Source organism: Dermacentor albipictus, chromosome 8 (genome assembly GCF_038994185.2).
Source record: "Dermacentor albipictus isolate Rhodes 1998 colony chromosome 8, USDA_Dalb.pri_finalv2, whole genome shotgun sequence".
Lineage (NCBI taxonomy): Eukaryota > Metazoa > Arthropoda > Arachnida > Ixodida > Ixodidae > Dermacentor > Dermacentor albipictus.
This window is the reverse complement of record NC_091828.1, coordinates 118,876,615-118,937,562: the sequence shown is the minus strand read 5'-3', so window position 1 is coordinate 118,937,562 and position 60,948 is coordinate 118,876,615. Positions and strand designations below refer to the sequence as shown.

At 45.3% G+C, this 60,948-nt stretch overlaps 3 protein-coding genes across 3 annotated transcripts; 1 reads left to right on the top strand and 2 right to left on the bottom strand.

Annotated features, from left to right (window-relative positions):
* Window positions 1-5,580: 5,580 nt before the first annotated feature.
* LOC139048556 (uncharacterized) lies at window positions 5,581-32,964 on the bottom strand. Its single transcript, XM_070522970.1, has 4 exons — window positions 32,888-32,964; window positions 32,413-32,509; window positions 8,243-8,490; window positions 5,581-5,983 (listed from the first exon to the last, which is right to left on the bottom strand). The coding sequence occupies exons 1-4, from the start codon at window positions 32,927-32,929 to the stop codon at window positions 5,639-5,641; spliced, it is 732 nt and encodes a 243-aa protein (XP_070379071.1). The 5' UTR covers window positions 32,930-32,964; the 3' UTR covers window positions 5,581-5,638.
* LOC139048555 (uncharacterized) lies at window positions 17,480-21,530 on the bottom strand. The gene is made up of 2 exons (XM_070522969.1): window positions 21,263-21,530; window positions 17,480-18,721 (listed from the first exon to the last, which is right to left on the bottom strand). Exons 1-2 carry the CDS (start codon window positions 21,450-21,452, stop codon window positions 18,024-18,026), a joined length of 888 nt encoding a protein of 295 aa, XP_070379070.1. The 5' UTR covers window positions 21,453-21,530; the 3' UTR covers window positions 17,480-18,023.
* Window positions 32,965-48,214: 15,250 nt separating the features above from the next.
* Window positions 48,215-50,707, top strand: LOC139048554 (keratin-associated protein 19-2-like). The gene is made up of 2 exons (XM_070522968.1): window positions 48,215-48,378; window positions 50,340-50,707. The coding sequence occupies exons 1-2, from the start codon at window positions 48,258-48,260 to the stop codon at window positions 50,591-50,593; spliced, it is 375 nt and encodes a 124-aa protein (XP_070379069.1). The 5' UTR covers window positions 48,215-48,257; the 3' UTR covers window positions 50,594-50,707.
* Window positions 50,708-60,948: the final 10,241 nt, after the last annotated feature.

Here is a 60,948-nt window from a genome sequence, read left to right as displayed (position 1 = left end):
AAAAGTAACATCGTTGTAAACGGGAATTGAATGAATTCCAAGCTTTATTTCAGAAATAGAAGTTAAGGGCCTCTGAGCACTATTAAACAACATTAATTTACTTTTTAGAGGATGAAGGACTAAGTAATGGTTGCTAAACCAGTTCATGATGTTACTCAATGCCATACTTTACTATGAAGTAAGAGCGCAATAGATTTATCAGATGAAGATATGGTTGTGTCATCTGCTTATAGAACTCAATGAACGTAGTTGTCTTTGAAATATTTCCTCGTGCAACAAAAGTAATGTTTACTTGAATCTGCTTGATTAGGGTGAAGTGTGCTTAAGTAAATCTATATTCACATTACATTCGTTCTACCATTGCACATTGCATTAGTCTTTCGGGAAGCCACAAATATTTTATGTAGTATTTCAGGCTTTGGTTTGAGAGCCCTCTATTTTTTGTTTTGTGACTGAGGTGCATGTAAAACAAAATTTTCGCATGTCTAAAAAAATGATTCTACAAAGCTTTTAGACACTCTTGTCATCACTTTTCCGAACTGGTGCCGCTGATATCCAAGGGGGTAATCACAATCATTTGCCCACATCATTTGATGTTTTTTGCAGGTAGATTCATTCCTGCGTCAGAGTGTTGTCGTATTAGGGATATTATTTCTGAAGTACTGCCGCACTAGCAATTTCGCTTTTGTGTAATCTTAGCGAAACATGGCACTCATTGTAAACAGCGCCTAATACATGCTTGAATGAAAGCGCCAGCGCTGCGAGCATTGGTCATCATCATCATCGTCACGATTAGACTACCTTTATGTCCACTGCTGAACGAAGGCGTCTCCCAGCGATTCCCAATTACCCCTGTCTCGTGTCCGCTGATTCAAAGCTGCGCCTGCAAAGTGGACATTAAGCAATCATGGAAACCGAGGAAAATTATTGCTTATTCACTCGGTCGAAGAGATGTTTTGCGACTAGTGGCGCCGTCTGGAGGCAAAAGACGGTGTTGTTCATTTTCCTCTGTTTACATTTTCCACCAGATGGCAGAGTGTGTCCAAACAGCGCGCCACCTAAGAAAATGTGGAGCATGCAATAGAAAAGCCGTAAAGGAATGAAAATGTTAAGTATAGTATGTCCAATTATATTACTCGAAAAAGGTGGCTAGTTCCTCTCGTTCTCTTAAAAATTTCTGAAATTCTTCTAAACTCACTCAGGGTCACTTTTCTTCTTGCCAATCACCTTATGCCTCAAATTACCTACCACAGTAAGTGCAGAACGCATCGTGGGGGCTGCAGGACCTCACGCTTTGCTGCTGAGGACACGAGATCTTGAGTTTGATTGCCTGCCGCGCTTCGATGATATATTTATTATTCTTGATAATAGCAAACTAATGTACTCGCCTCATAATTTTAAGCGTCTCAGACATCTTTATTCACAGAAAAGTGCTACGTAGCATAAATATTTTGTTATAACTAACTATCGACAGATTGTATAACCATTTGCGTTAATTTTCGCATACTCAGTTCATTAATATTTTTTTTAATCATAAGCCATCTGCTGCAGAGGTAACTTGAGGCGTTTCGACAGTACTACTCTCAAACCCTTGTTATTCCCGTTATTCATTAATGAACTAACCTTCAATATACCAGAGTCAATAGAGTTTTTTTTTTTTTGCGCAGATCACTAGCTCATGTACCATGAGATTTGGTTTTGCAAGCGATCACGTAGTACTTTATGGGTCCTTCGCCAGGTTCTGCACCTGGTATGCGGGTTCGTGGAAGCGTGATTATTTCCATATATTCATACTTGTGTCATTTACGAACAGTAATTTTTCTTCGAAACAACAAAGCAGTTCCTCGATAGTTTGTTTGAAAGTAAGTAAGGGTTATCTTCATGCACAGCATGAAATGGTCTGTGCATATTGCTCCATTATCTTTTCGTTATGTTTGATATCTCTTCACACACTTATTTTTACATTTAAGGTAACAATGCCAATTACTATCTCCTATGCTTTCTCCGGTTTAGTTCCCTGGGGTTCCAAGTGATTGTAATAAACCAAATTCCAGCCACTCGGTGCACTTCAAGGACCTCAAATTTCTTATTCTGGATGCCATGAGGTAGCATACGAGGGTTAATGGGCCAGTTGCCTGCTCCTAAGCTCACGTACCACGTGACACTTGAGATTAAGAGCGTGCTCTGCATCCACTGTTTTGACCTTCGGCGGCGCTGACTAGTACCCGCAGGACTAGCCTTTTGCAATATACAAATACCCGAGGAAGTGGACAAAAGGATAGCGCAATTGGTAAAGCATGGCGTGCGTAACGTGGTGTGAGTGTGAGGTCCCCACCCGCGGGAGGTTTTCATTAACCGAGTACCTCCCCATTTTAAATAAGCATAACCCTTAACTTTTCCTGCCTCCCATGTGTTCGTTTTCTGTTGCTTCATATGGTTGGGACATATGATTCTGACTTTCATGCCTAGTTTGTCCAATAAACTCGGAGGAACACTAAACTGCTATTATATAAATAAGCTCTCGCAACGTCTTCTTCAACTCTTTGTGCATCTGGAGCACGTACAAGCAGTGTGGCATTCATAAAATTCAGTACGTACAATATATGCGATTCGTTTTATTTGTCAGTGTGGCGATTCGCATTTTCCCCTCTCATGCACTCTGGCACTCTCGACTTTGCCCCTCCTGCGCAATTTGAAGATAGGGCCATTTTTTTTAAACGATTCCTCTTGTCATTTTATTACTCAGGCATGCATCTCATTTTTCAGTGCGTGCTTCCTTAACTAGAAAATGCCATGCCCTCTACCTAAAGCCTTTCATTGCGGGCTCTTAACAACTTCAAGCATAACCTTGTTTTGAAAGTTGCTTAATGTGGAAACGCATTGTACGGTTCTGTCAGTGAACAGCCACTGTCAGACTGTCTAGAAGCAGTGCAGTGAGATGATGTATTGCACTTTCATGTACCCGATCATGTCCAAGTTTACAGCACTGCTTTTCCTTTCTTGTACTTGCCGTTGCATTCATTCCTGCAATGACCATGAATGAGGCTGCAGTATGGGAAAATACTGAAAAAAATGTTGGAAAGACGAAGGCCTATATTACATTTCCCGTCTAGGGAAACATTTGTTGCGCCTGGATTATACAGAATGCAATATGTGATTAAATTTATACAAAGGAATTTTATTATAGCAAGGCGCGAAGCCCTCTGTTTTACGAACTTTAATTAAGGAGATATCTAATTTAATTCCTTCCTACTAACGCTCACTATTAGACCCACCAATGTGAAAATGATGAATGCTGCTGGTTGATGACTGTTCTAAATGGGATCGCCTTGTGACTTCGTGTTACTTACGCCCATTAGGTTTGCCGTGGATCACGCGATGGTATACATAAAGGCAGCAAAGTAACAACTGAAAACTGTCACTGATTACGACTGTAATCTACGGTGGTTTGAGCTGCTCGATCTGCTCATGAAGACGGTGTGCAACAACCAATTCCGCTGTCCAGAACAGTTGCTGCAGCGAAGCTTCGAGTGCTTGCATATGATGCGTTACATTGGTTGGGGAACACACCTAGTTTCCAGCGCACGCGTCTACATCGACTGGACCCCTGTCTGCAACTTCATACTCGACGAGGACGATCCCGACCCGAGACAACGGTACCTTGCCGACTGTGGCATGGCGTCGCATTTGCGATATCGTTTGCTTTCGCATCGGATGTGAGGATAGTGCTGCGTGTGACCACTGTGGTGACGAGGAATCTATCAAACACGTTCTTTGTCATTGTCCTCCGACACAGCTTACATAGGCCCTCCCTCGCGACTATGCTGGCGCGTCTTGACGACCGGCCACTTTCGGAACAATCAGTCCTGGAACGCCAACCTATGTCGGCGTTCCAGCGACACAGGTAGGCGCTGTGTCGAGTTATTGGCTTAACGCTAACGGATTAACTTCGACAGTCATCGTGAGATGCGCTCTGCCAGAATTTGTTCCCGAATTTTCGCACTCCAAAGGGAGGGTGCGGACCGTGCACGAGGGCTGGCCTTACCGAGTGAATAAGATGCAAGACTAAAAATGGCTGTGGCTTAGCTAAGGTTAAGCCCAGGATGCGAAGCATACTAGCCTTTATTTTAGTTGTTGAACCACTGTTTAGCCTGGTGAACTGCTGTTGCTTGGCTATATTTGGTTCGGCTAGACGAAGAAACAACTCATGCGTTACTCTGCTTCGCCTTCAAGAGTGGAACGCGGTAGCGTTCCCGTCGACCCGCCAAGGGGTGTAAGACAATGGGCTACGGCGCAGCGACTACGCGCCCCGCATTGGACGCGGTGAGCGTCGAGCAACGCAGCGTTCGGCGCGGCAACGAAATGTGCGCCTGAGCAAGCGACGCACGCCTGAGCCTTAGAAACAGCTCGTTTCTAAGGCAACACCGCATTCACTAGAGGCGCTTTTGTACCGCTTTGAAGCATCGTACTCGTGGCTCAGTGGTAGCGTCTCCGTGTCACACTCCGGAGACCCTGGTTCGATTCCCACCCAGCCCATCTTGCAAGAGTTGAGCCAAAGCCACCTAGAACATCAGTCTGTGTAGCACGCCGCAACCTTCGCTTCTCATTCCAATGAGCAGCTCTGTCTCCAGGAGGCATCTCACCTCGTGAGTGTCTAGCAGAGGCAAGCGCAGCTGCTTATATACCGCCGCGACGCCGCGAGCGACGGCGCAAGTTGGAGCCCCGTTTCTCCTCTGTCGTGACGTCACGGTCTCACGTGGTATTGAAGGCGACACCGCCGCGCCTGAGGAGCTGGGTTGAGCTCTCGTGATATGCTTCGCATAATATGCAAAGTATTGGAAAGAAATATAAATAGCGCTTTAATAAAACAATGACTGCATTAGCAAAGAATATTCAAGTTACGTCGAAATAAAATATTTCTTAAGAACATCAAGAGCTGCGTTCGTGTCAATTACCTTTGCACTATTGTCTGATACGCCGGCACTTACTCAAAAAGACAGGTGCCGAGGCAGCGCGTGGGCTTTATATTCACGAGCAACAGCTCATAGAGGATGTATTTTCGCGCTCCAAGAGAAAAAAGTACGGGAATATTCTTGACCCTCGTAAAGGTGTGTAAAGCTTGCGGAACGTTTAGCGAGATATCAATTTATCAGGCATCGCCTCATTGATTTACACATCATGCTTAAACTGGGCTATGGCGGCGATTTAAAGTGAAACTTTGGCATACCGCTTCTTTTTCATTCCCTGAGAGAACTTCAGGATATCAGAAATACTAATTTCTAAAATTTAAAGCTTACGTTAGCATCGGCATGACTATTGTTGTTCATATGAAAAAAAAAACGTAATCGGCAGTACCCATTTATTTATTGAAGCACACATGTCCACAGTTGTTTGATGTTGCCATACACACGCAAAGTCGCAAATCTTTTACTATTTTGTCACGCTATTGTTTCTTGTAGTTTATTTGATGCTGACGCACTACGGCGTCATAGCTATCAGCAGCTCCTGGACTTTCCTTTTACGGCCTCTACGAAGACGCACAGACGCACGCAAGAAGAAAGACAGGTTGCCTATTTCACCTCCAGAGTGATGAACCTTGCTTTATTATATTATTGCCGGGTTGTTTTAGATAAATGGGCTATTGACTGCCGCCGTGTTTAGTAGAGAATCCACTGCTAGTGACAATATTAGTGCGGTTCTTGTTCCCGCTGCCGCTGCTGCTGGTGTGGTCGGTGCCCCATCCATGACCACTGCGACGGTCCCCATGGCACTGGTACCCATGGCTGCGGTCCCCACCACTCCTGTCCCCACGGCTGCTGTCCCCAGGACTCTTGTCCCCAGGACTGCTGTCCCCATGGCCACTGCCCCCACATCTGTTGTCCCCAAGGCAGTCTCTACATATGCTGTCCCCACTGCTGCTGCATGTGCTGCTGACCAAGCCGCCCTCTACCACCTCGTGCGCTAAGGCTGGAACTTGAAGAACCTGCAGCATTGCATGGGAAACGTGCAAAAGGAGAGTATGATGAGTTCATTTCATTAGTCTCTTCTGTAGCATGGGGGGGGGGGGGGGGGCGAGGTGCCCAGTGGGACCTTTAGGAGAACGTTTTCAGTCTGCATTTCTGAGCACTGTTTCTCTCCGGGAGTCAGCTGAAGTGACCGAAGGAGAGTAGTAAACATTCGGGAAACAGAAAACATTAAGGAATACGAAGCGACAAATGCGGTTGCAGCGGTAAATTTCACTTTTTTCTGCCTTTTATATGGGCACTCTCTTTCTTTACGCATGCCTCTTTCCTAGACATTTATTGCTTAAAATGTCGTGCAGCCTTTGGGCTTTATTTTTGGCTTATGAGATTTTGGACTTCACGTTTCGCATTTGAACACTTAAATGTTGTTTCAGGAAAATGCTCTTTTTGCTGACAAAACGAACATTATCTGCACAACTTTAAAAAATATTGCTCAGTTGTTGTAATTTGTCTAATGCATTTACACGACTAAAATACTTGTAATACTTTAAGTAGATGTATGAAATAAAAAAAATGTTCCTTGCCAAGTCACGCTTTTATGGGTTTTTCAATGTTGAAGAAGTTAGTTGAAGGAAATTACAATTCATATGTTATTGTTTATTTCACTCACAAGCCCACCTTATTAACGTGTATATTTGCTGTATATATGCTGTATATTTTAAAGCAGTTTCTGTGCATTACATATATTAAGTAATGGTTTATTGCTCTTTGTTGAAAGTAATAAAATGCATCGATGAAGGTTAGAATTACAACACCTCTCAGAATTTTTAGACAAACTTCGTAAGGGCCGAATGACAAATGCCTTTACTGAGCACTTGCCAAGTAAAACAAAAATCGTTTTGAGGAACTTCAGAAAATTACTCATATACTGTTAGCCCTTAAATGCATTTAAAATTTACGTGGTAAGAACACGTATTTATTTAATACTCTGAATGGTTAGGCTCTTGTTTGCGACTGGGCTTTGTAATTATCTCAATTTGTTTCAATTTTCGCATTTGAAGACATAAATATTTCTCTGCATTCTGCGCTGTAATATTTACAAAAGCAGTTCGACCCGTATGGATGTCTGTAAATATACTTTATGAGTCGGTGGCGTTAGTGAAGTTTATAATACAAGGCAAATTGAAACGCGCCCAACTCGTTTGTTCAGTGTAAAATCAGATAGTCAGTTGTCCTTCAATTGTAACTGTCGTGTAATGCGTGGTGTCTACAATTTATTACAATACGTATTGTGTAATCAGGCGATGCAGTGAGCATAATAGGTTTCACATTTTAAATGGTTATTTTTTCTAAAAGAAACAGTTCACTTTCTTAACAACGGGCCAGAAGTCAGTTCTTAATTTTGGAGAAGGCAGTGGAGTTCGCACTTAGCCACCGCTAAATAGAGCCTCACGACATAATCGTTTCATACAGTTACCGTGAATATTCTGGCCCATAAGAAGAAGATGATGGTGACGTAAGTGAGTTATTTACTCATTTCCAGATGGTGCTGGTAGGTTCAAATTATATGCAATAAATAAAGATGGGGACAGAGTGACTTTAATAAAACTATAACATATTCAAGATGATGCGAACATTTCAATTCCGAAGCTTTATTCACTAGAGTATCGTAAGTTTAGCTGCATTGCCTGTCTTATCAAAATCATTTTGAATCGGAGACAATAGAACTTTTCTGCAATACGCTCAAGGACGAAACAATCATGAATAGATCAAGCTATTCCCAATATGTTTGCACAAATAAATGACTACTACAATACCCTCGTCACACAAGTACTGTTGGAAACTGACACTCATTTCTTTAACACTGCATCCTCAGCTTTAGCAGAGAGACATGAAGGTACGTAAATGTGAGCTGTGCTGAGGACGGGATACTTGAAATCCACCAACAGGCGCTTCTACACTATAGAAAGCAGATACGTTGAAACTGCAGTGTTATAAGGCGAGGAGGATGGCAAGCGGTGATCTCCTCCTAGAGCTCCGCGATAAGAAGCAATACGAGATACTGCCAAAACTAGTGTTATTTCGGGAAACCCAACTAACAGTAAGCCCGCACCGTACTATATGAACACCCCCCGTGGCGTTGTGCCGGACGATGACTTCCTGAAGCTGACTGAGGCTGAACTCTTGGAGGGTTTCAGTGAACAGAATTTCGTTAACGTTAAACGAATTAAGATGAGCTGGGATGGCAAAGAGATTCAGACCAAGCTCCTTATACTCACCTTCGGCTCAAGTGTCCTTTTGGGTCCACCGAGGCCGGTTATATCAAACTTCGTGTTTGACCATATTTGCCAAATCCCCTCCGATGTTCCGAATACCAGCGTTTCGGCCAGAGTTCGCAAAGCTGCCGAGGCCGCCAAGCTTGTGCGAAGTGCAATGCCCATGAGCACACCTCCTAATCTTGCGAGAACACTCTCCACTGTGTAAACTGTGATGGGGAGCATGCCGCGTACTCGCGGTCGTGCCCATTCTGGAAAAAAAGAAAAGGAAATATGTTACCAATAAAGTAAAAAAAAAACCATAAGTTTCAAGGAGGCACGCAGGCGGGTTTCATAACTGCCTAAGAGCACTTTTGCCGATGTGACGTGCCAGGGGGCAGCGACACAACGGCTTCCGGCGGCTGTCCGACCCACAAGCAGTGAGTCGGCAGTCGGCAGTTATGCTATCTGCCCCTGTGGCGGCTGCAGCTCGCGCTGCTCCATCACCCCAGCAGAAGGGGCCATCCACCTCCGGGCAGGTAGCCTCAAAGGCCTCGTCTAACGTGGCGAGGTCTTCACGTCAAACAAAGTGCTTGGAAGAGCGCGTGTCCAGCGCCTGGCAAAAGGCGATAGACACAATGACAAGCCAGAAGGCGCCACCAGCGCGTAAGGAGGGGCGATCTTCTCTCGACTGCTCCAAAAAAGACACAACTCGCGTCACGGCGCCTCCTAAGGGCCCGTGAGCTAATCCACGTCCCTTAAGCACTCAGCACACAACACATTTTTTATAATGGAGACACACATACTACAATAGGATGTACGAGGATTTCTACTTAACCTCGCCGACATTAAAGAACTCCTACATGAATATAGTCCAAAGGTGCTGCGTGTTCAAGAAACACACCTCAAAAATACGGAAACAAATTTTCTCCCACCATACGCTATTTTTTGTAAGGACCATGAAGACACTGTCGTACCATCCGGGGTTGTGACTGTTATAGTTGACAGAGATGTTGCTTGCCGGCAATTGAAACTCCGTACGCCCCTAGAGGCAGTTGCTGTCCGAGGGGTATTGTTTAACAAGCTAGCCACTATTAGCTCTATGTACATTCCTCCGAATTACCAACTTCACAAAACAGAATTTCAGAACTCTATACATAAACTTCCGGCGCCCTACATAGTTGTCCACGACTTAAACGCACATAACACTTTGTGGGGAGACTCTTGCTGCGATGCGAGAGGTCGCCTAATTTAAAACTTTCTCTCCTCTTCAGGAGCATGTAGAATAACTACGAAATAGCCGACGTACTTGTGTGGCACATAACACGTACTCATACATAGACTTAAGTATACTATCGAGTACAGTAAATCTGTATCCTGAGTGGAGTGTTCTGAATAACTCCTTTGGGAGCGACCACTTTCCAAGTATTTTAAACCTAACGAAACAGGATGAATGCTCGCCACATATTACGCGATGGAACATGAACTCAGCCAACTGGGAACTGTTCCGAGAGCCGACGTATTTAGGCGGAGATAACATTGCTGGTTTTAATGTAGACGATGCTGTGGCATATCTTACAGCTTTTATTATTGACGCTGCAACTAAATGTATCAAGCAAACTAGCGTACTGGCAAGCGAACGTCGCATTCCATGGTGGAACGACAAATGTCGGAAAGCACGACAAAATCAAAAGAAAGCGTGGAGATTGCTTCGAAATTGTCAAACCGTCGAAAACCTTATTATTTCAAACAAGACAAGTCACAAGGCCGGAGAACACGTCGACGTGCAAAGAGAGAAAGTTGGGATAGGTACACCTCTAGTATAAATTCGTGCACTGATGAAAGAAGAGTATGGAATAGGGTAAATAAGTTAATAGGTCGGGAGTCACTTCCCCTACCGTTAGTAAGTAGCCAGGGTGATAGCCTGCAAAATCAGGCGGATTCTCTAGGCGAACACTTTGAATATTTGTAGAGTGCATCGCACTATACAGAAACATTTCTAAGACTCAAAAACCATGAGGAGCGGCATCCCTTAAACCACAAAGGGTCATCGAGTGGTGTTTACAATTGTCCATTTACTTTGGCGCAACTTGAGGCATCTGTCGCTTCTTGCAACAACTCGGCGCCAGGTGGTGATCGCATCATGTAGGAAATGATTAGGCACTTACACCCTGAAGTACTGGAAACACTCCTATCTCTTTCAGTACCATGTGGTCGGCGGGCTATATTCCATCCTCCTGGAAAGAAGCTATAGTCATCCCCGTACTTAAACAAGGGAAAGACGCGGCCTTAGCCAGCACCTACAGGGCAATAATGCTAACAAGCTGTTTGTGGAAAGTTCTTGAAAAAAATGGTAAACCAGCGCCTAATCAGCTTCCTAGAAAGTAACAACATACTAGGCCCCCTTCAATGCGGTTCCCGAGAGGGAAGGTCGACAATAGACCACCTTGTCCGCATTGAGGCAAACATTAAGGAAGCGTTCATTCATATGCAGTTTTTACTTTCAGTATTTCTAGACCTAGAGAAACCGTACGATATGACATGGCGATTCGGGACCCTCCGCGATCTTTCCGCGATGGTCTTCCGTGGGAACATGTTAAACACAATTGAAAGCTATCTGTCTGACCGCACTTGTCGCGTAGAAGTTCGTAATGTTTTATCTAAATCATTCACCCAAGAAATTGGTGTTCCGCAAGGGGGCGTACTTAGGTGCACACTGTTTATTGTCAAAATGAGAACCCTGCATGCAGTCATTCCATGCGCAATGTTTTATTCCGTTTATGCTGATGATGTACAAGTAAGTTTCAAATCATGTAATATTGCTATCTGCGAAGGACAAGTGCAGCTTGGGACAAACAAATTGTCTAAATGGGTGGATGAGAACGGCTTCAAAATAAACGCCCCAAAAATTACCTACGTACTCTTCTCAAACAAGAGAGGGGTAGCACCACTGCCTAGTATTACGATCAAGGGAGACCAACTCTTGGTGAGCAGCCAATATAAATTCCTGGGAATCACTTTAGACTCGAAACTCACGTTTATTCCCCATATTCAACATCTGAAAATGAAAGTCTGAAAAAAATGAGCCTTCTCAAGCTTCTGCCACACACTACATGGGGTAGTGATCGAAAGCGCCTTCTGAACTTATATAAGTCTTGTCCACTCCCACCTTCATTATGGAGCAATAATTTATAATTCTGCAACAAGTGCATTAAAAATCCTGGACCCCGTCCACCATCTGGGTATCCATCTCGCGACCATTGCTTTCAGGATAAGTCCAGTCCAAAGCCTCTACGTAGAGTCAAATCAGTGGTCACTTCATCTCCAGCGGTCATATAGCAGTTTTACATATTTTCGGAGAGTACAAGCGAACATTGAACATCCTTGTTATTCAACCATAAACGATATCGCCGCTGCTAGGCTCTTCCATAACCGACCTGCAGTGAGGAAGCCGTTTGCTTTGCGTGTAAGGAACCTTATTGAGGAAATGGGTGTTCAACTTCTTGAACATTGTCCTATGACTCAAGCGAAACTGTTACCACCATGGCAGTGGCAGCTCATAGACTGTGATATGTCGTTTTTAGATGTCCCGAAGCATGCGCCCGAGGCACATATTATAATTGCATTTTTTTAGAACTCTAGTATAAGTACTCTTGCACTGAGTTTACACAGACGCTTCCAGGTCAGATGCAGGGTTTTCTTACGCAGCCATCGACCCATATTTTTCAGAATCCGGTGCACTGCAGCAGAAAACTAGTATATTCACGGCATAAGGCCATGAACTATTGTCGACAGTGAAGTATATAATAAAATCAAAACTTCAAAAACAGCCATGTTTACGGACTTTCTAAGCGTCGTAAAAGCCCTGAAGTCACTTTGTAAACACCAAAACCCTGCACTTATTGAGCTCTACTCCGTTCTGTGTAGAGCATACATATCTAACCAACATATCATTATATGCGGGGTACCTGGCCATACAGGCATTGAGGGAAATGTTCAAGCAGACCAAATGGCCAGATCGACTACATCGCAAGCTCCTCTTACCACTGTGGTCCCTGCCACTGATCTTAACCCTCTCTTACGAAGGAAACTGCAGAACCACTGGCAACGCTTGCGCGATGTGGAAACAAATAATAAGCTGCACGTGATAAAGCCACACTGAGGTTTTTGGCCCTCCGTAACAAAATCACGGTGAACAGATGTCTATTCTGTCGACTCCGAATAGGACACACATTTGGGACCAACTATTTTCTACTTTCTGGAAATGAACCTCCAAACTGTGGTAGATGCGGGGAGAGGCTGACCGTGCCCCACGTCCTACTGGAGTGTCGGGAAGCCGAAGCTGACAGAAAGAAACATTTTCCTCTTGCATACCGTTATTACATCCCTCTTCACCCGGCTATGTTTCTTGGTAAGGAACCGCTTTTTAACACCAAGGCAGTCCTCGATTTCTTAAATGGTATTATCTTACGTGTTATATGTCCAATAAATTCGTAGAGCATCCTCGTTCCAGAGAATGCCGCTGCGATAATTGTTTTGCATAGCTCATGCCTCCACGCCCTTGTGTTCAAGGGCTGAAGGAAGCAGGAGTGCTCTAGCCAATCTTATAATCTGATATATTTTATACATCGTATCATATTTTGAAACGCATCTTAATGTTCACAATACACGTCATATGTCATCGCCATAAACTTGTTATACAAATTTTACTCACTTTAGAGCGACTCTTTTTTAGGCCCCTTTACAGCCACGTCACTTCAACTTCATAAAATCCATCATTACACTGCGAAGGCACTAAAACTGGCATGACACTCTTTGGCCATACTTGGCCCTTGCGCCAATAAAAACCACGCGTTCATTCATTCATTTGTTAAATGCGTTTGTGAAGGGATGTTTAGGAGGTTCAAACCAAGATGTAACAATAACCTGATTGGTTTATAACCTAACCGTACTTTTTCATGCGGGATCCTAAATAATATTAATGGCTGATGGATACGAGCTAAAGCAGCATTTGGTATATAGCGATTGCCGACGTAGTTGCGCAAAGCGTGACACCCGAAAAAATAAGACCACGAATTTCTCGAGACGTCCACTCTGAATACTAAATATTGATTGAGGAGCCACACCCCTCCATATTTATGATAATATATTTAATAAATGGGAGCCTGATGACTAGAGACTTCAGGAAAGAAATTACTGAAGTTTATGAGATTAGTATCGCCAACTAATAAATCACATAAAATTCCAAAGTCATACTTTCATCTGAACCATTTTGGAAGGCATACGATGCGTAAACTTGGGCATGCGAAGAGACACAGGCCTCCTAAGACCTAGTCCCTCGTTACATGAAAGACACGTGAACTTATACCCAGCATCGAGAAAAGCGAGGCTTGGAAAATAATCCAAAGATAGAAAGCCCGAAATACACTGAAGGCCTTTAACATTGTCTTGACCAGAAAAACATGAGTGTGTCAGCTCTGCTATTGTGTTCAGAAAGATTGCAGTAGATATTTTTAGGAAAGTGCGTGTATCATTTCGTGTGGACGACGAATAGCTTTCGAGGGCACCGGGCAGCCTTTGTTATTTTGGCCGCTTTGTTCGCAGTTCGCCCAGCATCTTCATAAAAATAAGCGGGCGTGTGCGTATATACGAAAATTTCTAATCTGAGCCGAATAGTCATTGCTATTTGATTATCAGTCGTTTCAAGAATTCAATATTTGAAATTCTCAAATGTTGGTTGCTTTTTGAGTATAAGGATTAAGTACACCTATGCGGAGTCTCGAGGAAGAGATATCGGTGCTCGTGGAAAGTCATCCGAATTACACTGCTGTAGTAGAACTTCGGTTGTAGCGCAGAGCACCACTTTCAAAGCGAACACGCAGGTCAGATTATTTTTACACTCAAGCGTAACTACCCAGCTCTTCAAATCGGAAGTGTGTGTCTGAAGCCGCGAAGTAAGCGAGCGAGGAAGGCGCCTGGAGGGGAAGAGAATCGCCCGCTGGGGAAAGTACGAAGGAGCGCGCGCGCTAAAGTCTCTTGATGATTTAAATTACCTCCACTCTTTGAACTCTGCCGCCGCCTGGCGACCTCCTCGCCTCCTCGTTGCCCCTTGCGCGTCCGTCCCGCGGGAACCAGTTTGGTCCCCGGCGATTGGTCCCCTTGCCGTTGCCCTTGGAAACGCGCGGTTCTTGCGTTTTGCGTATGTTTTTATTTTTCGTCCACGCCATTTTTCTCCGCTCGGCTGGCTAGGCGCAGCGAACGCTGCACGCTGTGTTTCCCGCAGTGGTGTGCTAGCGCTATGCCCTGCTGTAGCACATATAACTGCAGCAAGAAGCCTGAAGGTGGTTATGCAGTTTTCACGATATACAAGTAAAGCGTGATGGCTTGCGCAGAAGGCAGCGGCCATGCAGCATTGGCCAAAAGAAATTTCTTCCGAAAAAGAACAGCGTTGTTCGAACCGCGCCTTTCTTATTGCTCGTGTCAAAGCATCTCCTTATACTTCATTTTTGTGAAATTATTCCGGCCTGCTTGTAAGCGTTTTTGCTCCGACAATTGGTACGTAGAATAAAAATGGGGGTGCCGTCAGTATGCTGAATATTCTGCTGGGACTCATCGCCTCGCACGTCGTGAACTGTTATGCAGTCGAAAATGAAACCATATAGGTTCTGCTTTGCGCTGTGAACAGTTATGTGAGAACTTCTTAAGGTAGCCCTATACCCGCGGACAACTTTCTGTGGCATTGAGGGGAAAGCTACTGGCGCGTGGCTGCTGCAGAAGTGTTGCGGCGCCAAGTAGTCCGCCAGCGTTTGACAGTGCTTTTGGTTGCTCGGAACAGACTCTGAATCGGCGCAGTTAACTGTTGCTAATAAGGTGTTTATGTTTTTTCTTTCCCAACTTAAGGTAACTTGGAGGAACACGCGGGACTCTTTTCGGAAGCGCTTTCGCTTGTGCGGGCTTTGTCTCCGTAAGGAACACACACACAAAAAGACACTACATGAGAGGAGAATAACCACAGAGATACATATACTCGCGGACAACTTTCTGTGGCAATGCAGGGAAAGCTAGGCCAACTTGAACTTTTGGGGTGGGCCTGCTTATGTTTAGTGATAAGCCAAGTTGAAATCTGGGGTTGGGCCAACTTGTAATTTGGACACGGTCCCACTTAAATTTGGGCGTAGGTGCACTTAAAATTTGGCGTGGGCCAACTGAAGTTTGTGGGTGGGCCAATTGAAGTTTGAGGACGGGCCAACCAGAAATTTGGGGTTATACTTGCGTACAATTAACAACTCCAGTAGAGTTTCTGCCTTATATTAAATTTTTGAATTTGCTTTGAATTGGGCTGCCACGCACGCATGGGTGGTTGAAGATTATTATTTGGTTTTCTCACGGATGCAGACAATGTGCAGGGGGTGTTCACATGATCGCACACGCTTGATCGCACTGAAATTACACAACCGTCCTATTCAGTTTATAGAGCACAGTGGAAAAGCTGCTTTCGCATTGAGAAGACAAACGTATGGACGGACGATGCACTCGCGACTAATTCATCGTAGGAAGGCATGCTGAATGTAATACCTGCTGTGCACATGCGCGCACAGGCAAGAGAAGCCAAACACAGAGGGATGTGCTACAAGCAATACGAGATAAAATGCACGAAGTAACGCATCTTATGACGTGGCAGAAGAAATGTCTCCAGTATAAAACTCGCCTCAAAGATCCTTTTGCATCAGTACGTTTCATTCACACGGCTTTAAGAAGAGACCAACCCCCTTGTAAACGTTACCATCAGCATTCTAGAGGCTGCTATCATCATTCTTCAAAAGTTTCTAGACCACTAGGACGCGCAAGCGGCCCAAAAATCATGCGCTTCCATCGAATACTGCGGCCCGTCAGAGGGAGCCAAGGAGAAAGAACGTGCCGTGCGCAGCTCGCGCGAGGAGGGTCGAGGAGGAAAGCGCCGCGAGGAGGAGAGTGTCGCTACTTGGAAATTATCGAGAGGCTTTAGCGCGCGTGGCAGAGTAGCGCCACCTAGAGGAAAGTGTAGGTAGCGTTGAGCGAAGGTGAGAAGTAGAAACAAGGCAAAGCGTCGAGGGGGACGAACGTAGGCAGAGGCACGCCGGATTGACCTCCTCCTCCGGTTGCTACAGGTATTGTTCGCGATACACACGTACTGGGATTAACACCATCCTCACGCGCTGCACGCTGTGTGTACGAATGAAAGTGCGCGACGCTGAGCCGACGATGGCGACTCAATCTCGTGTGCGCAAGGGAGGAAGCGCGCCGTATTCCGTCGCGCCCATGGCACCGGGAGAGGGTGAGGAGGCGGGCGTTGTACTTCGGTCGCGCGCTGTCGCACGGGCGTTATATTAAATGCGATCTGCTTTGGGGACACAGTCTAGGCGGGAAGACGGCTCGTTCGCTGGGCTCTCAACCATCAGTTTGCGTTGACGCGTCATTTCGCTCGCTGCTCCTGCCGCGATTCCTCACACCAGCATTCGACAGCAAGTGTACGCTGTCACCAAGTGTGAAGTACTCATGCGTGCCTGTACGCACTGGCAGCATGCTAGTTAATTTCGTTAGTAAGCTAAGGTTTACTTAGTAAGCTGCTTCGTAGGGCGCCTACTGCTATCAACCTAATTAGGCTGTAGGCTGTAGTAATCAATGCAGTGCCCTTACTTCTTATTCTCCTCTTCAGAATATGCACTGAAGAAAAAAATACAACATGAACAAAACATAGAAGAGGCAGTTTTATTCAAACGACGGAGTGATTTCACACGACACTTTTTTGTTTCATTAAGAAACATCCTTGTAAAGTGACATGAACGCCTATGAGTTCTGCACATCTTATGATAGTATGACAGAACGCTGGCTGGGAGCGTTACCTATTTCTTTAATGGTTTTGTTTAATTCTTTTGGTAGAAACAATTTTCGCTTTATTCAGCAAATAGTGGTAAATAATTTGTGCTATGTACCCGATCAGCAATACGACACAAAAATCAAAATAAGCCTTAGAGATGCCACAATTGCTATACAATTATGCTACATATAACTATGTTCAATGAGGTTACCAATGGACACCCAGATTATCTTCATAGTACGGTGGAAATTTTCCCGGAACCGATTCTTTGTGCGCCCTTTAACTGCCAGCGGTGAAAGTACTGACACACTTTACAAGAGCAGCTTGCGCGCGTTGGTGCACGAAGAACAGAAGAAGCACTGCTGCAGCAAAATAAAGACACAAAAGGCGATAAACACAATAAATACCTTTCTAGAAACATTTATTCGGAAATAGCACAGCGAATATATATAAATAATTTCACAGAATGCGGGCATATCAGAAAGCAAGGGCTTTACAATAGCTAAAACATAAGCCCTAAGATGGTGAGGCCTGACAGACGGTGTGATGACGAATAAAGTGTCTACAATTTTCGAATATTCTCTCTCTGTCACGTCTACCACTGTCTTGCTTTTGCTCTATCACTCTTTTCACACAGTTTACCATGACAGCTACCACCCACCTAGTGTTGGTCATCTTTTCTGCTGTCTTTGTGTTGGAATGTTGTGACTGAAACAGCTACACAGCTATTTCTGTACCTTTGAACCCTCTCTTCTTTATTTGCGAGTGAATCAGTGCTAATATATTGTTGAAACGCCACCGAGAATAGTTGATGGCCTGTCTTTAATGATGATGCGCACAGATGAAAATAAGCCGCACTGATTTGTTTCACTTTCCAAGTGAGGAAAAGTGTGTAATTTTATGGCAGTTGTCTTCACTGAGAGTACTCCTCTTAAGCGGGCAGGGCATCTACCATGAGACGAAGCGTTGTTGTGTGTCCGATTTCTGCTGACCACCATCATCTCCACGCATACTGGAGCCGAGACCATCGCTACCAAAACTACCGCTGCGACCACCTTGGCCCCCCGCAAAGCCACTGGTAAATCGGCCACTCTCACCTTCCATGCCACCGCTGAGGCCGCTGAAGCCTTCCATTCTTCGACCACTAACTCTACCACCGAAGCTACCACTGAGATCGCCATTGCTTTCTCCGAAGCCACCGCCACGCCCTTCAAAGCCACCTCCGCCTCCTCCAAAGCGACGTCTGCTTCCTCTAAAACTACTGCTGCTTCTTTCAAACCCGCCCGCAAAACCATCACTTCCAGCGCCGGAGCTGCCACTAAGACCACTGCTGCTTCGTCCAATGACACCGCTGCTTCCTCTGAAGCCACTGCTTCTTCCTCCATATCCACCGCCAAAGCCACCACTTTCGCCTTCCATGCCACCTTTAAGGCCACCTCGGCCTCCAAATTGTCCACCGGTGCTTCCGAGTCTCCTCAGGCTGTTTCCGCTTGTTCTAAAGATCGTAAGGACCCTGGTCAGTTCCGAGTTTGCGCCATATCTACCCATACCACCCTGCTGGCCGAAACTCCCGCCACGGTTGCCACCGGCGAAGTCACTACCGCCAAATCTGCTGCTGCTGCGGCCTCCATTTCCGCCATCGCCACCTGTTAAATGCATCAGTTAAAACTTGAGTAAGGTTGACCTTGACGGGCCGGGATGGCACATGATAAAATGAGTAAGGTTTATTAAGAAGCAAGAGATCGACACATACTGGGCAATGAATCACTCAGCTTTATGAAAAAAAAACAGTCTCTAATGAAAACGGTTCAGATGTATTGAAAGAGGTAAACGTAGGTCGTCGATATTTTTCATTCTTTGCGGTAGTGTGCTCTGTATAGAGCATGTAAGATCACCATACGCGAGACCTTGCTTGTCTTGGTTTCTTCCTCTATTTTACGTTCTTGTAGCCAGCTGTGATAAACATTTTTACCACAAACTAAACAATGCCTACACACTGACCAAAAAAAAACAAGGTTTCATTGTACAGGAGCGACGCTTACCACGAGGAGCCGTTATAACTTACGAAATGGGTACCGGTGGTGCTTGGTCATTCATAATGCTTTTGCTAGACCAGGCCAAAGTGTAACCCTGGTAAAGATAACCGCGCGGTTATACTCGCAATCGTAGCAACAATCTTACAGCTTTAGGAATATAACATATCAACCGCTATGGCACCCCTGCTGAGCGCAAGTGGACAGGCGGGCGCTCACAAGCGTTCACGACAGCCATTCTTAGGGCTCCCGTCGGCTGCCTCAAGGTATTCATTGAGGCGCCATGCCTGCACATGCTATAGTGCCTCTACAGTGCTCGACGATTGAGACGCGACAATCGGCCCGCATGATGTCTGGTGCTTTCTTGCGCCATAGATGGGAAGGGGAGGGGGGAGTGCTGCAGATTCCTGGGTGATTCAACGCGGTGTACAATGAAAGCGAGGTTCCTTGTGACGAGTAGTGACTGGTTTGGCCGCCCCAGTGATCACCCGCGCTAACCGGAGGGGGGATCACTGGGTGATCACAGTGGGGTGAAAAAAGCGCCGGCTGCCTGGGTGGGCCGATTATCGGGTTTGCATCGATGATCATTGTGTGTTGTAGTGCGCGTATCGTAGGTGTTGACGTTACACTGCGCATGCCATCGGCGAGATTCACCGGTTCGGGAATGACACGCGCACGAAACGCAACAAGAGTAACGTTAGGCGCGAAATGCTAGTTCGCGGTGGCCTCAGCGACGAGCAGGCGCTCCTGCAGTCGGGCTAGCCGCTGAATGACGCTGCGAGCCGCACGCATGGGGACGGCTTTGGTGCCTGTATGCCAGTACATGGGCGCATGCGCCCTCCGGGTGCATTTTTATATTTGGCGTATTATATTTCTCATCCAATACCTGAACTAGCATGCCAGGTCGTGAGTCAAGAAAAAAGCACCCATCGCTTTATCAAAATCAGCTTTTCGCTTTGCTCCGAGCATTGTGAGCGTCAATTCTACGCCAACCAGATAAAACTTACGGCAAAAATACTACGCACTTCGCGATGACGTCTAAAATGTGTGCTCTTGCAGCGCTTGTAGCATATTAATTTGGTAGTATTTATTATTATTTTATCGCAGTTATACTTCAAATGTGCTAACATTGAATGACTTGTTTTAGCACATGCTCTTTAAGCTTTGTTAGATGCTTGAGCAATCCTCGAAGCGAGGTGAAGCGCAGTTATTTAATCTGACATGTTGGCATATATTCGCGAACGTCAAGAGATTGTTCTATTTATGCCCGCCATCGCTACTGACCTTGTGTTTTGACATAGATGACTTCAGTAAAATGATGGCTTGATACATCAGTTTACCTTTTGTTATTACTGCATGTCATAAGCGTCAAGTCATAGATTATTTACGAGGTATTGAAATTAGTTGCATTTGTGCCATCGTGAAATATCGCGCCTGCATTATCAAATTTAATTAAGTTATAGATGTGTGGCTTTAGGTCTTCCTTAAGTTCCCTGTGGGAAGAAATGAAATAGAGGTATAACGACCATTGATGACGGTCTTGCTCATTATTACAACCAAGTAAATCACTTTCTTTATACTGAAGCTCTTAACAAGGTGCATCATCATGGGACCGCTACGTTAATGCCCCATTCTGGATCGCGACATTCTCTCTTCGCATGTGACGCACACAGGACATAGGTTTTCCTCTTCCCTGAAAGTACAGGGTGGTCTAGCTAAAGTTAGTATCACTCAACCAGAAACAGCGAGAAGAAAGGGGGTTAACCGAGGGGCCCGGTTAACCGAGGGGACCAAAAACAGGGATCATAACATTGCTAAGGCATTCACATATACTGCATCACGCATCTGGCTTCGTATCAGAGCAGACATTTTCGATTATCGCTAAGGCTTTGTTTTCAAAATTAACGAATGCTGAATTCGATAAACATGGACAACTGTTCTGACCAAGACGCGAGGCTGCAGATCTCATGATGACAACATATCCTATACACATTTACTATGAAGAAGAAAATACATTGCGCTCAATGCAGATAGACAAGAAGGGGCGCGTTTGGCCACACACATGATTTCGTGAGAGTTCTCAGCGTAATTGTGAAAATGATTCAATCGCCTAATAAGCATTCTTTCCCTAAATGACCTTCAAATCGTACGCACCTCCGTAAAGGTTCTCATCGTCAAATAGTCCACTCGTCACCAGCTTTTGCTGGCTGGATGTTGCACATGCTAATAAAGCAGCAAGCACATAAAGTACGAAGAGGTGAGCCATAACTGTATCCCTGAAGATCTGGAGGAAAACACGGGTGCTTCTCATATACAAACATTCGGGCGAATGCATTTTTATCATGGAAAGAGGCCGGCTGACTCAAGCGTTCAAGAAGAAAAAAATTTGCAAGCGCGTGATTGTGCGCACGTGGTCCGAAATGTTGACGAAATATGCAGTGATTTACTCTTGTTCCACAGAAAGGAAGCCTACACACAAGTCACAATGCCCAAAAATATTTATCCACATCTTTCCGTTGCGAGTGGCCCTGCTTTTGTCTCACTGACAATACTGACAGATGCTTGCCCTCGATGTCCGAGTCAGGCCGAGTCGAAAAGAAAACAAAAACAAAAATTATAAAGCCGTTTGTAGAGGTTTTCTTTTTCAACAACCAGCGTGTTTGCACATGGCTCCCCCCCCAAAAAAAATATACAGAAAAATCTTTTTTTTTTCTGTACAAAGGCCGAACTATTGCGATGACCTTTCCACTTGACGGATGAGGCAAGGTATACTCCAAAATAAGAAAAGCCCTGTAAATCATGGCCTGTCAAGTCAGTGGCGTAGCCAGAAATTTTTTTCGGGGGGGGCTACGCCCCTGGCCCAACATATATATATATATATATATATATATATATATATATATATATATATATATATATATATAGCTGCACATTGCAGCTCAGCCTCCTCCTTAAGAGGAAGCTTTAGCTCGGGTGCTCCTATTTAAGTACATGTAGAAGGGGAATTCGTTTTTCCCTGCAACCACTTCACCAAATTTGAGGAGGTTTATTGCATTTAAAAGAAAAAGTTTAATTCTAGTGACTACTGGCTTCGAATTTTTCATTTAGGTGGTCAATTATTTATTAAAAATTGGCCAAAACTGAAAATTTTCAGAAAACGAAACTATCAAGTTTAAAACTCCGTGACTCAACAATGAAAAATGATATCACAATTCTGTGAATTGCATCTAATCCTACATCTACAGCGGACAAAATAGATATGTTACATATAAATCTCAAAAAAATTTAGTATTGTGGAAATACGGCTTTTGCAGAACCCTTGTACACAACGTAACCAATTCACGTAAGATACAAATTGACACAGCAAACTTGTCCGCTTTGACTGTTTTAATAAATGCCGTTTACAGAACCACGATATCTGTTCTTCATGCATAGCTATTAGTTTGTAAACGTCGTGCTTCTATTTTTTCAAACTTTCGAATTTTCCAAAATATTTTAAACAAAATTCAAGCCCTAAATCGAAGTTCTGTTTCCAACAGACACTAGGATTTAACTTTCTCTCTCAAATGCAACCAATTTAAATAAAAGCGATTAGCAGGATTATCTCAGAAAAGCGTTTCTGCGTTTTACAAGTATTTGAATAGGCCACGTCGGATTGGGCCCGAGCTAAAGCTTCCTCTTAAACAATTTATCGAGGGATCAAATACATGGATAATAACTGCATTGTCATTGCCAAAGATGCTGCAAACGAATTCTTGAAAGCTACGCACTGTAAATACAAGTAAAATATGTATTTTTTCACAAAATATTATACTCGTATGTGCCAAAAATTGTGCCCAACATAACTGACGTCAATGCTTCCATGTTTTTTGTCTATTTATTAAGTAAAGAAAATATCACACGAACTTTAGAACTATATCAGTTCGAAACCAGGAAAGCAATGCATCCCGCTGATATGAAAAATTAAAAGGCAATGAACTGAACAAGTTGAGGACAAATATGTTAATGAAACTTTGTCATTCAAGAACCGTGCTTACATTCTTGTACATATGCGATGGCCAATGAAAAATCTCAATGACGCTGTCGTTTGTTCCAATGTATTACGCAGGAGTAGCTGTCCCTTGTCGTGTATCGTGGGTAATTGCACCGAAGTTATAGTCGCGACAGAGAGCACGTATAAAAAGCAGGAGTTCTGCAAGATATATGAGGGCAAGTCAAATGAATGAGCCAACAACGGGGTACTTTATTCAAAAGTAGTCTTCACGAGAATTTAGACATTTGTCCTATTGACTAACGAGTTGCGTGATTCCCGTCTCATAAAACTCCTTGGGTTGCTGCTTTAAAAAGTCTGTATCTGGTTCCCTTGTGCTGTTTTTTCGGTTGCCCCAAAATGTAAAAGTCGTAAGGTGACGGGTCTGAGCTGTATGGCGGATGTTGCAGCGTTTCCCACTTGAACTTTGCTAGTTTTAGATTAACCACATAAGCGACGTGGGGACATGCATTGCCGTGGAACAAGATGACCCCATTCGTCAATTTTCCACGTTGTTCGTTCTTGATTGCGACACGCTGCCGTTCTGGCGTTTCACTATATCGGAAACTATTGATAGCCTCTCAAGATTTAACAAATTCTATCAGTAATGGACCCTGTCGATCGAAAAAAAAAGTCAATAACACCTTTCCACCGGAAATGATGGTCTTTACGTTCTTTGAGCGTGGTAAATTCGAATGTTTCCACTGTAAGCTTTGCCGTCGTGTTTCAGGCTCGTAGTAGTGGCACCAAGGTTCGTCCCCGATCACAGTTGCAAACAAGAAGTCGTCATGCTCATTGTGATACCCGATCAGATGAGTCAAGGCAGCGCGAAACTTCTCCGTCTTCTCGCGATGGATCAAAATCTTGGGGATCCATTGCGCACCAAAAAGCCGATAACCGAGAAGCTCATGAATTATGGCGTGAACCGAACTGTGACCGATGTTCAGACGGTCTACCAGTTCATCGATGCTTTTCCTTCGTTATTGTTTCAGCAGCTCATGAACCTTTAAAATTGTGTGTGTGTGTGTGTGGGGGGGGCGGTGATTGCACGATGGTTTTGGTCCGGTCTTGGAATGTCTTTGCAACGTCCTTTGAACCGTTTGCTCCAACGCTTCACAGTGGTCAATGAAATGCAGTGTTCAACGTACACGGCAGTCATATGGTGATTAATTTCTGTTTTGGAAACACCTTCAGCTGTCAAAAACTTCGCGACACCGAGCTGTTCAACTTTTGAAGTGTCCATTATGTGACGCAACCATATTCAACCCAGTGTATGAGAGCATTAAAGAACATTGATCTTCACACCTGCGTGTCACTTTTGTAAATGAGACATGCCGTTCTCCTACGCGCATGCCTCGCAGATAACGAACCGAACCATTATTGCGCGGTTAGGGTAGGCTCACTTCCATTTGACTCGCCCTCGTACATTAGAAATGCAAAGATACAATGGGATATGCAAATGCGAAAATACTGCTTGATAAAGGACAAAAAAGTGTCACTGGAAACAAAGTTCACTGCATGTATACACAAAACCTCGCAACAAGATATTTAAGTATACGTATAAGTCTCCAATGAGTCTATGTATGTAAGAAGAAGTAACTGTATATAATGCGTCAAACAAGGCAAATAAACACGTTGCACAATCATAGATTCACATAATTCTAGATTCCGCCCCCATTCCATCCACTCCACCCGATGTATTGCGCGCGACGGAAGGCGGCGCGCTTGCTCCCCGCTTTTCTCCTTTGCACGCACAAGACTGAGCCACCATCGTCGGCTCACCTATTCAACCTCCCCTCGTACGCTTTCACTCGCACATACAGCATGCAGCGCGTGGTCACGATGTTATCGCCCTTGGACTTTATACGAAACATGAGGGCGATGGCAGGAATGCGCCTGGAGTGTCCATATAATTGCTTTCGCAATAATATAATAAACGTATCCGGCAACTGAAGCGTCCCGTCGCCCATTACTTTCCGCAAAAGAAGTATCAAAATCGAACTTTCACCATGCGACAATTCGCTGCGCCGCAACCATGTATGTTTTTTTCTGTGAGGCGGAGGCACCGAAATGAAAAAAAAAACGCATGGGAAAGTATGTTGGCCAGAATCGAATGCCTACTTCGGGCACCTAATGGGGCTACGGAAGGAATACTGAAGAAAACATGAGACGCTTGGTCCACTGAGAATCATACGCATACTGCTCAGTATCCTAGAGCGGCGAAACAAGATTTTCCGGAAAGGTTCCGCTCAAGGAATGTGGTGCAATCCTTCGAGTCCCCACAGTGATGGCGGCGAGCGACCAATGTTCTTTTTTCTCGTCTGCTAGCCAGAAAGCGTCCAAAACTCTGTCCGGTGAAAATCCACTCGGCCAGAGCAAACCGAACGCGCACCGAAGTGCACCGCACGGTGGTCGGGGCCATACGAGAAAAACGTATGCGCTCTGGCTGGCTCTGGCAGCCCGCGGGTAGGGCTGCCAGACAAAAAAAAAAAATTGAAGAGGCTCGATGTGTCCTCGCGAATAAAAGTCAAAGCAGAAAAAATTAATAAGAACGTAGTTACTTTGGCTGGCTTTAGTGTCTTGACATGGATGTTCTGGCGTAGGTTAAAAAAAATTTTGATATTTTTTTATGTGACATGACGGCACAAATGAACCACCCCAATGCTTCGTCTCATTGGACCTCGCTGCCTGCTTTGTCAACTTGTCTGCTATTGTGTTGATTTGGCTTGTCTCGTTGTATGTTCCGATGTAAGACTTTAGAAAAATCAATAGACCTTTGGCGTCAAATGTTTATAACAACATTAAACCCACAAAGTTCCGCAATTGAAAATCTAAAGCACAACTTTGGAAATGTCGATGCACCTTTCACATCAAGAGCTTATGAGATTTATACCCATAAAGTTTTGCAATTGATATCCATGCGCTCCATAGATTCCGTGGCCTCAGTGAGATGCCGCGGCGAGCCCACTCACCATCAAAGCGCCCTTGAAGCTTTGTGCTCGGATGGAACTGCTTGGCGTTATGTGACTCCCGGTGTATGGGCGTTGCCACGAAATCCAGCCCGAGTTTGCAATCTTCGCGGTTAAATGTCTTTTCGAGCGTCAAAAAAACATTCTAGACAAAATCCAGAGTGATTTCCGGCGCCGGGGGTCGCTTTGGTCGGCGGTGCATGGACAGCACGAAAAACTTTCGGGGGGGGGGGCTGAAGCCCCATAAGCCCCCCCCCCCTGGCTACGCCCCTGTGTCAAGTATATTATGCGGTGGATTGTTCAAGGTGCATAAACACCAATTGTAGCAGGTGGTTGCACTCATCAGTGAGGAGCTTGGAGGAATATATGCTCTTGGCGCCTGTCTTAGGTTGTGTTGGGTCGCAGGGCTACTCAGCCATATCTATTTCTGACGAAGCGGTTCGTTGAAGAGACGTGTAGCCTAAGACCATAGTTTGGTATACAGATGAGCTGGTCTTAAGAACAACGGATTGCTCTCAATAACTTGCAAAAAAAAAGGGAATGAGGACATGAAAATCCACGCAGATGGCCACTTTTCCTTCACGTTTTTTACGGAAGATACGCTTTAAAAGGGCTCATAGAGTTGTCGCGTCTCTCATCTTCGGAAAAGCGCCTACATACAATGTCGTCGCATTACGTCTAGCGCTTCGAATGTGTGGTGGAGTGGTGCGTAAGACTGTTGTCCGTCAACCTTAGTCGTAATAGCTTGTCTATTGCGGTCTATTACAAGCTTCGGGTGTATCGCTGCATTCATGTGGAAAATGCCTTCCTGTACAAGTTCGACAGCACCCAGACACTAGAAATTTCATCCGGCTTTCCAGATCTTGCCAGACCTTGTCTTACTGGTGGCTCTGGGTGCGAGTGCGAAGTGTGGGTTCCGATCGAGTGTTGTGTTTGAAGATCGCATGACTGGGCGTCGTGTTTAGCACAGTGAAGATGGAGGCTGGGGCTGGTGATGAGTGGTATAGATCGATTCGATGAAAGATATAACAGTTTGGAAATAGGGGTAAAGCAATGAATGCGATAGCAACAAGTTAGAAAGTTACACAAAGTTACACGTCCGTCCGTCCGTCCGTCCATTTATGCTAACCTAGCGACACAAGTTGTCTGCTAGCTTCTGCAGCTTTGTCATCCGACTCCCGCCTTGCCGTAGCCATCACGCCACCGTCACAATACAGTCGTCGTGGTCTCATTATAGCCCTGGCGTGGATCTCACGTTGTTGTGATTGAGTGATCTTTCCAAAGACGTTATTCCATTGTCGTCATGCTGAAGTCATCATACCACCTTATCCCGATTGACTTCCTTCCTTCGTCATTCCATCGCAATCATGCTGTCGCTTGAAATCGTAAATATGTCAGAGTTGTGATGCCATCGTCGTCATTGCGTCATCGTCGTATACAATCGTCGTCATGCACTTGTCATTTTACCGCAGTTTTACCGTCGTCAATTCTCGCATAGCATAATTATGCTTTCTCGTGCAGCCAAATTACAATCGGGAACCTATCACATCTGTAGGTTTTGTGCATGTCGCAGGTTACGATTTTTTCAGTTATTTTACCTTGAGAAATTCAATTAGTTCAGCAAATTCCTTACATCACATGGATGGTTTCGGTATGGGTGGTTCGAAAATCTTTTTGCGGGAACGACACCGGACGTCGACATCGGATTTTGGGTGACACGGGCTCTTTAACGATGTATCTCGCGCGATGCATCGGGGAGAGAGGAGGGAGGGGGGAGTGGGCAGAATCATTCAGTCATCTCTGAAGCTCTGATTGCTCAACATGTTTATTTGCCTTGTTTGATGCATTATATAAAGTTGCTTTTGCATGGATACATAGGTTTATTGGCGACTTATACGTATGTTTAAATATCTTGTTAGGAGGTTTTTTGTATACACGCATAGAACTTTGTTTCCAGAGAGACTTGTCTGCCCTTTATCAAGCGGTATATTCACATTTGTTTGTTCCATAGTATCTTCGCATTTCCAATGAATATTTTGCAGAACTGCTTCTTTCTATATGTGCTCTCTGTGGTGACTGTAATTTTGGTGCAATTACTCGCAATACACGACCGGTGGCAGCTATTTCTGCGCAATAAATTAGACCAAAGGTCAGCGTCATTGACATTTTTAACGCGATAGCGTTAAGGAGCTCGTGTCGCAGAAAAGCCGGTGTCGTCGGCGTCGGCGTCGGCGTCAGCGGCGTTGACCGTGAGCGATAAATCACGGCAGGCACTTCATAAAAAAAAAGCAACTTCCAAAGTGGCCTGGGTGGGAATCAAACCAGGGTCTCCGGAGTGTGAGACGGAGACGCTACCACTCAGCCACGAGTTCGATGCTTCCGAGCGGCACAAACGCGCCTCTAGTGAATGCGGTGTTGCCTTCGAAACGAGCCGTGGAAAGTTATACTGCGGTGTATATCGGTAATTATGAACATGTAACTTACAGAAGTCGCAATTCCACGAGGAGCGAAGTGCGTTTCCGCTGCATTTCTTCTGCGCTTTCCGCACACGCAGAGCCATCTTGCGGCAAACACAGAAGACCCCCTCCTCTCCATGTACGGAGCTGCCCCGACAGATGGCGCGCCACGCGCGCATTGGAGCTTTGCGGCCCGGACTCTCTCCCCTGACAACGCTTCGCCTTGCTCCCTCTGTAGAATCAAGCGTCCTTCCTTTCTTTAGATCACTATCTGTCTATCTCTCTGCCCGTGCCGATCACGACGTTTGGCTGGCATGCATCATTTCCCCCTCCGAGATACCGAGTTCTTGGGTTCGTTCCGCTTGCTCAGGCGCACGTTTCGTTGCTGCGCCGAACGCCGCGTTGCTCGACCATATGGCTCGACGCTCACCGCGTCCGATGCGGGGCGCCTCGTAAGTGATGGCTGCCCTGTAGCCCATTGTCTTACACCCCTTGGCGGGTCGACGGGAACGCTGTCGCGTTCCACTCTTGAAGGCGAAGCTTAAGCGTCCTCCAATTTTTTCCATGGCCATTTCATATGTACAAATATACGAGGGGAAGTAAAAAAGTAAAGGGACTTTTGCAATTTCTCGCGCTAGGGTTTGGTAACACTGCTAGAAATTTGAACGTCCGCCATCAGCTGGAAAGATTATGATAACACTATTCTCGGACATGGAAGGTGTGGTAGCCATTCATTTCACCCCAAGAGGCTAAACTGTGAACAGTGAGAACTATTGTGATGTGTTACGAACTAAACTGAAACCTGCAATCAGATCCAAACGTTGTGGAAAACTGCGAAAAGGTGTGATCATACAGCAAGATAACGCTCGACCACATTCTGCCAAACGGACGGCCGAAGCAATACAGGATCAAGTTGAGAATCGAATTGCTGGAACACCCGCCATAATTCCAGACCTGGCTGCAAGTGATTTTCTATGTTTGCACCATTGAAGGAAGAGCTCAGGGGAAGAGGATTTGTAGCCGATGCAGAAGTCATCGATGCGGTGCGAAATTGGTTACAGGTGAAACCGAAAAACGTTTTTTCCGACGGAATAAAAAATATCAACTTGTGAAATGTTGGGCAAAGTGCGTTGAAGTGCAGGGAGGGTATTATAGAACAATGATGTATGTTTCAGTTTTCTATCATTAAAATATATGTACTTTTTCTCAAAAGTCCCTTTACTTTTTGACTTCCCCTCGTATAAACAAGGTTTTTCATTTACAAAGTTGCATTAAATATGTGTTCTCAATTTGCTCATTTTATGGCATCCCCGTTTTTCATATCAGCTTCATGCACTGCTTTGCTGATTTCGAACTGATCGAGTTCTAAAGTTCGTGTGATATTTTCTTTACTTATTAAATAAACAAAAAAGGTGGAAGCATTGATATCAGTTATTTCCGGCACAATATTTTGGGACGTACAAATATATCCTTTCATGAAAAATACATATTTTACATGTGTTTACATGTGTTGATGATGCATAGCGTTAAAGAATTAGTTTGCCGTATCTTTGGCAATGGTAATGCAGTTATTATTCATGTATTTGATCCCTCAACAAATTTTATTAGGAGCCGGCCGCATTGCAATCAGTCGGGTCCCCACAGTGATGACGGCGAGCGACCATTGATTCTTTTTATCGTCTGCTAGTGAGAAGGTGTCCAAAACTCTGCCAGGAGAAAATCCACTGGGCAAGAGAAAAACGAACGCACACCGAAGTGCGCCGCGCAGTGGTCGGGGCAACACGAGTAAAACGCAAGTGCTCTGGCTTGCTCTGGCAGCCCGCGGGCAGCGAGAACAAGAAAATTGAAGCGGCTCAGTGTGTCCTCGCGAATAAAATTAGAAGTAGCCAAATACATAAGAATGTAGTAGTTACCTTTGTTGGCTTCGATGTCTTGACATAGATGCTTTGGCGCAAGTGAAAAAAAATGTTGATGTTCTTTTCTGGGACGACGGCACAAATGTACCACCACAACGCTTCGTCTCATTGGACCTCGCTGCGTGCTTTGTCAACTTGTCTGATAGTATGTTGAGTTGGCATGTCTTGTTGTATGTTCTGATGAACGACCGTAGAAAAGTCAATGCTCCTATGGCGTTAAATGTTTATAAGAACATTGAACACACAAAGCTCTGGAATTGAAAATCTGAAGCACGACATTTTAAATGTCAGTACCACTTTTGCATCAAAATATTACGAGAACTTTATACCCATAAATTTCCGGAGTTGAAATTCATGGGCTCCCTCGATCCCGCGGTTTCCGCGAGATGCCGCGGCGAGTCCGTTCGCCATCAAAACGCCCATGAAAATTTGTGCTTTGATGGGGCTCCTTGCGTTATGTGACTCGCGGTGCATGGACGTTGCCGTGAAATCCAGCCCAAGTTCACAATCTTCGCACCGAAACGGCTTTTCGAGGGTGCAAAACACATTCTAGACAAAATCCAGAATGATTTCCGGCGCCGGGGTTTGTTCTCGTCGGCGGTGCATGAGTGCACCACTCATTTCTGGTATGTGGCTGTGAATTTGATTTAGTTTCATTGAAGAGGGCTCGACGTTAGTGGAGACATGAAAAATAGTAACTACAAGCACGAGCGAAGGTTTACTAAATTTTCGGTGCTATTGGGCCAGCAGTGATGCCCTAAAGCTACGCGCGCGCTAAAGAAAGAAAAAGTGCAAAATTGTTTTCATCAGTGAAATTTTGCTTTGAGTGAAATGACGCTTCGTCATTTTATACCTGGGCTGGTATGCAAAAAAAAAATAAAGGCGAAGAAAGCCCAGAACACTGTCAGCTGATCTGCATTTAGTACAAAGATTCATGGAAGAATGGAACAGTTGTGAATTCACTAACTAGGAAGCAGCCATACTCAAGCGCCTACGGGTACCCGCTCAAAAGAAAAAAAGAGCAAGATGTAGAGTTTAGGACCCTAAAGTGCCCAGTGGGTTGCACGAAGAGATAGTGAGGGACAAAAGGTAGCGAACACCATCTAGTGTTCTTTACGTTCTCTGAAATCTAAGCACCGAAGCGTAGTCCCATTCGAGGTCTACGGGAACGCGGCCAACGCTACCGCGAATCCAAACGCCACGGAGGCAACGTGGCGGGTCTAGGCAAGAAATGTTTAAGTGCTGTGAAAGCGCCATCTAATTTATTGTGAGCGAACTAGCCGGTGAAAACACCCTTTCCTTATGTGTTGGTGTTGAGCGCCCTCTGGCTCCGTGTGCAGCAGACGCCGAACTGCCCGCGCAGTGCAGAATGAGCGCCATCTGGGGAAGTGCGCAGAAAATATGCTGCGCGATCCGTGGAGTGTTAGTTCGTGTAGCTTGCATTCTTGTCCATGTGAGGGCTTAGCGCTAGCCCTGTGCAGGCGTCATCGATACCACACGTTGGCTTTGCGTCAGGCCTAAAAGAGAGGGAGCAATTGAACGTCAATGACGCGTGCGGCTTACGCAAGACACACTGCCCAGAAACGGTTTGACGCTCACCTACGCAATAGATAGTCGCCTCTGTGAACTTGCATGATTATGTAGTGCAGCTTAGTTCGGTTTCGCAAGCAGGCCGTTTCTTTTGTAGAAAACTTGTGAAAGGTACTACGACAGGTGGCTCAAAGCACATTTCAACTAGCTCAAAGCCAGTAGCAGTTACCACTCTAGAGGATCCATCACTGAATCACGCGAGTAAGAAATACGAGAAGTTCATCACTCGCTTTCACAGTGTCCCCTAGAATAGCGCTAAGCCTGATGGGTCCTGAGGTCTAACAATGAAGAATAAGAGGCCTGATACGTCCACAATGTGTTCTGACAACCCGCTGCTGCTTACCAACCACGGAGCAGTCGCTGAGGAACAATTGTGTCTTGATGCTGGCGACGAAGTGTGGGCGTGAGCCTTCGGTGAATTTTGGGGCAGTACACGTGAGCTGCATGACAATTGACTATAATAAATGCAGGGGGCATGAAAGTGCCTTCTACGGAGAGGAAAAGCAGGAAGTGGCTCTATTGTCACTGCAACAATTATGACGCTTTGAAGTATTAAGGTAAGACGAGAGCAAAAGTGTTCGGGAGCACAGAAATAGCAGCAAAGCTCAGTATTGGTGCATTCAGTACTAAGAATTGATATTTCAGGGTGCGGAACACAGTAGTGGTCGCATTCGACAAATGCAGTGTGCCAGTAGGCTGGACAATGAATTGATTCACTGCAATAAGACTTTGGTATATGCAGCCAATTTTGTTCCGGGAAAGCTTTTGCAGAGAGGAACAGATATTTTGATGACGCTTAACACATGATTTATACGCACGCTAGTGTTGCCAGTTACGTGTCCAAGCTTGCGGTAACACATGGAGGGTGAATGAGGGTGATTGGTAAAGCAGTGCGTGAAAGTCAAATCCGCCAAGTGCGTGACTGACCTTTTTAGGAAAACTTCTTGTTCTCGAAAAAAAACTAAAAAAAATATATAGCTTGGAGCACAAAGGAGTGCGCAACAGTAGCAAGGACGTAGGAGCAAGCCTGCGCGTACAGGTGTCAGGTGCTGCAAAGGGGGGAAGGACAGGCAGGAACAATAGAAGCACAGGTGGACCGGTGGGGCAGGTGCGCAAAGGTGCAGTACGAAAACAATTTTGCGGGAACAAAGAAATCTTTCGACTTGCATTAAAATCGCACGCAAAGGGAGCATTTTTGAGAAAATAAAATGAATGTGCTTGAGCAACGCTGACCGTCTGGCTAAAAGTAGAGGAAGATATAAAGAAAATGGCATAGGGTGTGACGCTTGAGCACGAACGTTCAGCGCAAAGAAGTGTTGCAACAAAAAATTTAAAAAATGAAATAAAATTGAAGCCCCTCGGTTTCTTATATCCCTCTCTCCCGTAACGTAGCGAGGACCTCAAGATTGACAGCCGGACACAATGAGGTAGCATAAAAGGGTTTCATGGCCAGTGGTCCCATGTAAGTGAATAGGTGCTGGTGGTTTAAAGGGGGTTCCACATCCAACTCCATGCCCGTGAGTGGCACTGGCTAAACCTTGCGAGGTCAATGTTGTACACGTACACAAAAGGCCGAGAAAGTCGACGGCAGGATGGCCGCCGTGCTACCGTAAGCAGTGAAGTACCGCACTCACACTGCGTACTCTGTACGCTCATCTCCCAGAGGTGGTTTTCCATCCCATTTGATGACTCTCTTTATGGCTATTACAGCATTTCTATTAAAATAAATAATGTACCATTGCGGTATTTGGCCCAATTGTCTGTTGGCTTCCCCGCCTAATTCGCATATATATATATATATATATATATATATATATATATATATATATATATATTGTAGAAGGATCGACATTTGGGTGAGTTGGTACTGGTTGAACATCTTGAAGGGCCAGCGCGAAAAGACGATGACAGAAGGCAGGAACACACAGGACAGCGCTGAACTCACAACTAACTTTATTCGAAGGCATACACATACACACACAACCCATAGCCACGTGCTCTCCCATCTATGGCGTCATTATCAGTGCGCAGGCAAAAAAAAAACACGCAAACCCATTTAATCTAATGCTACGCTATGAGGCGGCATAAATATTCAAATTCACTATCATGCAAATGTAACGATGGCATGCTTACACAACGCGACCCTTTTTTCCTGATATGGAATGCCTCAATAATCGCCCTCGTAGGCTGATTTTTATGCCCGGAAAGTATTGTGGTGTTATTATATATTGTAGTGCACCCATGCTCAGAGAAATGCCGCGTGACATGCGAGTAGACATTACCCGTTAGTGAGCGCCTATGTCAAACAGGCCGTTGCCTCAATATTAGATTGTCTGAACACACACACACACACACACACACACACACACACACACACACACACACACACACACACACACATATATATATATATATATATATATATATATATATATATATATATATATATATATATATATATATATATATATATATATATACTTCACACATGACCAGCAGTACACGCAGTACTTCGCATTGACTCAAACGACACATTTCTAAGGTGCAAAGAATAAACTATATATTTCAGTACTTCAGTACTACGTTCATAATACTAGTGAGCTGCATCATTTATACAAATGTTGAGCACACAGCATTGCAATCATTCCAGAAAATGCAATTTTGATTGCTTCTTGTGAACTGCGACATAACTTCGTGGCGTAGGATTATCCAGCTCTCATCTTGGGATGCAAGTTTGTTTCCTATGCAGTTCCTAAATGTCCTAAATGTGCCTGTGAACTGAATCGAGTTTTGTATTACGTATATGTATGTAATATGCATTGGAACTTTATTTCTAGTAATCGAGAAAACTCAACTTATTTGTCAGTAATCGAGAAAAGTCAATATCTCTGTAGACTCTGTTGCGGAGTAACCTAGGGAGAGCAATACTGCATTAAATGCATAGTTCAAGGTTTCCGTAGAAGGTGACCGTGAACTGAACGTTCTTCTTAAGACGCATGTCCCTGCAAGGTCAGTGCGGCTGCACGGTTCAACCGGCTGCAAGGTCAGTGCGCATGACGCACGACATGCTTTCTCGAAGGCTTAGTTTCTCGGCCTGTGCTGTGCCGCACAGTTGCTACTGTCTTGGACTGTGTATGACGCACTTGTGCATACATTGCCTTTCCCTGCTGTCCGGCGATTTGCTCAGCAACACAGTGTGATTCTTCGATGCGCGATCATGCGTAGGTAGAAGCATTCGCCCAGTTCCTTTGTTGACCCTTTTACGCAACTGCGAACGTAGGAGCCCCATTTCGACAATGCCACCGCCTCTATTTTCGGAACTCACTGTGCTGCTTTTTTAAAGATTTTGTTTCGGTGTCCTTGACCTTGTATTGCGCTATGGCGCCTTTGGGCTAGCACATCGCGCCTTTGTGATCATTTCTGTTCAACTTTTCTTTTTTTTTTGCAATGACCCAATGCTTTGACCTTGTTTGCTTCCACATCTGCTTGCTGTTACGGACTTTCATAGGCAACGGTGCATACCGATTCCGAGGTTTCTTCCTGAGAATTCCGAGGTCCAGATGAAATAAATTGCAATGCGTAAGAATACAGGAATATTGTACAGAAGGGTCCAGGGTGAAAATATGTGGTTGTAGTGAGAATATATCCTTTGAAGTATGTAATAAAACCTGACGCCGATGAAACCATGGGTTTTATCGAATCCCGTTCAGTGCGGAACAGGCATGATGAAAAGAAGAACGCAATCCGAGAGAAAGATAACTAGCGAAACAAAAAACGTTTTACCTCCCATTTTGGAGCCGAAACGTCTTTGAAACCTACAGTAAATCCATTTTCTTGGTCGGCCATCTATTTCTCATCAAATTGAAGCAGTGTAGCTAACGTCGTAATCTAATGAAGCTAATCTGAACCGCCCTTGACATTGGGATAAGCCGTACCCATCAGGCCGAAGACTAGTCTACTAAGAAACTATTCGTTAAGATGTGTGATATATACATAAAAATATGTTTTATTCAATTCATTAGTGAATCAATCGATTAAGTACGCCACGTTATGAACTCATATCTCAACCAAGGCTGGTTATATGGAATAAGAAGAAAATTTACCAGCCTGATTTACCGAGACTAAGGTGGTAACTTTTTGTCGGCGGCGAAACATTCTTGAGGATTTGCTTCTCTGCTGTGCCAATCCATTACCTTTTAGAGATTTAGCGGTTGTCGGCTTTTGCGCACGGCCTCGAAATATGGACGTTATACGGCAAGAATCTGAATCCCCGCAGAACGAGGAGAAACACCACGCGTCTCCTTCAGGATCTAGAAAAAAAGGTTCGCAACGGGCAATGCGAGTGGGAGAACGCAGATCCACGTAGCGTACCAAAACGCGACACATACATTCGCACAGGTGGTTTAGGCATATACGGCAATCGGCCATCTAGCTAGTACGCCATCAGTCGGGGCAGGGACTTAGGCCACCTGCTCATTAACACGCTAAGCAACAACGAATTCCACGCATGTCTCTCGGTCCTCAATTCCATGCACAGGTGTCTTGCTCACGGTTGACAAGCAGACGCGGAATGCGGCATCTTTAGTGGTAGGTGTAGAGCACTCTCTTAACATGGAGACACCCGGTAAAGCTTCCAATAAAGCTGGTGGGAACAATGGATACCTGAGGTGAACAGATAAAGATAGGACCGCAATCTTGAAAAGCGGCTTCCAGAATTTTTTGAGGAATCCTACCAACTAACGTGAGTGACGTTGGAATGAAATAGGTCACACACGGACGGATTTAACGAAAAGCCTTGCATGAAAACTAGAACGCATGATTGCCAGTCAGTATCTAGAGTGTACGTTCATCTAGGTGACTTATTGATCCTAATCATGCTAAGCAAACTTACAGAAGAATAAAAAATAGGTTAAGGGACATGCATACAGCAGAGATTACCAATTCCTGACTGGGAGCTGATCACTGTCGTTGAAAAGCGTACAATATTGCATTCTATCGACACCAACATGCTGGGCAGAAACTTACACGCAAACAGAAGAGCTCGAGAACAAGTTAAGGAAAGTGCAAAGAGTAACGGAACGAAACACGTTAGACGTAACGTTAAAATGTCAGAAGAGAGCGCTGTGGATACGCGAGTAAATGGTGATAGCCGATATTCGGGTTCTCATGAAAGGCCAACTGCAATGAAATTTCACTTGGGCTAAATTGACTGTAAATGCCTAGCGTATACTATCAAAGTGATCTCCGCAAAGGCGCAGGGCTGGTAATCGCCTAGTTTTGTTATTAGCAGCTGTTAAGTAGGCGCCTATGCAGACGATGCGCGCAACTGGCGGCAAAGCGGTAGCGATGCGGATACGGCGAATAGATTGAAGAAGCGCGCGCTACTGTTGAGCTCTCAGTTGCACCCGCTTGCGCCTATAGGCAGCCTGGCACATTACTCGCTCATCATTTGCGAGTTGACAGGCACCTCTCTCGGCACCCGTTGTCGCTGTCGCGCTCGTGATTTGAGCTGCTGCAAGAATCCCGATGCATTGCGTGGCCGTCGGCTGGTCGAATACGGGCTCGAACACGAGCAATGGCTGTGCACTACACAACGCTAAGCACAGGGTGGTTAAACACATTTTCCTGTCCGAGCTTTCACATCGAAAGCGAACACCGCAGCACCGCAGGCAAGTGCGACATGGACAAGCCAACGCGCACAAAGCATGCGAACTGCAGTTGGCGAAGCTGCGCAAGCTACATTTCATCAGCACATTCACTTACCCATCGATGTCTGCTTGGCAAACGCTTTGTTGGAGTGACTATAAGTACTACATGCCGCAATGGCGCACGTTTAAAGGTAACTTGTATTCAGGGGCGATATTCTCGAGCGATCATTCCCGCTAGCACATCATGCTGAAGGTGTTTCATGCGTATCTACATCGGACACGTCGAAGTCGACGAACGAAATGCTTTCTGACACAGCGTAAGAAACGAAAAGCAACCGCATCCTGCATTTGTCACGAAGGAGAATGCGACGCGGTGTCAATGGAGTAGATGCGGCGGCGAGCCACCTAGGAATGGAATGCCGCCAGAGCGAAATTGGCGAGGTTTTACCACGGCCGCACACTTAGCACCAAGCCCCTCTATCCTGGCCGTGCCATGCACCAGCTACGTATCCTTTACTACAGATGGCGGCAGTTATGTCATTGGTCGACGAGTCCGGCGCTTCCAACATGCTAGACAGCAGCCGATGAAGTCGTATGCGATTTGTCGGAGACGTTAAGATTGCAAAAATTTTGCCCTGCTCTCTGAACGTGATCCGCAGCAACGCGGTGATCACTTGTTGCCACAGAACTAGCGGACAACTGCATGGTGAGCGAGCGCTTCTTTGTTGAAGGCGCGAACGCAACACGCTCGCTTCAGTGAACCCGAACAGCATGCTGCTGGTCAGACAAGCTAGCGCACCATGGACCCTGTTTCAGCTGCTCCGGCGCGCGGCAGGGCATGTTCTATTACCGAACCGGTCACACTAAACTGTAAAACGTCCAGTTTTCGGTGATGTAGTATAATTGCGCTAACGCGTGGATGGTGTCCTCGTTCAGCTGGACTATACCGCACCTTTAGCTTGGCCACCCCAGTGCGCCCTTGAGAGAGAGAGAGAGCGAGAGACAACTTCATGTAGTCGCCTGCAGAACGACACCATGAATAAATGGCGCCGTGACGCGGGCCCTGACGTCTTCTCAGCGGGTGGTCTATACTCAACTCCAGCGCGTGTTACTCCCGCGGTCGGTCACCCTGAGGGGCAACGTTCCGTCGGTTTCGCTCGGCCTTTGTCTTTCAAGAGCCGCCGAGACCTGCTGGACGGCCCAGGTTTGGCTTTCGTGGTCGTAGCATTCCGCCGCAGCCGCGAGTAGCGGCGGAATCGTTGCGACTCGGTGCGGTGCGCCCTTCTCTGAGCTGAGGCAGAACGCGTCCAGGCCCTGCTTTTGAACATAAACCTATAGAGAACACCGGCTGGACTCGCAGAATGCTTCGCATTTAAGGAACATGGCGGGTGCGCTACGGCGTTGTCACAGCGCACGAAGCCGCTAACAAAGTATACAAACTCTGTGGGTAGCAGACGTGTGGGACCTGTTCGGGGATACTCCGAAACGGAATACAAGCAAGGAAAGCAGACAGTACGAGTGCTGCTTGTTCTCCACATTCTTCCCTGTACGTTACTTCCGCCGGCGATAATGGCGGCATTCTTCTTCAGTTTCGGTATGAAAAACATAGGTTTTTGCCAGCTCTTTATGACGCATTGACCTGTATTTCAAGCGTAAGATTTCGCACAGAGGCTACTGCATGTCTAAATTATCTGAAACTGGGCTTTTTACGCGGTAGAAAATTTCATTGCACATGGCCTTTAAGAGGAAAAAACTGGAGCTGGGCAGGCCATGCAATGCCTAGGGCAGATAACTACTGCAACATTATTGTTACAGAAATGGTGCTTAGGGAAGGGAATTGCAGTAAAAGACGGCAGAAAATAAAGTGAGGTGATAAAATTAGGAAATATTCAGGCGCGAATTGTAATCAGCTAGCTTAAGGCAGGGCTAATTGGAGATCGCTGGGAGTGGCCTTCGTTATGCAGAGGATATACAAAAAGGCTGATTAGAAATGGTGATGGTTCTGATGGTGAAACCGAAAACTAGGCGAAGCTTCCGAACAATGCTTATCATATTAGAAGCAGGGAAGACATTGATAGAGCTTGGGTCATCACAGGTTCCAGTAAACATAGACACAGAGATATTTTAATGAGGAAAAGAAAGATCAGAGAGCCATAACCGAAATGCTAGCCTGCAATTTACGTATTAATACCTGATTTGCTCAAGCAGGGTTGGTGTACGCTCATTTTTAAGGGCATGCAATTGGAAATAATCATAATTGTCACCAGCTGCAGTTTGTTTGTATACCCCACTAAACTTCAGAGCGTCAGCGTGGGTAATGGTTTTCTGGAATAAAGATTGAAGGGCCAACCACAAACTCTTCGAGCGGCTTTGGGAGTTTTCAAAAATACTGTCAGCGCAGAGTGAAATTGACCGGAAGTTACGATCAATCAAGCAGACCCGTAACCTCCTGGACCTCACAAAAGCTGGAAAGACCGGCGCTACAATCAACACGTACACATTAGTGATACGTGATCCCCATGCTGCCATCTGCAACTGCGACTCATATCGACTCTGGAGGATCCGTCAGGAAATCGTGCTACGTCAGCAAGAAATTTTAGGGATATTCAAAATAAATGAGATATAAGAAAGCTCGAAAGAAAGAATGAGAAAAAAAAGCGAGATCATTTTGGGAGGTACAGGCGTGCGTAATTTACTTTAACCTAAATGCCAATTTATGATTGCGTTTGTCAGCATGTCGAGTAGGCCACGTGTTTTACTGCCGTCATTCTGTTCATTACGTAGAGTAAGCGAGACGAAGTTCCTTTAATAAAAATGCAGAGGCACACCATGTGAGAAGAGTTGCGTGGAACAAACCGGAAGCAGACGTGATGAAGGTTTAGCTTTCTAATTCTACTGGTCGCTGAAAAAGGCTGTTTACACCAAATTGCCGGTGTAAAACCTTCGTGCAGGCCTATAGGTTGCCTCAAAATGTTCAAAATATTTCGCTCAGTGTTATGCGAGGATCAGACAGGGAAAGTGACGTGCATTATTCCCACGGTTATCTGCTGTGATGGCACTTGGTCTGTTAAGAGAACGCGAGTCATTGTTTGCACTATCATGATCACCTAGACGCAAGAAAAGAAAGAACTAGAATAACCCCTTAATGATTCGCGCAGAGATTTGCTTTGAGGCACTCCCAGCATGTTACTCCAGATGGTAACTGATTGGATATGAAATGATATGCCCAATGCACATACCAGACAAACAACATTCATATGACTCAACACAGCATTGAAAATATTACATCTCGGAGAACAGTGCCTTCCAGAAAGGGCAAAATCACTTTTGTTGATCGGGATTAATAGGCAATGCTAATCGATGGATGAAGCAGGTGTCGTCTGTCAAGGAACGATAGTTTCTGATATATATCCAGTGCGTACTTTATGACGTTCGTTTCTAGCGTAAATAGGCTGCAAAAACGAATTAACAGGATCATGGAGGCAAGGCGCACACTAAACTCTGGCTTTCCGCATTGCGTCGACATAGTACACAAATCAGCCCACATAAATTGACATCACACATGTCAATGCTATAGTGAAACGTGGCTGGACAGTTGTTCTTTAAAGTGGGAATACCAATGTTGCGTAATACATGAAAAGCGTGTTCCCCCAATGGCAAAGTTATTTAGAGAATTTTCATGGTGCCTGGTGGCACGCAATACCCTTGATACAGACGGGGCCCAAAGTACCTGATTTCGACTTGTCATCTTGCACAACCATCTCTTTTGCTCAAGTTGCGAAATAATACGGAATATTGCTTCTGTTTCCACGGAATATTGTTTCCACGGAATATTGCTTCTGCAACGTAGGTAGACGTAAGGCCCGGAGAGCTAAGCAGCATCTCTGTACGAATGTTTTGCTTGTTTTGTCCATGCACGTGATTCCATCGGAAAGCTACGTATGCAAGATGCCACATCTGATGCTCTAACCATACCACAGGACTTTTTCTATTTTAAACCGAATCCATTTAAGCGCACCTGGCCTTGGCTGGCACTCAGTCCATCCATGAACAGAAATCTGAGCAACCCTCCTCGGGCACGGATCTCCTCCTCAGCAGGTCGGATGACCCGTGCCTATTGGCTGAACAAATACTTTTGTGACACGTAATGATTTAACCAAGCATCACTGCTTCTGCTTTAAGCGTAATGCGTGATCATAATGAGTTATAAACCCATACAAATACGTGCTTTGCTCTTTTGACCTCAAATGCATGTGCGCAGAGTGTATTGGTGTAATTTATGAGCAGAAAAATTAACTATAACACTGTGCTTTAGGCTTTCCAAAGAAAACGTTTTAAGACACCGCGTAAAAAAACAAAGCTTCAGCGCACTTCGCCACAGGTTTTACAGTTATTGTGCGTAAACGTCTAAGTAGTCATACTAGAATAACAACGTTGGAAAACTTACCGTCTTCAATTCTACAGAGGAAAACTCGTGCTGTCAATTCATAAAATAAGAATTTAACTTGTACACTGTGTTTGTATGCAAATGTGTAATTGGCATGTGGTGTCAGAAGTATCGTTCGTCTCTTCAAGCACTGGGCTAGATGTGAGGAATTTAAGTCGGAAGCACCGGTGACTGTAAATAGATTTCTTGCTATATAAAAAAGGAAAAGAGCTGATATGCGAAACGTTCTGACAACTAGAGAGATGAGCCACTGTCGTAGAATAAGTGCACCTTATGTTGATTTATTTGATCCAAGAAAACATTCAGATCTGTTTTTGCTGCTCGTATTGTCGCACCTCAATACTGTGTTTTTACTAGCTCGGCTTGTGATCATCTGCAGAAATTTGATCACCACTCTGCCCACGTAAGCACTCGCGCAAGTGTTCGTGATACATATGTTTACAGTACGCAGAACAACTGTGAGTCTGCCTAAAGTCCTTGGTTTTAAGGGGGCCTTGGAATGCAAATGTATTGTTCTGCTAAAGGGCATATCCACAAGCATACGATTGTTCCTTGCTCGCCTGCTATACCTTGTCAGTGTAAGCAATATCTGCAGTGCTTCGGATAAAAGGGAGGGCTGTATTTCTGTTGCATTGTTAGCACACTTGAAATATTACAGACTCGGGAATGTTAGAGTGCTCGAACTTCCAAAGACATGTACATTAACGACCAGAAAATACAGCAACTTCGGAAATCCCAACACTTTCCGATAAAATCTGGCTGTGCTACTTTATGGTACTACTTAACCAAATATCGTTCAGATTGTTCGGGCTTAGGTACCGATCCCTCAAATAAACATTTAGTGCTATAATTACGTATCCAAGACAATATGAAATGTTTTAACGTAGAGTCCTCTACGCTACTCGCAGTGTTGTTTGTCACATAAAGAAATACAGCTTTCCTAGTCATTGCATATGTCATAATAATGATCGCCATCACTATTATAATAATAATGGTTAGGACCGTTAGGCTGTATATTAGGCCCTGCAGTAAGGCGGTGCTTGACAGCGATAGTCCATCACCCAATGCTATTGCATGACTGCACATGTTATATTTGGTTATAGAGTGTTATAAATTATATTTGCCATTATCACTGTCCTGATAAGCACTCATCTTGTAATGCAGTGAGTATACCTAACCAGAAAAAGGACAGGCCAGACAAGACCAAAAGAGCGCAAGCTCAAGATCATGTAAAGATCAGCAGCCTATGTATGTCCACTGCTTCAAGAGAGCCTCTTCCAGATATTTCTAGTCTTCCTTGTGTGGGTCAGTTTAGTCATTCTCATTCTATCACACCGACTGTAGATTTTTGCTTAAGGAACTATGCATATCTGATGCAACTATGCATATCTGAATTAAGCGTACAAACTTGCACACACACAATGTAAGGTTCATATCTTTCTACACTTATCCTGCTACTCTAACACTCAACCAGGTACACTATTTAGGCACTAAACGCCCTTCACAAAGTCACATGTCCCTGTTAACATTAAGCAGCAGTACCCATGTGCCCTTCCAATTTATTCTGTCGTCTTGTTGCGGGGCCTTTCTAACTTACGAAAGCTGCTGCGCAAAGGATGCGCTCAACACCGATGCGCTGCTGTTTTCGAATAGCTCTGAGGTACTTCGCCGAGAGCAATCTGACTTGGCTTCGGGTTTGTCGACAACATATACCGTTTCCGTTAGCTTTCAGTTCAGGACCCACTGCGGTGCTTTATCGACCAGAGGCGTCACTTATAATTCAATAGCACTGTTTGGGTTTTGTAATATACCTGAACTGCAGCTTGTTTTAGGCAATGTGCCAGTATCAACAAAGGCCTTGTCCCAGGCTGGCCAGATAGGTACCCTATATATGGCTGGTAGTGTCGTCAATGAAAACAGAATAATTTAGGCATTTTTTGATTGGAGGTGACATTCTGTGCATTCAGCGTGCAATTGCCCCCATCGTTTTGTTTATTGAAGGTATTTGCAGCATTGCTTTGGAGGTCACTACTGTACAAATGCGGGTGCGAAATCTCAGTCTCAGCGTGACGCCTGCATAGGTGGGCTCTCACCGCAAAGTGTTAATGGGAGCGATTCTAAAATACCTTTGAAGCCACTGCCCTACTCGAAGGATTACAGACCTATGTAGGGTCTTCAACTGGCAACTTTCAACGTGATTGATGCTCATGCGCAGCTAGTTGTCAGCAGTTTAGGCATTGAGGGATTCTGTGGGGCGAATCTCTGGCAGCGAACATTTTCTCGACCACTAGCTCCTTAAAGTGTCTTTGAAATAACATTGAATACAGTCACATCCTTGCTTCATTGACAGTGCAGAAAAATAGGAGGAGCAGTGAGTTCCTATCCGCGTGAATATTTCAGGTTTCTGAAACACCGGATGAAGGTGCTGTCCCGTGAGTGGTGTCTGACATACAGGAACAGTTTAAGTGATTCTTTTGGAGACCTGGTTGCTTAGCAAGTGAGTGGCTCCGGTAGTGCTGAAGCTGCTGAATGACTTCAGATTCCCGCTAAAAGCTCAAAAATGAAGCGCTGGCCACAAAAAAATGGAGCGGGAACTTGATGAAAATGAAAGACGATAGAGGACCGATAATAACATACAACACAAATAGTGCAGTGATTCGCCAGTAGAAAAGAAAGTTGAGCAGATACCAATCAGCGGCTATTTGTTCTAGATTGTTGGCCGCTACACCAGTGCCAAGGATATGCTGAGTCGTTGAACGCCTTGCTGGGGGGCTCTTACTACACAAGCCGTCGTATCCCTCACATTAAAACTAGAAAATACGCTCGTTTGTCATGTGAATAGCTTCTTTCAAGTGTATTCCCCTGACAGGCCAGCTGGCCCAACCAAACGACCGGCTACCAGCAGCTCTTGTCATCTAATAGTTAATACAAAACAAAAAAAAGCAACCATGGAAATAATGTTAGAGAAACCTAAGAAAACGCGTTACTTCTATGCATGAGCCATTCACTATTGTGATGCTACACCAGGCTGTTTCCTGTAGACTTACTTGCGTTACACTATTCTTTTCTAACCACCTGTTCTTATACGTACATGCCCGTCTCTTCTATTTCCATTGTTTTCCCAGAAAACCTTTCTTGGTTATTTTTTTCAGCGCTACAATTTTTACGTATAGTAGCGTCGCTCGGTACACGGCATATTGTCTCTACTATGACATATCTGCTATATTTATAGGTGGATGAGCAGGAGTTGTAATAGGTGCGTTTCCTGTTACAGAGATCGCTGGTTGGCCAAGCAAATTTTGGCATGACAGGGTTTGTCCTGCGGTAATGCGCTGCAAGAAATACAACGGCTCAAGATGCTTTACTGCATGACTTTCATGAGATCCAAGCATGATTATGCCAGCACCATGGCGAAAATAATTTAACTTGTGATTCTTGCACAGAATGGTAATTGAATTTCATGCCCCAACGCCGAGCAAGAAGGAGACTCTATTGCGTGCGACGCCAATCTATATTTTGCAGGAATGGACACTTGCCAGAAAACATGAATTGCGGATGTGTTAACACTCTTAGTCCCCTTAAGCGGGGTAAAGATGCATAGATAAAGAAATATTATTGAAGTTGCCGCTGACATGTACCAAAATACTTAGTATAATCTTTTTGGTTGGGGAATCACAAGTTTCGCTTTTAGTAGCAATAAAAACGACTATATTGTAATTGCACCTTCTTTTCAACGGCTCAATTTTTCGCAGTTACCGATTTCTGCCTCTTCATTCTTGAACGTTTCGAACCCTATGGCTATGCTATGCACTCGCAAGTGTAAAAATAAAAGGTCTCAAGCTGGATTCTGGTCGCGGTGACCGCTTATTGTTGGGGGAGCAATTCAAAAACACCCCCGTATTTGGATTTAGCCGCGTGGTCGCCAGGTGGTCAAGCATTATCCGGAGTTTCCCGCTACAGATGATATCAGATCGCCGTTTTGGAACAGAAACGACAAACTGTATTTCGTTTAAGTGGACAGTAAAGCAAGATATGTCGTCACGGTGCACAGATGTTCTGTAGCGTGGAAAGAGCGACGTTAGCAATTAGCACCAATAGCCCAGCCGGGATATTAAAAAAAGGCACTTGACGTTCGTACGCATTTTGCATAACCCATTTGAGCGTCTGCTTGAGAACGAGATGAGGTACAGCTCGGAGCCAATCACTCCGTCCCAGCTTGCTAACACTGTGACACGTAGCGTATTCGTAGAATAATCTGTTAGAAATCATGCTCTCTTGCGATTACTCGACAATATTATACGTATTTCCAGTTCCTTTATGTTCGGGGGTCATCTTTTAATGTACGTTTCTGAATCCCTTAATTGTGCGCTCATTGCAATGTAGATAAATGTTTACTAAGTGTCTATGTGTAAGTGATGTGTAAGTCTATGTGTAAGTTACTAGTGACGTACGTGTAACTAAAACTAGACAGTTTTAGTTACACGTACGTAGAGGCTTTGCGTACGTAGAGCTTCTAAGTGTCAGCAGTGCGCATGCGTAGAACGTAGCGGGCGCGCGCGCGTCTCACGGACGTACGTGAGATTCAATTCTTTGCGTGCGTTTCTTGCGCACGTAGACAGCTTCGCGCGGGAGTTCCGCAAGATCACGAACAAGCGATAGCGGGCCGCGCACGCGCAGACGGCTCGCATCGAAACACGGCGACAGGATTGAATTGGCTACCGCCGTGTTCACATTTCCCGATAGATGGAGCTACGGGGTCCCTCATGGCGTGCGTGGCGTACGTGTAGCTAAAAGCGTTTCAGATGGCGTGCACGTAAGGTACGTAGGCTCTTCACGTTTGCGTACGTGAAGCCTCTGCGTACGTGTAACTAAAACTCTCCACTGTATGTTGTTGTTTTACGTATCCAATGCAGTTACCAGGGTTTCTATTTATTATTATGGTTATTATTATTATCGTTGGTATTTATTTATTTCTGTACATTACTACACAGACAGTTCCTGTACGTGCCCCCTCCTCCCCCTGCTTACACGGTGCTCGAGTGGTCTGTAACATACTATTCAACAAATAAACAAATAACACTGGTAGCATCGATTTCAGGAGGCGCTAATTGGTTCTACTGTGCAATAAATCTGCGGCTGAACACTGAACCACTTGTGAATGAAGTTGTCCACCACGTCAACATGCCTAAAGGGTTGCACATTCCGCACCCGGGTAAGGCAAGAGGTTTCCTGGTCATACGACAGAGCACATAAAAAAAAAAAAACATCGCTCCTGTATCATAAAAGTTTCAGGCTGGCACAAGATAGCCGCAGGAGGAAAAGGGAAACGCTGCCGTATTTAGGAAAACCAGGAACCTGCTTTTCTTTGCTGGCAAGACGCACAACGTTGATTATGCACTTAGGCTAAATGCGCAGAAAATACCTGGAAATGTCTCCTATATTGGCCACCTCCGGCTCATTAAAAGCCGCTTGCAAACTATCATTTATTTATTTATTTATTTTGTGCACCCTCAGGGAATACAAAGCGTTAGATAGCATCATGCTATACATACGGAAATAGTTCAAGATGTGTTATACGCTTAGCCGTACTTGGTATTTCTGCGACCTCCGTCCGTATTCCAACTCCATGGTATGCGTAGTATTTCGACGTTGCCATTGGTGAGCATTAACAATAATATTTGATGACGTTTTCTTCACTCAGAGGGCAAACAATTAAACGGGGAGGTTGTACTCGTTTATCATAGATAAGCCATTTTCAACAACTCCTTCGCCAAGATTTTATGTCGTGTTCATAGCACAATGGCGAGGCATTTTCTATCGCGGCACGTAAACAGGCTTTCAATTACGCGCTGTCTCGCTTATGCGCGAGCCCTTAAAAAAAACGAGTGAAAAAAAGAAAACTCTATCCATTCACACAATAGCGCATGGCGACAAGGAATCGAACAATGCGCATATGAGCTGTTTTCTGTTGGGAAATTTTGCGCAGCTTTAGGCTTTCATATGATCGATTGGCGGGGGTAAAATTTCGGCATATAAAAGGGCCTCGGTGCCTTCGGGTTTTGCACCCCTTGCTCCTAGCCGGAATCAGGAACCATGGCCCGCCTCTTCGTTGCCTGCGTGCTTGCCGCGTTGGCGGCCTGCTGCGTGGACGCAGTCCAGCGGAGCGTAACACGGGACTCCGTCAGCGGGGCACCAGGATCGAGTTCGAGCTTCGGTAAGACATACGTGCGAGTAACTCCCCGGGTGAGAGTTTGAAGCCTCCTTGAGTTTGACAATTTCCCCTTCCGTTTTTCGTAAGTTACAGCACCACGCTTTCCTTCAGAGCACATTCCTTTCTTTTAACACGTTATTTTTGACTTCTTCCAATGTAAACTCTGCCAGATATTCATGCTTGGCTGTTATCGCCATAGTGCCTCCTCGTAGCCAGTTCTTGCTACTTCTTAGCTCCTCTTGCAACCAATATTGTAAGCAACTTTTTTCGTTTGTTTGCTTAAGCCCCTAACTGAGATTTCTGATAGCCCGATAAATAGCTAGCTCGTGTTGCGCACATTTTCAGTGCATGTGCAATGATTTTAGCAGTAGTTCTTATCTTGCGCAGTGCGAATGTTCTTTATTTATTTATTTATTTATTTATTGCAGAATACTGCAGGCCATTGCTTGGCCCAAGCAATGGCCTGCAGCCTCATCCTCACCAGCTCAAACGCCAGCAGCCTCATCCTGAGGCTGCTGGTGTTTGACAAACGAGCTAGAAATATAAAGAAAGAGTAATGTTCGCATACATATAAGGTGATCTGCCATAATTTCAAACTATTTTGATAGCCTTTCAATTTATTAGATCGAAAAGCACATAATTGAGTTTTACATCTAACATTGAGAAAATTATTTTTTTTATGCCAAGCTTTATCGGCACTGCGCCTAAACATGCGTACAGGAAATTGTTTATGAAATATATGCCCTTGATTACACTTCAAGAATTCAAACGTGAAGAAGTCGAATGTGCATTGAATGGGTCAATTATTGCGTTTTAAATTTCACTTGCATTTGTAACATTTAGCTAATGCAGGCTTTCAAAGCGTAGACTGGGCACTGCAGCATGCTGAGATACCTGTTACTGAGTTGGACTCAGTTGGACGTTTACTAGCTGGACTGTTACCTTGGACTTTAACCTAATTATGCGTATCAGGTATTTCCGTCAGTTATGTTTTGCTTTACATCTTAATTTATATTGAAAGCCCCTACTGAACAACGTAGGTTCCTTGAACATCACGTGGGCACATAAAATGTATCCCCTGCACTTGTTCGTTTAGTTACATGTGCGACAGCACTGGGAACCTATCACGAAACTGTCTTTAGTATAATTAATGTTATTGGGATAGCAATTATATGGACACTCCAGGAGCATTTGTGCCGTCGCCGTCGCCTGAGGTTCTGTAATTAGTACAGTTAAACGCTTGCATACGGCATCGCACAATTTAGGTAATTTATATAGCCTAAACTCCAGGTGGTGCTTTGTATTGGTTCTTTTCCTTTTTGCCCTTCTTACGCTGTTCCGTGTTAACTCCAATTAGGTCGCGCCCCGCTCTGCTTGCAATTGGCTCCTTGGTGAAATTGATGACAAAAAAAAAAGAACGAGATCAGGAGGGAAAATATTCTTACGAAATACTCTCCTGCTCCAAGGATCTTTGATTCCACTCATACCAATAAATGCTTCACAGCATGTACGTGGGGTACGCTCTAGAAACTAGGTAGGGTGACAGCTGGACTGCTTTTTCTGCTTAGACCAAGAAGGGTGAAATCGCTAAAGAATGCCGGCGTAGTGCGTGAAACGTAAATGCGCATGTCCAAGTGTGCGTCCTGTGCGCTTCGTTATCCTAGTTTTGTGCTTCGTAACCGCTGCACAAATCACAAGAACGATACTTGCCGACTTGTTCAGCTTTCGAACCTGATATATAACTTTTCTGGTAGTTGCTTAATCTGCCCGGCTATGTGCCTTTCCGGGAGACAGATGCTGGTCTTTGATTTTATCTTCTATTCTGTTGCACATGCTTCAATGTAAAAATATATCAAAGATAATGATCGCACAAAGCAGTATTACCTACAAAAACATGCATTGGGTTGCCGCTTTTAATAGGACCTTGACTAACTGGACTAAACTTTTCATGCGAATATTTACAGGTGGTGTTGGCAGCTCTGGAAATGGCCCGAGTTGGGGAAGTCCCGGATACGGTAGTTACGGATATAGTGGTTACGGCCACCCTGGCTTCGGCTACCCTGGTTACGGCTATGGTGGATATGGCAGCTATGGCGGCTATGGCGGTTATGGCGGCTCTGGTTATGGTGGCTATGGCACCTGGGGAGGCTACCCTCAGCAGTGGCAACAACAGCAGCAGCAGCAACAGCAGCAGCAACAGCAGCAGCAGTTCTTTTAGACGCAAATACCATGCTGAAAAAGAAGAGACATGCTGGCAGGAAGACCATTATTTGATAACAAAGAAACGGCAACGATGTACTCAGAATAATAAAAAAAACACCGTTTTCCCTTCTGGGTGCCTGTCATTGATTCCGGTCAGTGGGAGACCGAACGGGACACGTTGCACGCACAGTACAACGTAATATGCTACGAGTAGAATGCAACAAAAAATAAAACTAACAAATCAAAACTGTGCGTGCGTTAGCAGCAGGAAACTATTAGAGACGTCTGTACACTACATTGACCCCAGCTTAGTCCTGATCGTTCAGTCATTGTGGTTGACTTGTTGTTGCACTGGGACCACCGCCATGGCAAAGAACGGCTCTGGCGGTCAGATGGCTTCCGTAGCATGTGCCGGGGCGTGACAAACTGTCTCGCCGTCAGACATGGTAGTGCCAGGTTGGCGGCTGGGTCTGAGGACGGGGCCTGGTGAGTGTCGACGGTTCGAAGCTTGTGCAGGCCTCCGTGGCACAGGACAGGACTGGAACGGGCAGCGAGAACCTGGCTGGCTGCTAGGAGCCGCCTGCTCAGTAGCGATGGCAGGTTGAAGCCTATCTATTTAAGGCGAAAGCCTTAATAGGGTGAAGGTGAAGTTTGTGTCAGCAGACCTGGCCGCTGGAGTGTCCGCCGAAGCGTCATCACGCCATATGAAGACAGATTAAAGACATAATACAGAAGGAAAAATGATTGATAGTGAGAGTTAGTGAATGATACTGTTAAAATAGAGATTGGTAGAGGTTAATAATGACTAGTAATGACTAATAATGACTACTAATGACTTGAAAAGACTACTAATGACTCCAATATGACCAACATGTCTAACGACGGCTTGTAATGACCACAATTGATTACATAAGACTAAAAATGCTTACTAGTGAGCAGTAAGGACTAAAAAAAGAAGAGAAGGAGAAGAGGCAGAAAGAAAGAGGCGAATGACAAGAGGAGGAAGGATAGGCTTTCGCCTTTCACCTCTTAAGAGAGAAGAGACCCTGTAATTTTTCTTCTTCAACTTTTTCACTTTAGCGTACCTAGCAGAAGCCTACATTTATTTGTCTTTGCATCATCTCACTGTATTTTCATGCTGTATATGTGGGCCTGACATTTTCTTCCGTTTCACAAGAAAAATAGTGTTTCTTTTGAGCCATGCGTGCCAATTCATAAATAGAATGCAAGCGTGCTTGCGCTAACGGTGATCTACAGAAGGGCTCCAAAAAAGGTCCAACTAATCAGTGAATGCATCAGGCCAATGACTTTTTGGACAACAGGGCATTTAGCAGTGTAATTTCCAATGTCACTCATACGCGATCATATTTTCTGTTTTAAAGTATAGCTAGCTTCAGGTGGCAATTTTTGAGAAACTGTGTCGACCTAAATAAGTCACGCACCATGCTCTTCTGCGGAGGAAATCAAGGATATTATATTGTCCAGTGCTAATCTATTCTGCCGAAAGCCATTAATTTCTTTGGGATAAATGCCTTGAGTTTCAAGGAACCATGCCATTCGCTTATGAATCATCTTTTTATTAGTTTCCCAACACGGTTGAGCAGCGCGATAGGTCGGAACGATGCCTAGCTGGTTAGCTGTTTCCCAGGCTTGATGACAGGTATAATTTGAGCGAGTTTCCATTCGGTAGGCACTGTACCACTTTTCCACGTAGTACTGTACATTTCCAGCAGTGGGCGACGGGAGTGACGGGAAAGGTACGCTATAGCTTGACAGCTGGCTTCGTTGAGGCCTGGACAATACTTTTTGTTGGTGCAGGGTTTGTGAGTGTACACATTCGCTTTCACCTGAGCATATTCGATGACGGTCATTGTAGTGTAGTTACAAATAAATACAAGGGTTGAAAGCTGCATGGCTTGGTGGAACTCTTATCGGCAGTAAAGTAATTAGTTACATGTAATTGTTCATTAATATAATATAATTACAGTGACAGTTCCAGAGTAAAATAAGTAATCGACCTATTACAACTCTAATGAAAAATGCAAATTCAGTACAAGTAATTAATTACGTGCAATTTGTTACAAACATGTTGCCAGGTTGTGGTTGAGGCATTAGGTGAGGCCGTTTGTTTGCGGATGCTACGAGCTTGTGATTGATCGAGGAGAAGCGAAGAAGGTCGTCCAATACATTATGTAGGAAGCAGCTGCCATGTTCTGGATTGCCTGACTTGGAGCACCATGAAGCAGGATGACGTGGTGAGGAATGGAATGGGCTACATTAGGGGCACAGCCAATGGGAAGTGTTCACTTATTAGCGTACTGCGTCGCGTAGACAGTAGCAACTGCAACTCATCTGCTTCCTCAGGTCGACACGGTGGAAGGCCCTAGGAGGTCTTCTTGTCCAACGTGGGAAAAACGTTGAACAGGAATTAAAAGGGGCTGATGGCTGCCAGCAGGTATAGTTGGGCAGGTGTCTTTCACTGGCGGCAGAGGTCACAAGCTACAACTTACTGTCGATAACAATGGTAAAGATAAGGCGAAAAGATGGGAGAGGTACAGTGTCTGGAAGACGAAACAACTTCGTCCAGGGCCGAATGATTGCAGGACCGAAGGACGGGAAGGTTCCTAGAGGGACCCAGCGTCCACAGAGCTACATCTTGTGCTTATATGGAGATGAAGACACGATGCCAGCCCGCTATCTCAAGCACTTGGTGCGTGCACCCCATGCCGCTTTGATTTTCGCTTGTGACGACAAGCGTTGTGAGGCGGCGTGTTTGACTGCACTATCTCGGGGACTGGCCTACCTTGCCCTGTACATTCCTTGTAGCAGCCTACGCTCTGTATAATCTTTTCGACGTTGTACAAAATTTATTATCACCCAAGTTAATCAAGATTTTCCATTTCTTCGCAGAAGTTCAAATTTCATCGTCGTTTTAGCATACACCACATGAAATAGTCATATCTATACACGCGTAACACCTACTGGCTGAGGACAGCATGATCCGACTTCCTCTCGATTACACTCGTCCGATAACTGTGTAAAATCCACGAATCACCATGCCGTAGGCTCGTGCTGAACGGCCGCTGCAGAAATCATGCCGTAACCGTCATGCGATCGTCTACAAGGTGGTTGTCGCCGTGATGCTGTAGTCACGCACACGTGACCCACAAGCACAACTCATTTTAGAGGGACAGGTCGGTCTACCTGGTATCATTTTGTTGAACACCGGACAATGGTAGATAGCTAGGTACCGTTAAAGTGCTTCGCATAACGTAAATTCCCGAAGTGCGTGGGATAAGCGTAATTGTTTTCTCTTTTGGTTCCTCCATGGCCACCAATGTGTCTGCACGACAGATACGTTGCCGCATTCGGTGAACTACGACTCACCGTTCTACTAGTCAAAGGTCGGCTCATCTAGTTGTTCTCAAAGGTCACGCTGTACAGTGGGCATTGGGAAGGTCCGGTCGCTCCTCAGAAGGCAGGAGTGCCATTTGTTATAGAAATTGCCGCATGAGTCGATGCACAGCACGGCGAGCAAAGGTCCCGGTGGCATCTGCCAAGGTTTGATGCTGTCGGGCTGGGGACCCGAGCTCAAGGACTTCAACAAGGCCGACGAGGGCCTGTACTCACTCAAGCGGCTGATCGCGTATTTTCATTTCCGGAGTTTTAATCTTCTAGTTTGTCTGGCGTTCGCCCACAGGCTTGATTTGCGGGCCTTACCAGGGGCCTTCGAGGCCTTAAGAGGAAGCTTTAGCTCGGCCCCAACTCCGACGCGGCCTATTTAAATACATGTAAAACGCAAAAACGTTTTTCTGAGATAACCCCTGGACTGATTTTAATGAAATTTGTTGCATTCAAAAAGGAAATTGAAATTGTAGTGACTGTTTGAAGCAGAATTTTAATTTAGGGCCTGAATTGTGCGAAAAAATCGTCTGTAATCGGCTACTGACACCTGCCAGAGAGCAAGACTCTCTGGCAGGTGCGAGTAGCCAGTGCCTAAGCCATCGGTGGCAGTCATCTTTTATTCCTTTCGGAACGGGGCAGCCTGCGGCTATTCAGAAAAATTTCAGTTTTCTTCGGCATATTATAGCATCTTTAACGCGTACACGTCACTTTGACGCGGTGAGTTATTACGGTTTTGTGACGTCGCGGGACAGGCAGGTGAAGTGAGTGGAGCCCGAGAACTTTTGACCAATAGCCGAGGGTTAATGGCGAAAAGGCATCGAATCAGAAATAACTATTTTTCGTCTGTTCGGTCAAATCATGCATAATCAGTGTGTAGACATCATATGAGATGGGGAGCTATCGTGGTTTTCGGGACGTCGCGTGAGAGACAGGTGAAATGGGGGGGGGGGGGGGGGGGGGGCTTCAAAAAAGTTTTTCACCAATCGCGGAGGGCTGATTGCAGAATTGGAATAGCAAAGTTTGAAATAGTTTTACGTCATAGCACCCCAATGCTAACAAAGGGGGAAAAAAAGACCGAGACGCCATTTCAAAAAGTGTAGCATCATAAAAAGTGCGTATGTGAAACTTCTGGTATTTATGCTTCAGTGCATGTTCAGACTCCCATGAACATTTTCTTATTTTTTTAGAGCGCAGCTCTTTGGCGTCCGTTCCTGCGTTTCGCGTCGTCGTCGGCGTTGTCGTCGGCCTCGTAACCAGCTCCGCCCCCCTTTCATCCCCCCAGCGCTAGCAGCGACCGACTGATACCGCTGGATGCCGCTGACGCCGCTAGAGAGTCAAGATAACGTGACTGCATAGAACACCGTCGCCGCCATGCAGAAAGAGGAGGAAAGGGTCCCCCCCCCCCCCCTGTTCTTGTGTGGCGGATAGGGTGCTCTTCAGTTGCCGACGCACCGGTTATTTCACGTAGGCCCCGGCACGTCGACGAATACGTGACCACCTTCCCACGGCTAGACCTGGTTCTTAGCGCTGCGGAAGCGAGGGTATCATATTGTTTGTGTCGGCATCGGCGGCGTTGTCCCTGAAACCAACTCCGCAGCTGGGGTTGAGTCACTATCGGCGTCAGCGGCATCAGTCAGTCGCTGCTATCTCTTCCCTCCTCCCTTTATCGTGTTGTCCGCTTGCTGCGCGCGCTTCTGCCCCCATCGTTTGCCGCTGGGTGTACACGCCGCCCCCCTCCCCCCTCTTCCTGCGAGTCTCCGGTTGTCAAAGCGCCGGCTCGAACTTAATTCCTCTCTTCGCTCCTCCTCCAATGCAACCCCTGTGCGGTGGCAATCAGAGAGCCAGATCGGTGGCGGCGGATCTGTATATGTGCACCACCCGAGCCGAAATTGCCGCTGCCGTTCGCCCTGTGCGGTGGCAATCAGAGAGCCAGATCGGTGGCGGCGGATCTGTATATGTGCACCGCCCGAGCCGAAATTGCCGCTGCCGTTCGCCACTGCGAAATTATCTGCCAGTTTTTTCTGAGCCATGAGCGAAAAAGGTGAAACAGCTTATTTGCTGCGCTCAAATTTCGCATTAGGAAGTAACGTAATCGTCGCTAATTTTTTTTTTGCAATGACTCCATGCTTTGGCCTTGTTTGCTTCCACACCTGTTTGCTGTTACGAACTTTCATAGGCAATGGTGCATACCGATTCCAAGATTTCTTCCTGAGAATTCCGAGGTCCAGATGAAATAAATTGCAATGCGTAATAATACAGAAATATTCCACAGAAGGATCCAGGGTGAAAATATGTGGTTGTAGTAAGAATATATCCTTTGAAGTATGTAATAAAACCTGACGCAGATGAAACCACGGGTTTTATCGAATCCCGTTCAGTGCGGAACGGGCATGATGAAAAGAAGAACGCAATCCGAGAGAAAGATAACTAGCGAAACAAAAAACGTTTTGCCTCCCATTTTGGAGCCGAAACGTCTTTGAAATCTACAGTAAATCCGTTTTCTTGGTCGGTCATCTATTTCTCATCAAATTGAAGCAATGTAGCTAACGTCGTAATCTAATGAAGCTAATCTGAACCGCCCTTGACATTGGGATAAGCCGTACCCATCAGGCCGAAGACTAGTCTCCTAAGGAACTATTCGTTAAGATGTGTAATATATACATATAAATATGTTTTATTCAATTCATTAGTGAATCAATGTGAATCAATCGATTAAGTACGCCACGTTATGAACTCATATCTCAACCAAGGCTGGTAATATCGAATAAGAAGAAAATTTTCCCGCTTAATTTACCGAGACTGAGGTGCGAACTTTTTGTCGGCGACGAAACATTCTTGAGGATTTGCTTCTCTGCTGTGCTAATCCATCACCTTTTAGAGTTTTTAGCGGTTGTCGGCTTTCGCACCCGGGCTCGAAATATTGACGTTATATGGCAGCAATCTGAATCCCCGCAGAACGAGGAGAAACACCACGCGTCTCTGTCAGGATCTAAAAAATGGGTTCGGAACGGTCAATGCGAGGGGGACAAGCAGATCCACGTAGCGTATCAAAACGTAACACATAAATTCGCACAGGTGGTTTAGGCATATAGGGCAATTCCCCATCTATCTGGTACACCATCAGTCGGGGCAGAGACTTAGGCCACCTGCTCATTAATTCGCTAAGCAACAACGAATTTCATGCATGTCTTTCGGTCCTCAATTCGATACATAGGTGTCTTGCTCGTGGTTGACAAGCAGATGTGGCACGCGGCTGCTTCAGTGGTTGGTGTAGAGCACTCTCTGGACATGGAAACACCCGGTAATGCTTCAAATAGAACCGGTAGGGACAATAGATCCCTGGCGTGAACAGATAAAGATAGGACTGCAATCTTCAAAACCGGCTTCCAAAATTTTTTGAGGAATCTTACTAAGTAACGTGAGTGACGTTGGAGTGAAAGAAGTCACACACGGACGGATTTAACGAAAAGCCTTGCAAGAAAACCAGAACGCATGATTGCCAGTCAGTCTCTAGAGTGTGCAGGCGTACGTTCATCTAAGTGACTTACTGAGCCTAATCATGCTAAGGAAACTTACAGAAGAATAAAAAATAGGTTAAGGGACATGCATACAGCAAAGATTACCAATTCCTGACTGGGAGCTGACCACTGTCGTTGAAAAGCGTACTATAATTGCATTCTATCGACGCCAACGTACTGGGCAAAAACTTACACGCAAACAGAGAAGCTCGAGAACAAGTTAAGGAAAGTGCAAAGAGTGATGGAATGAAACACGTTAGACGTAACGTTAAAATGCCAGAAGAGAGCGCTGTGGATACGCGAGTAAATGGTGGTAGCCGATATTCGGGTTCTCATGAAAGGCCAACTGCAATGAAATTTCACTTGGGCTAAATTGACTGTAAATGCCTAGCGTATACTATCAAAGTGATCTCCGCAAAGTTGCAGGGCTGGTAATTGCCTCGTTTTGTTATTAGCAGCTGTTAAGTAGGCGCCTATGCAGACGAGGCGCGCACCTGGCGGCAAAGCGGTAGCGATGCGGATACGGCGAATACATTGAAGAATCGCACGCAAGTGTTGAGCTCTCTATTGCGCCAGCTTGCGCCTATAGCCAGCCTGGCACATTACTCGCTCATCGTTTGCGAGTTGACGGGCACCTCTCTCGGCGCGCATTGTCCCTGTTGCGCTCGTGATTTGAGGTGCTGCATGAATGCCGATGCATTGCGTGGCCGTCGGCTGGTCGAATTCGTGCTCGAACACGAGCAATGGCTGTGCAGTACACAACGCTGAGCGCAGGATGGTCGAACACATTTTTCCTGTCCGAACTTTCAGAGCGAAAGCGAACCCCGCAGCACCGCAGGCAAGTGCGACGCGGACAAGCCAACGCGCACAAAGCATGCGAACTGAGTTGAGGAAGCTGCACAAGCTACATTTCAGCACCACATTCGCTTAGCCATCAAGGTCTGCTTGGCAAACGCTTTCTTGGGGTGACTATAAGTACTACATGCCGCGATGGCGCTCGTTTAAATGTGACTTGTATTCAGGGGCGATATTCTCAAACGACCATTCGCGGTAGCACATCGTCCTGAAGGTGTTTCGTGCACCTCTACATCGGACACGTTGAAGTCGAAGAACGACGTTCTTTCAGACACAGCGCCAGAAAAGAAAAGCAACCGCATCCTGCTTTTGACACGAAGGAGAACGCGACGCGGTGGCAATGGAGTAGATGCGGTGGCGAGCCACCTAGGAATGGAATGCTGCCAGAGCCAAATGGGCGAGGCTTTACCACGGCCGCACACTTAGCACCGAGCCCCTCTATCCTGGCTTTGCCAAGCACCAGCTACTTATCATTGTTTACTACAGATGGCGGTAGTTATGTCGTTGGTCGACGAGTCCGGTGCTTCCAACGTGCCAGGCAGCGGCCGATGAAATCGTATACGATATGTCGGAGGCGTTAAGATTGCAAAAATTTTGCCCTGTTCTTTAAACGTGATCCGCAGCAACGCGGCGATCTGCTGTTGCCACAGCGCTAGCGGTCAACTGCGCGGCGAGCGAGCACTTACTTGTCGAAGGCGCAAACGCAACACGCTCGCTTCAGTGAACCTGAACAGCATGCTGCTGGCCAGACAAGCTAGCGCACCATGGACCCTGTTCCAGCTACTCCGACGCGCGACAGGACATGTTCTATTACGGAGTCGGTCACACTAAACTGTATACGTCCAATTTTCGGTGATGTAGATGTAGTATAACTGCGCTACGCGTGGATCGCGTCCTCGTTAGGCTGGACTCTACCTCACCTTCAGCTTGGCCACCCCAGTGCGCCCTTCTTTGAGCTGATGCAGAACGCGTCGAGGCCCTGCTTTTTAACATAAACTTATAGAGAACACCGGCTGAACTCACAGAATGCTTCGCATTAAAGGAACATGGCGGGTGCGCTACGGCGTTGTCACAGCGCACGAAGCTGCTAACAAAGTATACTAACTCTGTGGCTAGCAGACAAGCCGGACCTGTTCGCTGATACTCCGAAACGCAATACAAGTAAGGAAAGCAGACAGCACGAGCGCTTGTTCTCCCCATTCTTCACTGTACGTTACTTCCGCTGGGCGATAATGGCGGCGTTCTTTTTCAGTTTCTGTGTGAAAAACATAGATTTTTGCCAGCTCTTTATGACGCATTGTCCTGTATTTCAAGCGTACGATTTTGCACAGAGGCTACTTCATGCCTAAATTATCTTAAACTGGGCTTTCTACGCGGTAGAAAATTTCGTTTCGAAATCGGAATCGAAATTCGAAATCGTGCTGCGTGAGCAACCAATTTTAGGGATATTCAATATAAATGAGATATAAGAAACCTTGAAAGAAAAAATGAGAAACAAAAGTGAGATCATTTTGGGAGGTACAGGCGTACGTAATTTACTTTAACCTAAATGCCAATTTATGATTGCATTTGTCAGCATGTCGAATAGGGGACGTGCTTTACTGCAGTCGTTCTTTCATTACGTAGAGTGAGCGAGACGAAGTTCCTTTAATAAAAAGAGCAGAGACACACCATGTGAGAAGTGTTGCAGGGAACAAACCGGAAGCGGTAGTTTTCTAATCCTACTGGTAGCTGAAAAAGGTTGTTTTCTCCAAATTGCCGATGTAAAACCTTCATGCAGGCCTATAGGCTGCGTCAAAATGTTCAAAATATTTCGGTCTGGGTTATGCGAGGATCAGACAGGGAAAGTAACGTGCATTATTCCCACGGTTACCTGCTGTGATGGCACTTGGTCTGTTAAGAGAACGCGCCTCATTGCTTGCACTGTCATGCTAACCAAGACGCAAGAAAAGAGAGAACTAGAAGGACACATTAATGAATCCTGCACAGATTTGCTTTGAGGCACTCCCAGCACGCTACTCCAGATGGTAACGGATTGGATACGAACTGATATGTGCAGTGCACATATCAGACAAACAGCATGCATATGACACAACACAGCATTGAAGACATTATATCTCTGAGAACAGTGCCTTCCAGAAAGCATAAAAGTGATTTTGTTGATCGGGATTAATAGGCAGTGCTACTCTATGGACGAAGCAGGCGTCGTCTCTCAAGGAACGATAGTTTCTGATATATATCCAGTGCATAATTTTTGGCGTTCGTTTCTAGCGTGAATAGGCTGCAAAAGCGAATTAACAGGGCCATGGAGGCAAGGCGGACACTAAACTCTGGCTTTCCGCATTGCGTCGGCATAGTACACAAATCAGCCCACATAAACGAACTACACACCTGCCAATGCTATAGTGAAACGTGGCTGAACAGTTGTTCTTTAAAGTGGGAATACCAACGTTGCGTAATACATGAAAAGCGTGTTCCCGCGATGGCAAAGTCATTTAGACAATTTCCCTGGTGCCTGGTGGCACGCAATACCCTTGATACAGACGTGGCACATAGTACCTGATTTCGACTTGCCATCTTGCACAACCATCTC

Coding starts and splice junctions, on each gene's coding strand:
- LOC139048556 (XM_070522970.1), bottom strand. CDS start 32,929: ATGTGTTACCGCAAGCTTGGACACGTAACTGGCAACACTAGC. Junction 8,491..32,412: donor CAGCGACTGCTCCGTGGTTG/GTAAGCAGCAGC, acceptor CTTTTTTTCCAG/AATGGGCACGACCGCGAGTA. Junction 5,984..8,242: donor AAAGGACACTTGAGCCGAAG/GTGAGTATAAGG, acceptor GCAATGCTGCAG/GTTCTTCAAGTTCCAGCCTT.
- LOC139048554 (XM_070522968.1), top strand. CDS start 48,258: ATGGCCCGCCTCTTCGTTGCCTGCGTGCTTGCCGCGTTGGCGGCCTGC. Junction 48,379..50,339: donor AGGATCGAGTTCGAGCTTCG/GTAAGACATACG, acceptor GAATATTTACAG/GTGGTGTTGGCAGCTCTGGA.
- LOC139048555 (XM_070522969.1), bottom strand. CDS start 21,452: ATGATAAAAATGCATTCGCCCGAATGTTTGTATATGAGAAGCACCCGT. Junction 18,722..21,262: donor CGATGAGAACCTTTACGGAG/GTGCGTACGATT, acceptor TGCATTTAACAG/GTGGCGATGGCGGAAATGGA.